General features: G+C 35.9%; 2 protein-coding genes across 6 annotated transcripts; one reads left to right on the top strand and one right to left on the bottom strand.

Moving 5' to 3' along the window:
• Positions 1-20,058: 20,058 nt before the first annotated feature.
• Positions 20,059-38,693, top strand: RIN4 (RPM1 interacting protein 4). Of its 2 annotated transcripts, none has more exons than XM_086427514.1 (4): positions 20,059-20,310; positions 35,646-36,224; positions 38,058-38,249; positions 38,347-38,693. In XM_086427514.1, exons 1-4 carry the CDS (start codon positions 20,305-20,307, stop codon positions 38,374-38,376), a joined length of 807 nt encoding a protein of 268 aa, XP_086283640.1. In that variant the 5' UTR covers positions 20,059-20,304; the 3' UTR covers positions 38,377-38,693. The 2 variants fall into 2 exon arrangements, with proteins under 2 accessions (XP_086283640.1, XP_086283641.1); XM_086427515.1 differs by having other exon boundaries at positions 35,649-36,224.
• Positions 38,694-40,625: 1,932 nt separating this feature from the next.
• NPQ1 (non-photochemical quenching 1) lies at positions 40,626-59,333 on the bottom strand. 4 transcript variants are annotated; one of them, XM_086427591.1, is made up of 7 exons: positions 59,137-59,276; positions 50,363-50,451; positions 49,788-50,083; positions 49,560-49,705; positions 42,199-42,295; positions 41,586-41,977; positions 40,626-41,240 (listed from the first exon to the last, which is right to left on the bottom strand). In XM_086427591.1, exons 3-7 carry the CDS (start codon positions 50,052-50,054, stop codon positions 40,739-40,741), a joined length of 1,404 nt encoding a protein of 467 aa, XP_086283717.1. In that variant the 5' UTR covers positions 50,055-50,083; positions 50,363-50,451; positions 59,137-59,276; the 3' UTR covers positions 40,626-40,738. The 4 variants fall into 4 exon arrangements, with proteins under 4 accessions (XP_086283717.1, XP_086283716.1, XP_086283719.1 ...); XM_086427590.1 differs by lacking the exon at positions 50,363-50,451 and having other exon boundaries at positions 59,137-59,296; XM_086427593.1 differs by lacking the exons at positions 49,788-50,083; positions 50,363-50,451 and having other exon boundaries at positions 59,137-59,333.
• Positions 59,334-72,089: the final 12,756 nt, after the last annotated feature.

A 72,089-nucleotide genomic window follows, 5' to 3' on the forward strand; every position in this document is an offset into this window, starting at 1 on the left:
GATGAATGTATGTGAGTGATGTGAATGGTGAGATCATAGTGTATGATTGTCCTCAAGGATCGAAAATGTTGCTTTTGAAAATTAAAATGGGTGCAGCGACCCAATAAAGAATCCATTTGTTTACAATAATGACCCAGTCCTTCCCGATCCAACAATCATGGTGGACCCGGCCAGTTAAATCAAAATGAAAATTGAATTTTCAAAGAAGAAAAAGAAAATATTTTCCAGAAAAGAAAGTTTTCAAAAAAAAAGGGTGTTCTCTAGAAAAAATATTTTCCAAGAAAAAAATATTCTTCAGAAAATATTTTTCATAAGAACAAGATTTTTCAAAAGAAAAATAAAAAATTGATCTTTTACATGGACCTTGGAAGAGTACTAAAATACCCTTTTGTGTCAAGCCAGGATGTTAGCCGCCGGCGATAACCCAATCGATCAGTTAGTCAAAACAACCGTCATAGGAATGCACCCTGTAGAGAAGATCAATTTTGGGAGATTCATGTTGAGGAGTGCTCTTTACTTCCATGAGTTTGAGATAGACTGGAACCTCTTACATGCTATGGCTAAGCGATGGAACCCTTATCTTCACATATTCCATATGGGGTATATTCATTTGTGCCCCACTCATGAGAATTATTGCGGCATCATGAGGATATCTACTTCAGGACCTCTAGTCAGGCCCTCATTGAAGACCGGATATTCTGGTGACCTCGTCACATGACTGAACATTTTCAAGGAAGAAGCCAAGGCATTAGTCCATGACGGGAGATTGAACTTAGTACCTTTATTGGGCCCATATCGTTTCCGCAGTCATCCTATCAATGTAAAACTCGAAGCCTGGCGAGCCACTAGAGATTATCGATTATGCTTAGGAATCCTAGCCCAATATATACTGACCTCCAATAGTGATGGCCAAACTATCCCTGAGTCCTTCATAGATATAGCCTCTCAACTCTCAAGGAAAGCCAACCCGGTATCTCTCATCCTAGCTGAAACTTTCTCAGGTTGAGATGCCATAAAAAATGGTGAGTGGGAAAACTTCAAAGGAAGCCCCTACTTACTCTATATGTGGCTTTGTGACCGTTTTAAAATCGTAGAGGTTCCTTCAAACCTCGAATATGGGCCAGAACACTTTTCCAAGAGAAACCTGTTAGTGCGTCACAACTCAGTCAAAGCTTGGAGTAAATGGTTAGATTCTTGCCTCGCCTGTCATATCGATTTTAGGTGCCCTTGGTGGATGACTGATCCCCCTGTTCTAGGAACCAAAGGATCCTACTATATCCGTCTGATTGGTTTAGAAGAAACATCTTTTTACCATCCTAATCTGATCTCAGAACAGTACGATGTACCTACAGAGTTATCCTTACCTCAGCACAAAACTTTCTTTCCCCCCGAACCTTTGACTGAAAAGTTAGTACACCTCATTGAGAAAGCTTGGAACAAGCGCACCTTAGGGTATCCAGACGGACCAGCAGAATTCAAAGAGCCAGTTGTTAGAGCCAAGAGGGTCAAGCCTGACAGCAATCCTGATGACCATCAAGACAAAGCCAAGCGTCCATGTAAAAATAGTTCAAGTCAAAATTGTTGAAAGATGTTTTTAATAAGAACATATTCGTTGTTAATCATTTTAATAAAACTATTTTTCTTTTTGAATAAATATCTATTTCCTTTTCGAATATTCATTGTGTGAATGGATTAATTAATGAATTGGTGCACAAACCTCAATAAAATGATTCTTAGAAATGTTATCAAGGGGGTAATACTGAAATTGACTAAATCTACCTTTGATGGGGTCATATAGGATTATCATTGCGCCCAAACTCAAGCATCCACCTCCTAGTTGAGTCGTAAGTCCAGTCGGTTAGAACGAATCACAGCACCAAGTCAACAATTAGAGATGGCGTCAGAATCTGAGCTCACGGAGATCCGTAAGATCTTGGCAGCCTTTGCTAATGATATCAGCAATATAAAAGGCAAGGTGGAAATGTTAGAACAGACCTCGGAATCGACGAGTAATCCTCTAGATGACCCAAAAAGAAAAAAGGTAGAAGAGAAACGTCCACGTGAAGTCTTTGAACTCGATGGAGACGAAGAGTATGTTGATGAAAATCCGGCGTTATCTAATAGAATGTCTCAATTGGAGTCAGCTATGAAGAGTATAAAGGGTATTGACGAAATTGCAGCAAGCATTGAAGCTCTGAACCGCATCCCTAGAATCCATTTGCCAGAGAAGTTTGTGATGCCTGAAATGGATAAGTTCAGTGGGACAGGGTGTGCGAAAACGCATCTTAAGGTATGTTACCAACATGCGCACTATGGGGCTCAGCGACGAATAGATGACATTATTGTTCCAAAGAACTTTATCAGGATCAGCACTACGTTGGCTAATGTCTCAAGATCCAGTTACTGTGTCAAAGGCCTTCTAGCATCAGTATAAATACAGTACTAAGATTGAGACTTCAAGAAGGGATTTGAAAGCAACTAAACAGAAAAATAGGGAGACATTCACTGATTTTATTGGTCGTTGGAGGGCCAAGGCTTCTCAAATGTGGGATAGACTTTCGGAGAAGGAACAAGTAGCGATTATCCTAAAGAATCTCTCTCAAGGATATGCTCAGCACTTAGTGGCCCAATACCTCCCTACTTTTGAATCATTGTTATAAGTCGGAAGCCAACTCGAGGATGCATTTGCCTCTGGAATTCTTTCTAACCCCTCAGATAACAAGCCTAAGAAACCATATGTTCCCAAACCCAATGTCAACCATACTTACATCGCCAATACCTCAGTTACCCCAGCTCAACCCCCAACCCGGACTAATAACCAGGTTCACCCAAGTCAACTTCGAACTCCGCGTCAGTTCACCAATCTGGGGATGAGTCTTATTGTAGCGCTTCATAAATTGATGAAAAAAGAGCTTCTTACCCCTATCCAACCCCGACCTTTACCTAATCCCTTGCCAGCTGGACACAATGCTAACGTGTTCTGCGAATTCCATCAAAATCCTGGCCATCACACGGATCGATGTATCACCTTGCGCCATGCCATTCAAAACCTTATTGACAACAAAAAGATCACCATCCCTAGCCCACCAAATGTCACCATTAATCCACTTCCTACTTATCAACCTCCACCAACCCTGAACATGGTTTCTCACATCCCGTTACTATTCGACCCTGTTTCTCTCATCCATCCCATCCAAGTTAAACCGCCTAGTTACCCCCTTGCCGGGATAGCCTTCACTGATGAGGTTTTCACTACGAACTATGAACTATTTGACTTAACCTCGGATGATACGTATTGTTTATCCCCGCCCCGTTACGATAGTCCCGCATTCACTAGTTACCTGTTGGCTCAAATGAATCTGAAAAGCCCTGTACCTTCGACAGACGAAGATCCATACTTGTTGACTGAAGAAGATGAGCCCTTCCCTCTCTCTTATGATGAAGTTAGACATATGACTCGAGAGGGAAGAGTTTTTAAGCCACAAGAACTCTGTGTTGATAATCCTGCAGCCACGGCAAGAAAAGAAGGAGAAGATCCCACCAAAGAAAGCATCGAAGAGGATAACTCCGTGATCAAACAGTTGAAAAAATCAGGGGCCAATATCTCAGTATGGGGTTTACTCATGGCTTCCACTGCTCATAGGGAGGCTGTTCTCAAAGCACTAAACACAGCCCAAGTCTCCATTGATACTTCTCCAGATTAGTTGGCCAGTATAGTAGGGGCGACTTGCGTGGAGAATATCCTATCCTTCTCAGACTCAGATCTCCCAAAAGAAAGGGCAAGCCACACTAAGCCGTTGCACATTACAGTTTACTGTAACGGGATGAGGGTACCTCTGGTTTTGATTGATAATGAGAGTGCATTGAACGTCTGCCCGCTGAAAACGGCTACTTGTCTCGGGTTTAAGGCTGAAGATCTCAAGCCCACTAATCAAGGCGTTAGGGCCTATGATAACACCAAGAGAGATGTACTGGGAATTTTGCACCTTCGATTGTCCATAGGCATAGCTGAATTACCTGTGGAATTTCAGGTCATTGACATCCAGTCTTCTTTCAATTTACTGTTAGGGAGACCATGGTTACACCAGATCAAAGTCATCCCTTCTACGCTACACCAGAAGGTCAAGTTTATCAAGGATGGGCTAGTAATTACTCTTCATGGAGACGCTGAAATTATAGGGATCGTAAATAATACTGAGGCTAAAGATAGGTCGTTGCTTGAGATTCAACCAGAACAACAGGGAGTAGAACTTAGTGGGTTCGAATTCGAAAAAATATGCTCAGTCCAATGGGATCAAGCCATGAAAAAACATTTTCCAATGGAAAATACCTCTAATTGCAACATGGCCAATATATTCAAGAAAATGAGATTCTTCCCTGGTATGGGCTTAGCTCGCAAGCAGCAAGGTATTAAAAAGGTACCAGTGATTAAAGAGGCCATCGGCACATTCGAACTAGGATATAAGCCTACTAAGGAAGATTGGGCCCAATACTGGAAGACAAAACGGGATAAGGCCATTGCTAAAAGGCAAAGGCGTACCACAGATCTCATTAAAATGAAGCCCTATCGAAAGACCCTCAATGGTTATTTTGTGAAAGAAGGAAAAGACTTCCGCTACTGTGGGTTCCCAGAGTCGTTCATTGATCACATCACAGGTACTCATCTGCCGGGGTTTGAAATCTTTTTTGGCGTGGAATGACCCGAAAAGGAAGCAAGCATAGAAGTTAAGGAGAAGAAAGTTGAAGACTGGCAGCTCGATCAGAACTCCCTCAACATAGATCAGCTATTCATTGAAGATCATGGTATCTTAGTGTTGTCAGTTGAGAAAGGAATCCCAAATCCTCAGTCTGTAATCAAACCCGATGTTGGGTCTCTATCAAATTATCATGTAATCAGTCATGTGTTGCATGTCAAGGTTGGGTCTGTCAGTCCCATTAGTCCTGTTCAGTCTGACATGCCAGTTGAGTCCTTTATTTCTGTTGAGTCAAATAAGTTAGTTGTTTCTGCTGAGTCTGTTGAGTCAAGTGAGTCTGTCAAGTCTGCAATGAGTCATGTTACCCCATCTCTTTTTAATGAAATGAAAGAAATTTTTGATTATCCCGAGCACAATAATAATTTAACTAATAATCTAGCTTCGGAGGGAGAATCTTCTGACGAAGAACCTCCCCCTGAAATAATCAAATTACTTGAACAAGAAGAGGAACGTCAGGCTCAACCTCTAATAGAGGAAGTAGAGGTTATCAACCTCGGAACAAAAGAAAGTCCTCAAGAAATTCGGATAGGGGTCACTTTATCTCCCGATGAATGCAAATGGATAGTAGACTTGCTCAGAAAGTTCAAAGACGTGTTCGCGTGGTCTTACGAGGATATGCTGGGGGTAAGCACAGATATTGTCCAACATCGGATTCTGTTATATCCTGATGCTCGACCAATCAAACAGAAACTTCGACGTATGAAGCCGGAATGGACTTTGAAAATCAAAGAAGAAGTTACGAAGCAGATTAACGCTAGATTTTTGGAAGTAGTAGAATACCCTGAGTGGATTGCTAATGTCGTTCCGATACCGAAAAAGGATGGAAAAGTCAGGATGTGTGTGGATTTTAGAGACCTAAACAAAGCAAGCCCAAAGGATAGTTTCCCTTTACCACACATAGATGTTCTAGTGGACAATACAGCAGGACACGCGTTGTTGTCCTTCATTAATGGATTTTCAGGGTACAATCAGATAAAAATGGACCCTCGAGATATGTAAAAAACTTCATTCATCACACAGTGGGGGACCTTTTGCTACAAGGTCATGCCTTTTGGTTTGAAGAACGCTGGAGCTACCTATCAAAGAGCAGCCACGACTTTACTACATGACATGATACACAAAGAGGTTGAAGTCTATGTAGATGATATGATAGTCAAATCCAAAGAACGACTAGGGCATGTTACTGCGTTAGAAAAATTTCTCACAAGGATTCAAAAGTACCAACTCCGCCTCAACCCACATAAATGTGTATTTGGAGTAACTTCTGAAAAATTGTTGGGATTTGTGGTCAGTCAAAGAGGGATCGAAGTAGACCCTGTGAAGATTAAAGCTATCCAAGAGATGCCGTCGCCTGAGACTGAAAAGCAGATTCGAGGTTTTCTAGGCAGAATCCAGTATGTTAGTAGATTCATTGCTCAACTCACCAAAGTCTGTGAACCTATTTTCAAGCTTCTCAAGAAGAATGAACCAATAATTTGGAATGAGCAATGTCAAAAGGCTTTCGACCAAGTCAAGGAGTATCTCTTAAACCCACCTATTTTGGTTCCACCTACACCGGGTGAACCACTTCTTCTTTATCTATCAGTCACAGAAGAAGCTATGGGATGCATGCTTGCACAGTATGACAAAGATACTCGCAAAGAAAGGGCCATCTACTACATCAGCAAGAAGATGTTAGAGTATGAACGAAAATATTCATTCTTGGAGAAAACCTGCTTAGCACTGGTATGGGCCACTCAGAGACTCCGGCACTATATGTTGTCTCATTCAATTATCATGTTATCTCGGATGAATCCTCTCAAGTACCTTTTCGAGAAACCGGCGTTGACAGGGAGAACCGAGCGATGGTTATTGTTGCTATCAGAGTTTGACATCACGCATGTTACGCAGAAATCCATCAAGGGGAGAGCTGTAGAAGAATACTTGGCAAATCACCCTGTAGTAGAAGGAATAAGGCCTGTCAATCAATTTTCAGATGAAAACATCTTGTACGTTAAAGAAGAACTGCAGAACCAAACATGGCAGTTATACTTTGATGGAGCCGCCAATCAAAATGGGTATGGAATAGGGGCAGTCCTGTTTTCTCCGGAAGGATGCCACATTCCTATTGCTATTAAATTAGCCTTTTCGAACACTAATAACACGGCTGAATACGAGGCATGCATCGCCGGGCTCGAAGCGACTTTGAACCTGGGCATTACAGAAATTGAGGTTTTTGGGGATTCAACCTTGGTCATACATCAGTCATTGGAAGAATGGAAAACTAGGGATGAAAAGTTGAAACCTTATCATGAGTATTTGTTAAACTTAGTCAGTAAGTTTAAATCTATCATGTTCCAGCACTTGTCAAGGGAGGATAACAGATTTGCTGACTCCTTAGCAACTTTATCTTCAATGATCCATTTACCCCCTGGCATGGAATTGAGGCCAATCACTGTTGAAGTCAAAGACAAACCCGCATACTGCCATCAGATCAACATTGCTACTCGACTACCCGATGGAAAGCCATGGTACACAGATATAAAGAGAGTGTTGGAAAAACAAGAATTCCCAGAAGAAGCATCGAGGAAAGAATGACAGACCCTACTAAGATTAGCATCTCAATTTATCCTGTGCGCAGGAAGTTTATACAAAAGATCTTATGATGGGATTCACTTGTCGTGTGTTGATGAAGATCAAGCTGAACAGATAATGATTGAACTACATTCAGGAGAATGTGGCCCTCACATGAGCGGGAAAATATTAGCTAAGAAAATTATGAAACAAAGATACTACTGGCCCACGATGGAAACAGATTGTCACCACATGGTCAAAACCTGTCATAAGTGCCAAATACATGCGAACCTTATACATGTGTCACCATCTCAATTAGTGGGTCTGACTTCACCATGGCCATTCTCAGTCTGGGGAATTGACATTATTGGTAAAATATCGCCTAAGGCATCAAACGGGCATGAATACATTCTAGTTGCCATTGATTATTTTACCAAATGGGTCGAAGCTGCCTCTTATGCTGTCCTTATTGCGTCTTGAGTTGCAAAGTTTATTCAAACGAACATCATCAGTCGATACGGGGTACCTTCGGAGTTGATCTCCGATAACGGGTCACACTTTAAAGCTGAGGTTATCAAATTGTGTTCAAAGTTCAAAATCTCACACCATAAATCATCTCCTTATCGCCCTCAGATTAATGGAGCAGTCGAAGCAGCTAATAAGAATATTAAGACCATCCTCAGAAAAATGTGTCAATCACATCGAGATTGGTCGGAAAAACTGCCATTTGCATTATGGGCATATCGAACCTCAATTCGATCCTCCATTGGAGCTACTCCCTACTCCTTAGTGTATGGAATGGAAGCAGTCTTGCCAGTTGAAATGGAGATTCCGTCTCTCAGGGTCTTGTTAGAAAGTCAGTTGTCAGAAGCAGATTAGGTTCGTCAACGGTATGAAGAGTTGAATTTGATCGAGGAAAAACGACTGAGAGCGTTGTATCACGTGCAAGCTTATCAAAGAAGAGTTGCCCGTGCGTTTGATAAGAAAATCAAGGCCCGTCACTTACAAATCGGGGACTTAGTACTCAAAGAGAATCAGACACCTATCTTTGACTCTAGAGGGAAGTTCAAACCAAATTGGGGAGGTCCGTTCATCGTCAAGGAAATATTACCAGGAAAAGCTGTCAGACTTCAAGATCATGATGGAATCGAATTACCAGAGCCAACCAACCTTGACCAGATCAAACGGTACTACATTTAAAGAGGCCATCTTTGACCGAATCAATTTTCCTAGTACCCAGTTCAATATATCCTTTCTCAACCCCTTTGCAGCCTTTTCAAAAAGAAAAGTTATGCCTTTTTTTCTTTCTCAACCCGATCACCTAACCTAGGGAAGGGAAGTTTCGAACTACGTTTTGGTCTGATCCCAAAATTCTGAGGTACGTAGGCAACCTGAGAAGTTACTTCAGGCCCGACCATATCAAAAATAAAATCTATTTCCCCATATAATAAAAAAATCAAGAAAAAAAAATTCAAAAGAAAAAGAAATCCAAAATGGGAAAGAAAATTTAAAGAAAAAGAAAATAATTTAAAAGGAAATGCCACACAATGGGCATTTGGGTTTTTGAGCCTCAAAATTCCTTTCTTTTTATTCCTAGTCTTAAGCTTACCTATAAAAGTCCTCCTAAGTACCGTATGAAAAGTCAAGGAAGATAGCAAAGCATGATCAGACAGCAACTCCAGAAGTTCAGAAGAGAAGAAAAAGATAAAAAAATGAAAAGGCCTGCTAAGTTGAAAATCCAAAAAGGGCGGCTTAGGCAAAAATTAAGGTAAGCTCGCAAAGTTGAAAATCTGAAAGGACAACTTTGACAACAATCAGAGCCAAGAAAAAAGAAGAAAAAAAACTCGCTAGATTGAAAACCTGAAAAGGTGATCTAGGAAAAAGCTAGAGCAAGCTCGATAGATTGAAAACCTGAAAAGGCGATCTAGGCAAAAGTTAGAGCAACAAAGAAAAACAGAAGAAAATCCCAAGATGAGAGCGGTCCGAGCTGAAACATCAGAAGTCCGATTAATCAAGTTCAATACTTAACTTAAACCAGGCATAGACTCAGAAGCCACAAGTATTTTTGTCTACGATCGATCTAAGAATTTTTACATCCCCAAGTAAACCAATGGAGAGAAGGGTGAATTCTATGACGAGTCTCGAAAGGAAATAATTTTGTACTCTTGAGCCTGACTCAAAACCTTCAATAAAATTAATCAAAATTAAAAGTTGAGTCTTTATTGCGCTTGTGGTAATCAATTATTTCAAACCTTCATACAAGGGGTATTTTCTTTCTTTTTTAATGTAAGTTTTCCCCCTTATACTAGGGGCATTTTTTTTATGATGTGTTCAATTATTTTCAAGGCCATGTTCATTGTCAAACTAGGGGCGTTTTGTTTTTGAGCAATGTTAATCCTAAAAGATAATGAGAAGCCCAAATTTAAGGTTACCCTCTTGATAACAGTTTTTCAAAAAATTCTTGAGGTTCAAAAGAAATAAAAACTCAGGTTTTAAAAAAACTTTTTGAGGTTCAAACAAAAGCATGTTGGATCTCACATAGGAGATATGGCATTCTTTCGGTCTCCAGATTCTTTTCCAGATCCAATCATTCTTAGATTCGATCATTTTTCTTCCAGATTCATTATCTTTCAGATTGATTCATTATCCGATTCATTCCAATCAGTCTTCTTCAGATTCATTCATTATTTCCCAAAATTCCTTCATTCCTCTACCAGTTTTGCTCAGTTTCCGCCAAGGGTTATCTTGGATTTTGCTCAATTTTCGCCAAGGGTTATCTTGGATATTGCTCAGTTGCCGCCAAGGGTTATCTTGGATTATGCTCAGTTACCGCTATCTTGGATTATGCTTAGTTACCGCCAAGGGTTATCTTGGATTATGCTCAGTTACCGCCGAGGGTTTTCTCGGAACTATGCTTAGTTGCCGCCGAGGGTTTTCTCGGAACTATGCTCAGATGCCGCCGAGGGTTTTCTAGGAACTATGCTCAGTTACCGCTGAGGGTATTCTCGGAATTGTGCTCAGATGCCGTCGAGGGTTTTCTCGGAACTATGCTCAGATGCCGCCAAGGGTTTTCTTGGAATTATGCTCAGATGCCGCCGAAGGTTTTCTTGGAATTATGCTCAGATGCCGCCAAGGGTTTTCTTGGAATTATGCTCAGATGCCGCCGAGGGTTTTCTTGGAACTATGCTCAGATGCCGCCAAGAGTTTTCTTGGAATTATGCTCAGATGCCGCCGAGGGCTTTCTCGAAACTATGCTTAGATGCCGCCAAGGGTTTTCTTGGAATTATGCTCAGATGCCGCCGAGGTTTTCTCGGAATTATGCTTAGTTACCGCCGAGGGTTTTCTCGGAATTATGCTCATATTATATTAAAATTATGCTGAGTTTATGCTCAGATTATGCTCAAATTATGCTCAGATTTTAAATCACACACTTGCACAGTTGTTACATCAGTCAAGGAGAATTTTCTAAAATTCAAGGATTTGACACTGTCAGTGAGAGTTTGCGTTCAAGGACCTGACAACCTTTTAATTCGGGGAGAGCTTTACCCTCAAAGATCCGAACACTCCGACGAATTGTTAAATCAGGCTGCAAAATGAACTATCACTAGCTTTGGCATTCGAATATCGCACTATCTACCAAAATAGATTTACTATCTAGTTTGCTTCAACCCTCTGCCAAAAAGGGGCATCTGTAGACACCCCATTTTTGCATCCGCCTGATTAATCAACTCGTCAACCCGATTACAATGATTCCCAATGATAGATATTATTTCTATTGCCTTATTTTGTTACCAAATATGTTTCAGAAATCCGGATGAGGTATCTCGAACTGACAAAACCTTAGAAACCACGCTACGCTAGGAAAATACGACTCCAGAAACATAGAAATCATCATCTTGCAGACCCAAAAAGAAGCTTCACGATAAAAATCACTAAAAATTGATCAAATTACAAAAATACCCTTAACATCAAAATAACCCTAGAGCCTAAGTTACGATTAGGAAAATCCTTTCGAACACATAAAACAACAAATCGAAATCAAATAAATCATTTCACCAATTTTAACAGAATTCGACAAAATTACGAAAATGCCCCTCATAAAGGTCATGAACATTTCACACAAAAAATTTCATAAATGACACAAACTAATATTTCCATTGAATTCCTTACGAAAAATTGATTCTAAAACATCCTAGAACATTAAAAACCGATTTAAAACGTGAAAAATCCTCTCCGAGGGCAAAACGGTAATTTCATAATTTTCATAATTAAAATTTTTGAAATTAATAAATAAAATATTAAATAATTAAAGTGAAACATTAATGAAATTAATTTAAAATTTTGAATTAAAAAAATCGATCAATCGGACTTTCAAGTAAAATTGTTGAGGGTTCGTAAGATATTTCTTTAAGGACCCCTCCATTTGGGGGTCCAAAGAATTAAAGATATAATAGAGGGGGTTTCTCCAAAAATTTAAAGTCAATCAAGAAAGACTAAAGTCAAGGTATTAAAGTCAATCAAGTGAGACTAAAGTCAAAATTAAAGTCAATTAAGCAAGACTGAAGTCAAGATATTAAAAGTCAATCAAGTGAGACTAAAGTCAAAATATTAAAAGTCAATCAAATAAGACCAAAAATCAAAATCATAATAGAGTTCTAATTAAATAATAACTCTATCTAATAGAGTTCTAACTAAAAAACAATTCTATCTAAAATAATTCTAATTAAAACACAATTCTACCTAAAACAATTCTAACTAAAACACAACTCTAATTAAAAGAACTCTAATTAAACACTAACTCTATAAAAATCAACCCCTAAAAAATTCTATAAATAGGGGTGCTCACACCCTTTTTTGGTATCAAGTCATAAACGCTAAGAGAAGTAGGTCTAAAAGCCCCCCTAGCCTCCCATAAACCCTAGTTTTGGAGTCCCAACTCCTTACCTAACATCCCTCCTTCGATTTTAGCCTAAAGAATACTTAAAAGCCCTCCAAAAACGCTTCAAAATCCATAATAAACTCAAAGAGTCCAGATCCAAAAATAAGGAGATACCTTACCTCGGAGATCCGAAATTAAATCCGGAGACAGAACGAAGCAAGGGAGTACGGTACAATGAGCTATTTTTGTCGGATCTGAGGGAACAAAGTCCTTGCTATCGGAAAGGTATAACTTTTATTTATTTATTTTTATCTAGGTTTTTAGCAATGTAATTTATTTGGGAAGTTAGTAGAGACCGGCTTTGACCGGGCGGGGTTGGTGCCTAACACCTTCCAACCCCGTAACATGATCCCCGAATTCAGTTTTTCTGTTCTAGATTAGTTCTTATCTATTTAGAATCATTGATCCGTTCCTAGACCGTAATAACTAGGTGGCGACTCACAAACCTCAAGGGTCAAAAGCGGATCCGCGCACCTCGCGGATCGAGGACGTTTTCAATGAGATACTTCTGTATTTTTAGAGATTGAGTTTGCATATTCCTACTATGTGATTTTTTGATATAAAATGCAAGTCAAGCCTATGTATACTTGTGAGTGTGTATAAAGGAATAGGGTGCACCCAGGGCATTTTTCGAAAGTTAACATTGATAACACTAAAAAATAAATAAAACACATAATCAACCTAACATGAATTTAAGCATACCCTAATAAAAAACCCAAATCAACCTAATAGGAACCTATTTGTACTAGACGACTCCTAACTGGATTGAAGAGTCACCTAAGCCTCTGATTCAATTTTATAAGACTAGGTAAGCCTTAAGGGGTGTCATGGGGCACAATGCACTAGGCAAGGGCTATCTTAAACATTAGCACTCTTAGAACACAAACTATCGCCCATAAAGGTATACGATTTTCCTAGACATCAAGATTATCAAAAGGTGCAATTGGTGCACCTTTTGGCTGTCTTTGTCCTAATGAGTTTGTGGGCCCTAGTCCAAGTCTATTGGTTGACTGAATAAGTTGAGATTATTCTTTTGGACAAGGAATTGAGGATGAATCTGATCTTTATGTTCTTGGTGTCATCTCGTTAGGGGTGCCCTTACTAAACTAGATTTGAAGTGTGTACCATAAACAAATAAAACAATTAAATTAATATGGTACGGATAATCAAAACATGAATATAGAAATCAAACACATACAACCAATCAAACACCATCAACTTTTTTTTTAAATCCAATTTCATGAAATCATTTTTTTTTTTTTTTGAAAGATTGAATGGATGTTTTTTTTTTTTTTTTTTTATTTATAACAAATTTCAAAAAAATATTATTTTTGGAAAAACTTAAAAGGAATTTTTTTAGAAATCAATTTTAAGAAAATATTTATATATAAAAAAAAACTCATTTGTTATTTTATGTCAATTTCAAGAAACTATTTTTTTGGAAAATTAAAAAAGAAAGGTTTTTTTAGAAGTTATGTTTTTTAAAAGCCCTATTAAATTTATTTTAAAAGAAAATTTCAAGAAGTCATTTTTTTAACAAAATCAATTTCTTTATCTCCAAATCTTTGGGGTACCCCAATTTTTTTTCTTTTTAAGCAAAAGTCAATTCATTTAGTTCCCAAATATTTGGAGTACCCAACAATATTTCTTTTTTTAACCTTGCTTTTAGTCTTACTTGTCATTTGCTTATTTTTCTTATTAGGGTCAATGCTCAAAATTAAATCTTTTCAAATTGAAAATCAATTTCAAGATTTTTTTTTAAATGTCAATTGCAAGAAATCAAACAATCTTTTTTTATTGCCCTCTTTCCACACACTTTTATTGATCCTGATTCTAATAAACACCGTGTTTTCCTCATGTTCTCTTTCTTTTGAACGTTAAATCTTGGATTGTTTTGGACCATGGAAAGGAAGTCTCTTGTTGGGACCATAGGAAAAAATTACTAAAAAAACTAAAGAAAATGCACAAAAATGATAAAATAAAAATCAAACACTAAATCAAAAGATACAATCAATATGCCAAAAAAAAATTTAAAAATAAGAAAATTAGGCCAATTTTGAAATGCACCAATCTTTGAGATATTCAAGTTTAATCATTGATGTCACCAATAGAGTCAACTAAAAGCATCAATCTTTGAGATATTACAATTTACATTTAATTTTTTAAGGAAGATCCATTTAGTAGGATTTACGAAGTCTCCACCTAGTTTTACATTTTAGGAATAAAAAATTGACTCTAGATAGATAAAGTAAAAAATCTACGAAGATATTAAGGGTATATGGATCAAGTTACGAGATTGGAAGGTATTATGCACCAATCCCGCCTGATGAAAGACGGTCTCAATTAACATAAAAATTTGCATTGCAAAAAAAAAAAAAAAAACCTAATTTCTAGTGTTGAGGTGGTTTACCTTTGGATATAAAGACTGATGGTGTGAATGTTCCTCTTACGAATTTCCTCGATCTATATGAGAATTGTTTTTGACTAGATCCTAGTGTTATTGAAGGTTTACGGATGTTTTCGAGTACGAAATTAAGGCCAAGGGGTTAGGTATTGAGTTAGGAATTTAAATTTAGGGTTTTGAGAGAGTACTGAGGAGATTTTGACCTCTTTTTCCTAGGATTCTGAAGGCATACAAGATTTTGTGGTAAGCTTTCCTTTTAAAAAAGTTTTTTAATAATGTTTGAGTTAGATTATGTTTACTTTAGATAAGGCTTCTTTCTAACTAATCCTCTGGTGGTTTTATATAAAATTTTAGGTAGTTTTGATTTTGATTTGATTTAATTCACTTGCAAAGAATAAAATCTTTTAAATTTTTGATATCCCTCATGGAGATTCTTTTTTTAATTATTTAATATTATCTGTTTTCCCCATGAGGTTCTTTAATTAAATATTTGGTGGGCCCCACTTAAATAAATAAGTTGGCACTTGAAATTGGGTCCATAAGCTTAATTAATAATATTTATTAGTTTAATTTTTTTAAAATTTAATTTATTAAGATTATAATTTACATTTGTTGAGATTTTTAATTATTGATTTTAGATTTTTAAATTTTAAAGTTGGAAAATTATCGTTTAATCTTCAAAGAAAGTTTTTTGCTTTGGGATGTCGTTTTTCGACGTTTTACAATGTTTTAGAATCAATTTTTTGTGAGGAATTCATTGCATATGTCAATTTATGTCCTCTTTTTTTCGACATGAAATGGGTGCGGGTCCCACGAGGGGGCATTTTGGTAATTTTGTGAAAATTGACGAATGATTTATTTGGTTCCAAGTTGTCATTTTATGTGTTTAAAAGAGTTTTCCTTATCATAATATGGTTTCAAGAGTGTTTTGGTGTCATGAGAAATTTGGTAATTTCTTGAATTCTGCTAATTTTTCTTGTAAAGTTTCTTTTAGTTTTAAAATGATTATTTATATGTTCCGAGTCACATTTTCTTAACATAGTATGGTTTCTAATATTTCTTCGATATTGAATATCTCATCCGAGCTTTAGAACATGTTTAGAGACAAAATAGGATTTTAAAACATTCATCTGTTATTAGGAACTGTCGTCATTGGGTTCACAAGTTAATTACTTAAGCAAATGCAAAAAGAGGGTGTCTACATTGACCAAATTTTTGCAGCCCAAAATCAAATAAAACTTGCTTTTTTCATGTATCAATTTGTTATATTATTCCAAATTGCTATAAGGTCCCGGATAGCTCGGTTTCAAAAAAATAAAACATAAAAAATCAATGAATTAAATATGAAATGGTAATAAAATTAGATATATTGGTGGATGTCCAAATGATTATGAAATGATAATAAAATTAATAGAAAGTAGTAATTAAAATGTAAAGGAGAAAAATGATTAAAATCTTCAAAATAAAATATATCCAGTGAGCTACTTATATTATATATATGTTCATTAATAAGTTACAAATTCCACCTTCGTACATAATCCAGTCTCCCTTCTCAACTTTTGGGATCAATAAAAAAAAATTAGGAAAAATTACTTAAAAGACCCTAACAGGGGACTTTTTTTTTTTTTCTAAATTGTCCATTAGTTTTGGGCAGCATCTTAATAGTCTATTTAGTAAATTTTTCTTTTCTTAATAGCCCTTGAAGCTCATCTCACGTTATAATATTTTTGAAATACCCAAACTACCATTTTCTCATCTTCACATAATTAGATTATTCAATTCCAATGATTTTTTATTATTATTGTGAATGACAAATGTATACTCTGAATTTTGAACATTAAAATGTTTTTTTTTTTTGTTAATTTATTAAAATAATATATTTAAATATTCAAAATTAAGAGTATATCATTCTCTACTCATCACTCACAATAAAAAATTGTCAGAAATGATCGTAATCACTGTTGAAAAACCTAATTATGTGAATAAAATGAGAAAATGGTATTTTTTATTATTTCAAAAACATTCCAACGTGAGATGAGCTTTAGCCTTTAGGGACTATTAAGAAAGAAAGAAATTTTTTTTTTTACTAAATGGACGATTAAGATATCACGCCCCTTAGGGACTATTAAGAAAGAAAAAAAAAATTTACTAAATGGACGGTTAAGATATCATGCAAAACTTAGGGATTATTTAGAAAAAAAAATCTCTCATAGGATCTTGAAGTCATTTAAAAAAAAAAAAAAAAAAGACAAAATGGGCTGGAGATACTAGGGGTGCAACTTAATTCGGTTCAAACCGAGAACCGAACCAATCCGTGAGTTTTGGGTTTGGTTGGTTCAGTTTTAATTAAATACGGTTCGATTTCAGTTTTAAAAAAAATAAAAATCGATGGGTTCGGTTCGGTTTTCGGTTCAGAATTTATAAATAACCGAACCGAACCGAAAACCGAACCAAGATTTTTTATTTAAAAATAAAATGTATTTTTTTTTTCAAAACCCTCTCTCCTTCACTCTCTCTCTCTCTCGTCTCTCCCGTTGAGCTGCGGTTGCGACTGCAACCTGCAGTCTCTCTCTCTCTCTCTCTCTGCAGTTGACCTCCGGCTGCGCCTGCGACCTCCAACCTCCGACTGTGACTGAGCCTGGAACCTCCGGCCCTTCGACTGCTCCTGTGACTTTCGACTGCCCCTGCAGCGTTCGATTGCGACTGCGCCTGAGCCTGAGCCTGCAACCTCTGACTGCGCCTGCACCTGCAACCTCCGACTGCGCCTGCACCTGCAACCTTAGACATGCAGCTGTAACTTGCGACCGGTTCGTTCATCTCCCTCTCTCTTTCTCTCTCACTCACTCTCTCTCTCTCTCTCTACCTGTGTCATGTGCCCCTCAAATGGTTAATCCATAAATTGGATGATTGGATTTCGATTGAAATGGGGGAAATTTTGCTCTTCGATCAGAAATGAGAAAATCTCTCAGCAACCCATGAAATCGAACCGAACCGAATTAAGGTCGGTTTGGATTGGTTTGGTTCTAAACTAATTCGGTTTGGTTCTGGTTCCCATATAATAGAACCGATCTTGATCGAATCGATTCTAATTTTACTCTAAACCGAACCAACCCGAATCGAGTTGCACCCCTAGGAGATACCATCAAAGATGCATCCGTGTTTGGTTTTAACGACCGTTGAAATTTGTTATTTGGAATATTTATGACATGGTCAGGATCCGTGGATTGAAAATTGACTCATAAAAATACACAATTCCCAATCACTAAAGTATAGCTATTAAGATTTATCTTAGGGATATGTAATTTATCCTTGAGATAAGTGTTTTCTATCAATCATTAGATTTCATGTTTTAATGACCGGGCTTACGTGTTTTTAAATCAGTCATTTTTGGCGAGTTGAGATCTTGACCCTTGCTGAAAAATCCAAATCCTTTGTTTTTATTTACAAACAACTGGGACTTGGTCATTAATGGACATAACTTGTTGATGAGGTGACAAAGCCTTTGATAATATAATGAGAGATGGATTACTAAAATCTATGTTAATTAATTTTGAAAATTACAAGGATGCCCTTACATCTTGCTTCTACATCCAAACTTAATACACACCTAATTAAATTAAAATAATCTTACATCTTAATATAACAAAGAGTCTGGCTAGTCTTACTAAGTTAGTAAGGATTTCACCCTCACTAAGGATCCTTGGACTCAACTTGTCGCATTCAAAAGTATGATCCAATGCTTTAAGGCTGTAGAGGACAAAATTCTATGAACTTTGAAAAAAAAATTATTTTTCACTATTGAATTTCAATTTTAAGATTGGGAGTTATGTGGAAGTTCGAAAGCCATCCATTTTCAAAATCTTGGATTAAGTTAGAAAAAAATTATTTTTTGATTATTTATTTATTTATTTATTTTTATCTGAATTTTTAGAAGCAACTTAAAGGGCTATGGACTAGGTGTTGGATTGTTGAGGTGGTAATCCATTTAAGCAAAATGACCTTTAGTAAGGCTCAAGTCTTTACCAAGTTAGCTAGGAAAGTGTTTCTCTATGACAAAATATTCTTACATCCTAATATCCTATGATCTCTTATTAGATTTTTCTATAATTTATATCTTCCTCTTCCATTATCTTTTATCTCTTTTGTCATAAATGCTTATTCTCTCAATTCCCTTACTTAGAATCCATCAAACATGTTTAACTTTCTTTTCTCATTGCAATTTGCATCGAATATTATAATGATTTATTGAATTGAATTGTGGCATCGATGAATGACGTTGGATTAATGAAAAATAATAAACATGTAAAATTCATTGAAGCTTCATATATCTTCTTATATTTTGATTTACCTCTCATTTTTAAAGTCATGTGAATTTTAGTGCTAAATGAATTTTGAGGCTCTCAATCAATTGAACAATTTTACCTGAAAAATTCTTTTAAGGATTTTCAAAATGAATAATATTAAAATGACTAGAAAAAAGATATTCAAACTCACTCACTTGACGTAGAATGTGCACAAAATCATATATTGTTTCTTGTGTATCTTAAGAAAAAATGTGTGGTTATTTGCACATTTACATCAATTGAGTATCTTTTTATAGCCAATTTAACACGACTCTTCCAAAAAATGTATCCCTAATTTTTTAAAAAAATTAATCTATCAAAAGTAGTGGTGAGTCTTAGGAAATCTATTTTTTTTTTTTTCTCTTTAATGAATTGTTATAACTATAATTAGAGATGGGATCAAATGCACCTAGGCAAGGGTGGAGTTAGTAAGGAGACATTGGGAGCAATTGCCCCCCACTCAACTTTTTTGAGTATTTTAGATATCCTTGAATTTATGCTTAAATTTGAGATACTCCTACATTTTGAACTATTGACATGTTCCGTTTGACCTTGTTGCCCCCACTCCCTTATTTTCCTCCAATTTTTACCCTCTTCCCCTCCAATTAACTATAAATTTACACCCACTAAAAGAAAATCCTGACTCTGCCCCTACACCAAAAGTGAAGGATTGAAACTCTACTCTCACACCTCAACACATACCACGTAAGTCACAATCCAAGATAAGTGTGACTTACGTGACAAATGTTGAGGCATTGGACGAGGGTTTCAATCCTTCACCCGGATGCATATAATTATTAGACCAGCAAAGTCAGAACACGTCATAAGGAATGAAAGGTGGGTATACAAGTTAAGGGTAATATGGTCATTTGATGGGCAAGTGATTTATAAGTTAATTGTATTAAGTTAAGTCAATGAGGTCAACGATTTATTTTAGTTTAAGGAAAATGTTCAGTCAGCACTAACCGCAATTACTGTCACGCTCAAGGCACGCAAATGAGAGAGAGAGAGAGAGATGGTAATTTAGTAAATAATGAATGTAACACGTCTACCATAAGATGAGAAGACTTTGGAAACAGAGAGAAGTAGGACCGACGACGAAAGAGAAGTAGAGAGAGTCGAAAGGTCAAACAGAACCGGTGGCGCCGGTTAATGGGTCATAGGCTGTCTTCTCTCTCTTCTTTTTCTTGGATCTTCTTCGGATGTTTCTGTGAAAGAAGAGGATCTCTAAAACAATTTCTGAATCTTTTGTGTTTTTGAAAGGAGGTTGTCTAAGCAGAAGGATTGGAACCTACGCTTGGAGAAGACGAAATGGCGGTATGTTTCACTTTTTTTTTTTTTTACTTTTGGGGTCAGTAATGATGATTTCTGATGTGGGGTTTCGTTGAAACTTAGAGAAATTTGATTGGTATTTCTTTATTTTTGTTGGGTTGGCTTGGATTCTATTCTTCTCTCTTTTATTGTTGTTCTTTCACGTTGGGTTTTACTTTTTTGGTTTGGATAAATAATTTTCAATAAGTTTTTCCCATCTGGGTTTTGCTTTTTTTAGTTGAATTGGTGGTGGGTTTGTCTGGAATTCTGAGATGGGTTTGATTTATTTTTGAGTTATTATGTGGATCTGGTTGATTGATACCTGAAGAAATCGGTTGTTTGGGTCGTTTGCTACTTGGGTTTTACTATTTGTTTAGTTAGCTTTTGGTCGATTCATGAGGTTTGATGTTGTGACTTATGTTGATTAATGGGGTGTACTATTTCAAAGTTGAAGCTCTGGCTAGTAATTTGGTGCAATTTTCGGTTGAGATTTTCTGCTGATTTAACATATTCTGGATTTTTGCTAGTAATCTCATGTTGGCTTTTTGTTTATTTTCCTTCTACTTTCCTGGAAATGAGAAAGATTTTATCACAGTTTCACATCTATGGGTTGTTACCATTAAGTTGAATAAATTATGCTCATATGTTGTGATTTTGGTTTCCCTTTCTACTGAAATAGAAAGTTATCTAAATTTATGACTTTATGTAACATTAGTTTTCCTTGTGGTCACTATTTCTTTTTCTTTTTTCATATTTTTTTAATTAATTATGGTTTGTTCTCGACTCTTGAGTGATGACAGGAATCATCCATCATCTATGTCATAGCCAAAATATTGGGTATGGGAACATGAGTCCTATGTCTCCATTCAATTCTATCTTAGAAGTGAGCCATGTCATCGGTTGGGGGCATGAATGCCTTCTTGTCTTTTCTTACTACTTTTATCTTCTCATTTTCATCATTCCTCTTTACTTTTTTAGATCCTTCAACTTGCTTGAAAGCACTTTGTCTCATAATATTGTCATTGTTGTTTGTTATACATGTCCAAACCATCTCCATCTTCATTCCTTTATTTTATCTCCAGTTGGGCCTATGGCTGAACTCTTTAACATCGTCCTTATTTTTTTAATTTTTTTTTATATATATCTAATCTTACCACTCTTTCATCTCAAAATTCTCATATGTAAGTACACTAATTATATGAATATGTTGTTTCCTGACTGCCCAACATTCAACTTTGTAAAGCATTTATGATCTTTTTTAACTTTCTTGGATTTTTTTAAATATATTTTGTTTGTTCGATATATGTTGATCGCATAATATTCTATAAGTGTTCCTCCATATTATCCACCCATCACTAATTCTATGGTTCAAATTCGCCCTAATCCATTTATCATCACATATAATTGTACATAGTATTGTTTCTTTGTGGTATATCTTTCACATCAATATTAACTAGTATATTATCCTTAGGAGTGTCCTTGCAAAAGTTGAAGCCAAGATTGTAATCTTGGAAAGGGTTGTGGCTGATAGTGGGTCACCCGCAAGGAATATCACTGAACTACAACACTTACATATATTCTCATAGCCTACTTATCTTAGAAACTGTTAGTTTCTAAAGACCGGTTTTGGATTTAATTCTTTCCTAGTTTCATCGACCATTGCTACACCTTCTGCATATAACATATACCCAGGGACCTCTGCTTTTATCTTCTTTTTCTCCCCCTTTTTTTAGGGTAAGGACTTCAACCAAAGACCTCAATTTGCATTGTAATACGTCTCAACCAACTGAACTATGGGTTCAAGACCCTTGGGACATCTCCTGGAATGTTGAGAAAGATAAAAGAAATGGGGAAAATTACTTAAAGGACTCTGGCGGAAGGATTTCTTTCTAAATAGTCCCTAAGTTTTTGGTAGTAGCTTGATAGTACATTTAGTAAGATTTTCTTTTCTTAATGGTACCTCATTATTGGTGAGCTCACCGTTTTTTATTTTATTGTCGAGGTCAACCTTTATATTGTCAAACTCACCACTTTTTATTGTCCAGTTCACCACTTTTTACTGTCAAGTTCGTCATGTTTTATTGTTGAATTCGACAATTTTTAAAAAATGTTGAACTTGACAATAAAAAGTGGTGAACCCGATGCTAGTAAAACCTACCCATCTTCATTTTTCCAACTAAAATACATGTAACAGTTGAATAAAACTTGAGATAACGACTTGTCTAGATGATTTCAAACCAAAAGAACCTTCCTTGATTTCATCCTAAAGCAAATAATTTTTTTGAAAAAACCCTTGCAAATGGCTTCTTCTTCCTTCTTTAATCCTTTCTGATGGAATGGAGTCTCCAAAACTTGATTGGGATGCCGAAAATCCAATTTCTTTTGGACAAAAACGGTGAGATCGAATGATTAGGGCATTCAATCATGACAAAATGTGGTGAATGGGGTTCATGGACTGAATAGAAAAGAAAGTTTTACTAAATGGACTATTAAGAGAACAAGCCCTAAAACTTGGGGACTAATTAGAAAGAAATTTCCCTCAAGGGTCCTTTAAATAATTTTCCCTAAAAAATATAATTCAATTGCTTATTTTTATTAGCTTTTGAATGATTGTTAGTTGATATAATGTGTTCCTCTACAATTGATTGATTACTTGTTGAATAGCATGGATATGATCGATAGGTGTCCTGGCCAATGTGCCCATGTGTCTCCATTTGTGAGAAGTTATATGAACTATTTTGGTAAGGCCACATCACTTGGCCGTTAGTTGATAGAAGTTCTATCTGAGGTGCCAGTTCTACTACCCCACTCACACCTCAAAACCTCGTCTCTTCTCATAATTGGCTACTACGACCATGCTTCCATTAAATCCGCCTTCAAATTCATCAACATTTCACATTTTAGATTATGATGTTTTTAGACTTCGACATGTGTGGTTGCACATTTAGTGTATGATTTAGTATGATACAAGTATACGACATCTGATATCCATATATATATATATATATATATATATATATATATATATATATATATATGGATAGCGTTCTGTAGACAACATTTTAGACAATGGTTTGTCCTATATGGCAAAAAATTTCGGAATGGGCTGATTTTTTGTGAGGATGATCACTATAGCGAGGAGATCTTCCTCGCAAAAAATCAGCTCATTCTAAAGCTTAAACTGGCTGCTTTCTCATTTTTGAGTACCGGAAGTCTCGCAAGCAAGATAGATCACCAACGAGGAATCACGTCTAACCCTATGGAAAGTGGTTACAAACTAACTATAAAAAATGAACAGTACACCATTCTTCAACTTGTAAACTAGGGCTAGAAAATTTAAAATGGGCTGATTTTTTGTGAGAATGATCTCTAGAACAAAACACGTTGTCTATAATGTTATCTACAGAACCCAACCCTATATATATAGGGGAATGCTAATGTCCAATATTTCATGGGAACGTTAGTATTCAATCCTTTTTTTTTTCAATAATACCCCTCCTCATTTTTTCTTTAGTGAAAAAGACAAAGGTGTATTAGTCTTTTACACAATAAATGCTATGAGCATTTACATGCTTTGCATAATAAATGCTATGAGCATTTAAGTATTTTGAATTAAATATCTTTTTTGTATTAAATGCTTTGGCAGTCAATGCTAACAGAATAAATGTATTTATTAATAGCATAATAAAGTTTTTATTGTGTAAAAGACTAACATGCCCTTATCTTTTTTCACTAAAAGACAAAATGAGGAGGGGTATTATTGAAAAAAAAAAAACGTGTTGGACAATGCTAACGTCCCTATGAGGTTTTGGACATTAGCATTCCGCACTCCCCATATATATATATATGTACAGTTGGGTTCAATAGTCAAAATCCTGGAGAAAGTTGTCTTATATGGGCTAAAAGTTTCGGAATGGGCTGAATTTTTGTGAGTGATCTCTATGGTGAGGAGATCATTCTCACAAAAAAAATCAGCCCATTCGAAAACTTCTAACCCCATGCAAATGGTTACAAACTAACGGTTAAAAATTGACGGTCCACGATTCTTCAACTTATAAACTAGGGTTAGAAATTTCAGAATGGGCTGATTTTTGTGAGGATGGTCTCCCCACCATAGAGATCGTCCTCACAAAAATCAGCACATTCCAAAACTTGTATCCTATATAAGACAAAACACTTTTGTCTAGGAATTTAACAAATGAACGCTACCCATAGATATGGGTTGGGATCCGTTGACTCCTTAGAATGACTCATGGAAGAAACACATGATCCCAGCCCTTTAAACACAAATATCTAATGGTTGAGATTTATGAGTATCTTGATAACACAAATCTCGGAGATACTTATCCTGAGGATAAATCTTAACCATTGGATTTTACATTTAAAGGGTTGGGATATGTGTTTTTTTTTAAGAGTCATTCTTAGGAGTCAACGGATCCCTACCCTAAGTATATATTGTAGATTGTAATCATTTCTAATTTATAGATTGTCTAACTAATTCAAATTACTGGAGAAACTTATGTAAATCTATGTAGGTAATTTTAGAGAGCTGCTATTGGCACCCCCAGCTTTTGTTTATTACACCCCAATTTAAAAAAAAGTGAATGGTTGAGAATATGTAAAAGTTGGGGTGGTAATAGAAGCTCTCTCATTTTCTTTGTTTTTGCTGGATTTCTAGTTTTTGGGTTTTGGATTTTATATGAGCAACCTAATCATAATTTTAAACGACTATTGAAATTGTTTGAACGTGTGTTATAATGTGTAATGTTGAGATTATAATTTGAGCCAAACCTTTGTAATGTTTGAAGAGTGTAAAATCTCTAATTGGGGGTGTGATAAATAATTTAAGAAATTGGGGTGTAATACGTAAAAGTTGGTGTGATATTAGCTAGCTTATTGTAGACAAATCAGAAACTGAATCCAAAAGCTGACTGAATATATGATACGGTGTTTTAATGGTGCTGATGCCTTTCTTTTACGTGTCCCTCCTATTAATGTTTATGTTGTGAGAGGAAGGAGAGGATTTACCAATCCTTATAATTTCTACACTTTAGCTATCAAGTATACCATTCATATAGTTGATCTTATGAGGACTGAAACTCGGGCCTTGAAGTTCATAAATGTTGCTGCAAACAGGTTTACAATATTAAAGTGTTCTATGTTTGCATGCAGATGTTTAATGTAAGGATTTAATCTTATAGAGACCTTGGAAGTGTATTTGAATCTAACTTCTTTGTGATTGAGTATAGGGTAGATTTGGAAAAGAGATTAATGAAATAAGGGTTAAAGAAAATGGGAAAGGAATAAAGGTTGAAGTTTATAGGAATTAAGAATTAATAATCAAGAATTCAACATTCAACATTCAAGATTTCAAGAAATTAAAAATTTAAGAATCAATAAAACAGATTTTATGAGTGCTTTCTTGAAAGGATTAGAGGGTTCTTGATCTCTCAAAAAATAAACAAAAAAATGCAGAAAAGATGGATCGAAGAAAAAGATTAAAGAAAAAAATTGATATTTACCTTGGAATCACCTCAATGATTTCCATGCAATTAACCGCATTGAATTCACCAACATTCAAAAGAAAACAGAGACTTTTGTAATTTAATTTTTTCATTCATTCTTTGTCAATAAATCTTAATACAATCTATAAATAGGGAAAATCAACCAAGAGTCTTAATAAAACTAAAATACTGAATAAAATAATTTAATTTTCGTAATTTTCTCTCTTAAAATTGTAGCCCTAATAAACTTAAATAAAAGACATCCTTAAATTACCAAACTACCCCTAAATATTGTACTAAGACCATGGGCCAATGAAACATGAAAATAAACCTAAAAAACATAAAAATAAAGTCTTAAAACAAAAAATTAAATAAAAATAAAATCTATTCTTCAAGTTTTGATGTCCTTATCATGATCTAGTAAGGCTTACTATAAGAAGTCCTACCAATGGTATGATGCACATCCAAGGAGTGAGCTGCAATTCACTCAAGTCAATTTTCCCTAAAAGCTTCCTTGGTGTTACTAAGAAAAGGATGCATACTGCAATCAGGATGATGGTTTATGCTTGCCCTTGGTTTCAAAACTTAGTTTAACATATCATCTCATCCATGGATGAGTCAACTTGTCTCAAATGAGATAAACCCTTGACTTGTTTTACAATTATTTATTTGTATGAAAATAATTATAATTTTTTATTATAAAATAATGTTACTTAGAAGATGATTAATCATAAATCATATTTTATTTAGATAATATGTATTTAAATTATAAAAAATAATTATTTAATTAAATATACAAAATCCTAGTTGACTCGGTCAAGCTTTATTGATTCGGATGAGATTTTCAGATTCTTGGCCAAGACATCTCATTTATCTTGCAAGATTCGGCACAACTGAGACGCCTTGTCTATCCGTCCTTTTCATGGAGTATATCGAGATGACTTGGACGAGTCATCTTGGTCTCAGATGAGATTTAAAACCATGTGCAAGCGATATACAGACTTGTACCCCTTTTTTTTCTTCTCTTTTAGTATTGAAAATAATCCGTTTTGGAATTATCAAAAAAAATATAAAACAATTTTTGTGTACACTGGAATTTGTGTGTGTGTGTGTGTGTGTGAACCTAAAGTGGTAAGAATCTATTTGGTTGTATTAGTGAGGAATGTCTATTGAAAGATTATTGGAGATCACATCTGTGTATTGGTGAAGGTATGGGTAACCAACAGTGATGTAATGTAGCATTGTGCAACAATACACTCAGGCTGGAGTCATTTGTATCTTTCCATTTTATTTTGATTTCAACAAAAAAATGAAGCAAGAACCAGTTATATCAAGGAAAAAAGAAAGGCTTAATTTCTCCTATATTAATCATCATCATATACTAGAAAGATAAGAATGAAATGAAACCACTTCATCATCGTCATTAATATCGTTATTGTCTTATCCCTTTTATTAGGGTGAGAAATAGGAATGCTATTTTACCATTCAATTTTATCTTGATCCATGCATAGAATGTAACAAAAACCCTTTCTCAAAGCACTTGGTTTCCACCCCAAATCTCCATAACCATTTCCTTAGGACGGTTTATCCTTGAATTGCCTAATCCCCAAGCCTCCACAATCCTTGGTATTAAAAAAATTCTTCTAGGCATCCAAGGGATAGTTTTTTTTTTTGACAAATATAGAATGTATTAATGAAGGAAAAGAATTAGGAACAAAAATAATTAATGAAGAGAAATAAAGAGGGACAAGAAGAGAAAGTAAAACTAATAGGTTGGTAAGACTTACTAAGGTAAAAAAGGCACAAAACAACTATCCTTCTCCATTCACATATTTTCCCATCTTACGCCAAAGTCTTTGAAAAAAAGAAAGAAAGGGCTCACATTCCTTAAAAATCTTGGCCCATTAAAACACTAGAGCCTTGATATCAAGGATAATTTCGTGGATTTCGAAGATTTATATTAAAAAACTCTTTATGTTCCTTTATTTCCAAGGATCCCATAAGACCATATAGGAGAGGAACCCCCATGCCTTACCCTTATGAGAATAGAAGGCATCTAAGTTCTAGTTGCGAAAAAGATCTGAAAAATAAATAAATCTTGGGAGATCTAACAGGTACCAGATTGAATAAATAAGGAAGCATACACTCTTCTTGTAAGATCGTAGTGAAGCAAGAGATGGTTGATAAATACGGAAATTTAGAAGGGATCTTGGACCCCATATGTAGAATGATCAGACCCTTAACTAACTATTCATTCCTTGACCAAATGCATTTCTCGTCTTTTGAGAGGGATAAAGAATAGATGATAAGGCTTAGTAACAAGTTATCAACTTAGTCAATTTCCCAATCATTCAAGTATCTTCGAAAACATAGGTTCTAAGAAATGTCTTTCCTATAGAAAATCCTGAACCAAATAATTTTATCTATCTATTAGAGCAAAGCGAGTAAGGAATTCATCATTCAAGGGAGCATCCTCTCCCTTCAACCCACTCCAAAGGTCCTCCTAAACTGGGCTTTGTTCCCTCAGCCCGTTTGTACCTAATGACTCACAAAATCAAGATAAGCATTCATTATGCCTTTCCAAACATCTCAATCATAGGAGGTCAAAATGTCCTGATTTTCTAAACTAAAATTCTTAATACCCTACTTGGAGTAATACATTTCTTCAAAACTAGAGCTCTCTTCAAATCTTCAGTCATTTCCTCAAAAAAGCAAAATATATATGTTTTGTTTTCTTGATTCTTAACTTGCTCTATTCATTGGAGAACTAGTGACCTCTAGTCCACTAAATGATTGTCTTTCAAATCATGGCACAAAAATTCCTGATCAATTTCCTAATTCCTTAGCAATGTTGACAGGGATAGAAATAATTCCATATTGGAGACCATAATTTCCTTCCAAATACACAAGTTATCCTCTCTCGATCTCCACAACAATCTCCTCAAAAAAGACAAATTCATCAATTTGATTTTCTTGATTCCTAACCAGCTTTATTTATAGGAGTGGTTGATACCTTTCAATCCACTAAATGATATCTATGATTTTCTTTTGAATAATGATGAAAGGTTGGAACAATAATGTGTACATCGGGAGACTAAAGAGAATACTTTTGATCATAACTAACTCACCCCCTTTAGAAAGGTACTTGGACTTCCATGAAGCCACCTGCCTACCCAACCTTTTGGTGATTGGGTCTCATACATCCCTAGACCAATCTCTAACACCAAAAGACAGCCCTCTAGATACTTTGAAGGAAGCTCTCCTATCCATCAAGTTAAGACCTCAATACTTGCTATTTATTCAAACCTAAAAACCTGAGCTTTGAAGGTGACGCTCAGACAAAAAGTAATGCATCAACAAAATTAAGGCAGGATGTCTTCCGATATTCTCTAGCCATGTCATAAGCTTATAGACTTTAACTCTACGTAATTCTAGATGCTATTCTCCCCAATGCTTCAACCACAATAAAATAGAGAAAATGGTTTCTAATTTATTGAGGCCTCTAAAGCATCTGAAGTGCTTTATTGGGGAACCATTTGTGAGGATGGAAAAGAAGGCTATGGAAATATATTTCTTAGTCCATTTTCTCAACTTCGTTTCAAAACCTATTCTCTCAGTCATATAGTGTAGAAAATTAGTTCACATGGCTTCAATTACTCAAGATGCCCCTTAGTAGTGATGAGGACATTAGATCATGGGCCACAGTGGGTCATTGGTTAAATTTTATGTTTATTTAGTTTATGTCTAGGAGGGTCTATTTTAGTGATTAAGATTAATATTTAGGCTAATTTTATGTTATGTTTGTCCATGGTCATAGCATAGATGTTTGGGGGGCAATTTTGTAACTTTATCATGTCTTTCTATTGAGTTTTCGTAGGCTGAAAATTCAATGGGGATAAGCTTGGATCGTGACATAGATGTTATTTTTTATTTTGTTATATTTAAGTTTTATTCCCAACCATTAGATCTTGCTATGTTAATTAGATGGCTGATATTAGATTAGGGTTTTGAGTCTTATATAAATAGTTGTAGAGACATTATTCTAGATTATTATTATGAGAGATTGAATAAAACTTACAAGTTCATCCAAAAATAGGATATGTGGTGTGAAGCCATGGCTCTTCTTGGTGTGATTCCATGTTAGGATTACTTTTCATGGTGTGATGCCAAGGTAATAATCTTCCATCTTCATCTTCTTTCTCTTCTTCTCTAGATTCCTTTTTTTCTTGTTTGTTTTGGTTAGTAAAACTTGTCTAGAAATTCATAACCACCATTTTCTTGGCCAAACCCTTTGTAAGCCCTAATTCCATCATCGAGAAATCCTTGCACACCTTCCCACCTCATCAAATACACACTCACCAATCCTTTAACCTTATTACAACATATCCATAATTGCAAAACTTTGCATTGAGCCTTTTAACAGATAACCAATTGTGATTTTTGAGACCGTCACAATAGCCAATAAAACCCTCTGAGCATAAAATATTTTCTTGAAACCCTTGATTGCATTTAAGAAAACCTTCACATGTATTAGATTGAGGCCCTAAGTTAGTTTGGAAGTCCTACCTTCCTTAGGGTCCCTCATTTTAGTATTTGGGAGTAGCTCTATAGGATTTTAACTTAGCTTAGGAATCATTTTTAATTACTTATTAGATTTTCTTTAATAATCTCTGGTGGAATTAGTTTGTTTTATGAATTTTATTGTTCTTGGTAATTATTCTTGATCTTAGAATCATCATCTTAAGTTAAGTTTGCACTGTCCTACATCAATTAGCTTTTCTAGTCTCTTGATTACACAAGTCTGCATGGTGAAAAGAAGTAGTTAATAGAGATAACAGATAGGGTACTCATAATCAGCATGAACTCGGTATCTTTAGATCGGTATAACCTCTTTCATGAAACAAGGTGCCTCTCAAATCACTTAACTATTGGGTACATTATCATTATGGACTTTTGGGATTCTCCCAACATAATTTCTACCAGGTAGGGGTAAGTGTTCCATCTTAACACCCAAGGGATTCACGTAATGGAATCTAAATTCTCCATTGTTCATACACCAAATAACTCATTGCTTAGATTGCCTGATACAACTTCAAAACATTGAAAAACACACCTAAGATATCTGATTTTCCAAACCAAGGTTTCAAGGAGAAAAATATATCATCCGCAAATTTGAGGAGAGATATTAAGGTCATTTCCCTTGATTGAAATCCGTTTACTGCTTCAATGTAATGCCTAGTCAATGGTTTATTCTAAAAGAAAAAAAATGGGAAATCATCATAAATCTTATGTTTTGACTTACTACTTTATGTAGATGGTGTAAAATGATGTCTTATGCATATGCCACATGACTCACAATGAATGTGGTAGCCAAACAAGGTTTGCAAAAGGACCTAGGTTAGGAGGCCAAGGGATTATCATGACTTGAATGACACCACATTCTATGCCTTTCAACAAAGAATTTGTCGTCTATTTCAGGTCATTGGATGAGAGGTATGTTGGTCATGTCATTGTTTTTTGCTATATAAATAAGGGTTCTAGAGAACAAACAAAATGGAATTACCTTCTTTCCACATGGCAGACCTTTTATCCTGTTCCCTCTCTCTTTCTCTCATAGAGGTCTTCGTCCAAATCCTTCACCTTTCCTCATGCAACAATCCCTGAGTAGTTATATGGTTGATTGGAGTGGACAGTTAAGAGTCATTTCATTCTATCACTTCACATGCACTTATATATGCTTTAATAATGTTTCAACACTTTGCTTCCTTTTTAGCTCTTAATAACAAGTGCATAACATCTAGTTATGTTGTTGGTTGCCACGTGATGGATCTCTTTCTCTATTTTGTTGTAATGGTGGATTTGGTGGTCTTGCTAGTTATTTGTCTAATTTAGGTGGTGGAACATTTGGAATGAGGACTAGCAATCAAGACGTTCAAGCTGAATGAGTAGTAAATATGGAGATTTTTGTAACACACCTAATTGGAGTCCCCATAGATCTTAGTTGCATGCAAAATTTAAAATCTCATCTTGGGGCAATGTTTTGGTTGGGGGAAAAATTGAGACATTCTCGATCGAAACATTCCTGAGACATTGAATGTTTTGACGTCAATATTTCATTCTAGTCTCGGCTGAAACCGGAATGTTCCGTCGAAACACTCTGAAATGAAACGAAATTTTGCACCATGGTTGTATGACTCATAAGCTGCTATGATGTATCCATGAGGATAATATGTTTTGATTGGTTGTTAAATTGTCTTAATTTATTTTGGTAACATAAAGTTGTTGTAGATACATGGGGTTCAAAGGGTTCTGACCTCATCTACGTGGGTTTAGGAGTCACCACCATCTATAAATTTAGGTGTGACACCATAAAAGAGTTTTGAAATTCATTTTTTCAAGCAAATAGTGACTTAAATCTAATCTTCATCTAGAGGTAAAGGGTAAGAAGGTTCGGTTGTGAGACAAGGAAGGTGTTAGGCACTTTGTCTCACCCATCAAGTTGGTAGTTACCAAAGATCGGCCAAAGTGAAGTAGAAAACTAATTTTTTTTCGTCTTTTTGAAGTTAGGAAAAACTAGTAGGCATTTAAGAATCAAACGAAGTATAGTTCGGCCTCTAAACTTGCAAAGAAGTTCAATGAGCAAGTCATTTATGAAAGTACATGCTTGCTGGAATTTTTTGCGGGCTTGTGATTTTGGTGCAAATCTTCTTAGATTTCTCCTTTTTGGACCTCAAGCACTTTCTACCTACTTATGTGCTCACTTAGGAGCATGTTTTGTTGGTTTAGCTCTATAAATACATCCATGAGTTGGATGAATCCACTTGGGAGCCTTCACCTTATGCATGAAAATGTGTCATTTAGGGACTGTTTTTGTTGGTTTAGAGTTTAAGGATAAATCTAGGTAGATTTACACATTTGAATCATCCCTTTTGGAAAATAAAAGAAATGGTGTGTGCTAATGTGTATGCATGCCAATGTTCCATTGAAACTTATTCGTGGACTCAAAAAGGGGAGATTACTTCACATGGTGAATGTTTACTCTCTTCCTCCTTATGCTATTAAAGAAAGATACTAAACTTTGGAATTTAAATTGCTTGGAACCTAAAGGAAATAAAGACAACTAGTTATGCAATTAAATACTCTTTATGGAGTTTATTATGGACTTGGAAAAGGAAGATCACTTCAATTGGTGAAGATTTACTCTCTTTTACTTTATGCCATTGAAAATAAAACAACTACACTACATTGAAAGAATTTAAATGTGCATAAAAGTAAAGAAAGGGATAGATAAGAAGGGGATTGAGGGTACAATAAGAAAAAAAAAAAAAACATAAAATAAAAGTGTCCTCCCCACCTTGTCTTTCTTTTATCTTCTTTTCTTCTTCTTCTTGGTCAAGGCTTCTAGGATATATGAGAGAACAATTGGACAGAATTTCTCTCTTTAGAATGCTCTAAATAAGAATTTTGACAGAATTTTGTGACTCTAACTTGCCTCCTCCTTTTGCCTTGGATGGGTCTTCTATTTATAGGCTCATGGGAGACCCTTGAGGATATAAGTGTTCAAAAACCTTAACTTCAAAAATATTCCCAAGAAAACCTCAACAAAAGACTTCAAATGCCCTCAACCAAGTTGTCCTTGATGGTCTTTGCACCTTCTTGAGTCTTCTTACCAATCATGATCATTAAGGGGTAGAGGTATCAAAACACTCAAGGTTCTGGCAAAAGTGTCCATACCCTTTGAATGTGGTCAAACTCTATTGAATTGGGTAGCAATGACATGCAATTTGTTTAAGGGTGGAAAGGCTTAGAGGTCAATTGCTTTGATAGAGTCTCAACAAATTTGGGGTAGGAAAGGTCATTGTGCACAAGTTCTAAGGAATTCTCTTTGATAAGCAAAATGTTCTAAATCCTTGAACTTGGTCAAAGGATTTGTTGAAGAATGGCTTTGAGTTGAGAACAAGAGGATGGGCTTAATAGTCAATTACCTTAATAGAATCTCAACAAACTAATGATAGAAGAGTAATTGGCTATTTGGGGTGACCAAGAGTGATCAAATGTCAAGGTTGGGAGAAAAGCACAATTTACTCAAAAGCCAAACTTAAGTAATTATGCAAGCATTAAAGAAAGGGTAGAGTGAAATTTACCTGGAGTTTTCTTGGAAAACAAGAGATTAGGAGGGTTTAAATGTCAATTCCCCTTGAGCAAATCTGCAGCACTCAAGTGCACAAATCTCAATGATAACAAACCAACTGTCTGGACCTTTGGAGGGTTCAAATTATGTTTGTGAAGTCAATGACTTACCTAAGGTTCAATGTAAAATTTGCTAAGGCCATGGGTGAGTCATCGACTCAAAGGAAAATTAGCCTAGGCCATGGGCAACCCACGGCCTAGATTATTTTTAAGCTTTGGAAAGTTGATTTGAAGAGTTGGGATCCACCAAGGTGGGCCCCACTTAGTTAAATTGAAAACTTTTGAATTGGGCTTCTCTTTGTTGGACTTCAAGAGCTCTTGGGCTTGGTCCGGACAAATTGGGGTGTCTACAGTTGCAAACTTAAAGTTTTAGCCTATTTTTTCCAATCGTAAGATTTTTTTTTAGTTGGTAGTACTTACAACCTCTCAGCTATTAAAAGTTTGATCCCTTCATATTTTATGTTGGCACCAGATCTACAATCTAAAGGATTTTAATGAGGTAGGGAGGAATTAAAGTCCATTTGATCTACTGACTTCAATGGGAAAAATGTTCTAGATATTGCTGTAAATAGGTTTCTTAAGTATTTAGATAAGTGTTGTTCTTACATGATATATTCATTTTGGTAAATGGTCACGATTGTGGAGTATCCAATAACAGAGAAATTGGTCAGCGTACTAGTTGTGGCCAAACTAACCAAAGCCTTTACGGTTGTGTACACCTGCTACTGATACCATGCTTTGTTACTTCTGGTGGCACGCACAAATACAAGCTATGTTAGGGTTCCCTACACACATAATAGTGTCATTGGGTCAGAACCCAACGAGACGACTCGGAGGCTCACAGTATGGATTACAAGCAAGGGTGTCAATGGGTACCTAGTTACCTGATGTATCAGAAACCAATTAGTGGTTTTGGGTCTTTCACCATGGTCCAGATTATTTTTCAGTTAGTTAAAGTGAGGTGTACTTTTGGAGTACTATGTGGTAGATGCTTAACAATCAAAAGAAAAGGAGAAATGTGCATAACACCTAATTTTCACATATGCCATCGTGGAGTATGAAAAAATATTTTTTAACGTGCATGTCAGCTATGCTTTAAAGGCAAAGTTGGAAAATCCAGTGAATTGGCTTATCGTAGAGCCATTTTTCAGGTTTCATGAGTTGCAGATTTAGACTCTATGCTAGCGGAAAACGGTCTTGATTTAATGAGTTCCTTTCACTTTTGTATAACTTGGTGGTATAGTAAGCTGGTTGAGTCATGGCATCTTTTATTTTGGTATATTGTGAAAGTAATAATTTTATAGGTTTATTTAGAGAGATTCTATTGCCACACCAAGATTTGCTAACGCCACATTAATTCATATGTAAATCACCAAAGAATTAGCACACATTTGGTGTGGGGTTAGCAAAAGTTGATGTGGCAATAGAAGCTCTCTTTATTTAACATTTTAAGTAATTTGATTTGTACAAGTCATCAAGTCTACTCAATCTAATCAAGTATGTCCATACCATGGTCAATTCAAAGTTGGGATTTATCCAACATTTGTTTGTTGCCTGAATTTTCCTTACTATAATTGTTGTTTGGATAATGAATGTTTTACAGATTTTCCGTAGAAATAATAAAAGTCGTTTTTAATATTGTTGCAGCAGCGTTCACATGTACCTAAGTTTGGAAACTGGGAGAGTGAAGAAAATGTACCCTACACGGCCTATTTCGACAAAGCCAGGAAGGGTAAAGGCGGGGGAGGAAAGATGATAAATCCAAATGATCCTGAAGACAACCCTGATTTTCTTTCTGATGATAATAATTCCCAACCCCAGGTTGAAGCTCCTCCTTTTAGAACCCCCGGGGTTGAACCAGAGGTACCAGTAGTAAAGCCGAGGCATGAACGCCGAACTAGCAGGGAAGATGGGGGGGACAGTGTAGGTGGTCGGAGAGGCACTACTACTGAATCATCTCATCAGCGACAACACGGAGTAAGTTCTGGGGACACTCCCAAAAGGGCTGCTCGACATAGTGGGGGGTCCGACCGTAGCGTTGAGCAGTCTCCTCTTCACCCACATTATCAGCCTAGGGTTGGAGGAGGAGGCAGAGGCGGTGGTAGTGGCAGTGGAAGTGGTGTCTCTTCTCCCTCTTGGGAAAGAAGAGTGTCTGAAGGTAGCCACGGGGGGGTAGTAGGTTCAAACACCCCTGGAAGAACCCGATTTGGTCGAGGCGATGAAACTGTAAACATTTTTCTGATCCCTCTTCCCTTTTTAATGCATACTTTGCTACACACATTATGAATGTGTGCACGACAGATAATCTACGACGGGGTACCACACTTCATGGGGCAGCAAAGAAAAGCATGTTTCCCCATAAAGTGAAGCACACTCCATCATAATCTCTATCCATGTACACTCGCACACAAGCGTAAAACTTAACATCTAAAGTCATGTCTGGTGTTAGGGATCCACATAGAAACTTGTTGGAGAAGTCGAATTGAAAATATAAAATCTGGACCATCAAATAATATTGTTTCTTATCCATATAAATATATATATATATATAATATATATATATATATATATATAGATATATATATATATATATCTATATATATATATGGGGGCGGTTCAAGGGCCATATGAGAAAACATATGAAAAAACTTTCATTTTTCAAAATAAGGGTTAGAGGTTTTGGATTGAGCTGATTTTTTGCAAGGATGGTCACTATGATGAGAAGATCATCCTCACAAAAAATCAGCTCAATCAGAAACTTCTAAATCCATCAAAAGTGATTTACAAATTAGTGATAAAAATTGGTAAAAAATCGACGGTCCACATTCTAAATCACTTTTAATGGGGTTAGAAGTTTTCAGATTGGGCTGATGTTTTTTTTGGATGATCTTCCCATCATAGAGATCATCCTCACAAAAAATCAGCTCAATCCAAAATTTCTAACCCATATTTTAAAATTTTATTAAAAACGAAAGTTTTCTCATATGGCCCTTGAACCTGACCCTATATATATATATTGATTCTTTTGTTCAACTTCTCATATGGTCTGAACATTGTAATGGCCTGATTTTGGTGATGATAATCATCATGGTGTGGAAAACTCATTGTGGATTGTCCAATATGTTATCTATATGATCCCCACCACCAGACGTCGTGTCACATACGCACAAAATGTTTAAAACTCGCGCGCACATACACACACGATGTTTAAATCTCGAAAAGTCAGACAATTGGATGCCAGTCCAGCCGAGTTGAATCGACTCGTTAAGTCATTAAAAATGTACAGATGGGTTTCGTTTAGTCATTTTCAATTGTTGCACCTCTAATCATTTTCAGTCTTAACTGAACACAAAAAAAAAAGATTTGAGGTATGATCTTGTACATTTCTAATCATTTTCCGTTGTAACTGAACTTATAAAAAGAAACAAAGAAAGATTGACGTTTGAACTCAAAACCCTGGTATCATATCTAAATCTTCCTCTTAAGTCGAGGACAAGAAGCTGACCAAGCAAACCCCACTTCTTCCTGGCCTGGTTCCTAATGGGTATTTCAAATTATTATTAAGAGTGGAAGCGGAGGGATTTCTTCTTTAAAAAGTTTTTTTAAACTGGTGATCCAAGTCAAATCAATGGAATCGCATTTTCGAGTCGATGTGGCGAGTATCCACTAATTGACTCAGTAGCCCAAGTTTACTTGAAATCCAATCGGATTTAATAGAATCTGTCAAGTTTTGAGTTTACTGCTTTAGTTTCAAAACCTTGGCTGACACCATCTTTGACCGCACATTGGAAAAAACCATGTTCAAGGTTGGTACCTCAATTTCCAGTTTTCCTGCCATATTAGCACCTACCTGACCAGTGTCCTTCAAGATGTGTGGTGAAGACGGTGTGTTTATTTGTGTCAAAAAAATGGTTTCAATATTTGGGTCCAAAGATTTGGTGTTGGATATATGACACAAGAATGCCTTGGGGACTCTGTTGTTGATGATTTTTCATATATGTCCGAACTTGTGAAAGCTTGTTTCACATTTGACGCATGATGTGATTTGTGATGTTGCAGCCTGATAAAGGTGCCGCTGTACCCAAATTTGGTGAGTGGGATGAGAGCAACCCGGCATCAGCTGACGGATATACTCACATCTTCAACAAGGTGAGGGAAGAGAAGCATAGTGGAACAGCTAAAGTACCAATCATAACGTCTGAGAATGCTTATTATAACAGTCACAAACAAGAAAACAGAAACAACTCGGGGGTACGTGGATCTATCATTTCAATTCAGCATATATTCTTGTACTTGTTGGCCTGATCATCCTCTTTAATTACTTTGTTATGCTGTTGTTTCCTTTCAGAAATGCTGCTGCTTTTCATGGAGCAAGTAATGATTCATGTCTATGACTGCATATGGTGTGTGGGGTTTGTAAATAGCTCTGAAAGCTCTCTATACAGACTAACTACTTCAAAATGCATTCTTTATGTCGCTACTTGTGTGCTGCTTATGAATTGTGATAATAAACTTGAGGTTTTGATGGAGAAACTTCTTCATTTCTTTTTCTTTTTTAAATCTCTGAACCTTAATGTCCTTTTTACCTTTTTAATTTGCAATTATATTTGGCTACAGAAACCAGATTCATATCCACATTCTTGTATTCTACTTAGATATGTCACTATTACAATGGGATGATATCTTTCTCCTTCATGCCATGTGTAATATTCTTTACGAATATGTGCACGTACTTACCTCTGGTTGATAGAGTTCTTTTTTACAGAGTTCGGATCTTCTCTGAATATTTTTTTAATTTTTTTATTATCGATCTTGTTTTATGATGCATTAATGGAATGTGTCTTATTGCATGTAAAGCTTTTTTATAGGAAAACTTTGGATTTGTGCCTGTTAGATTGGAGATTATTCCACATTATTTATTTCTTTCAGGGGACTATACTTCTTGAGTTAATCAAACCCCCCTTAGGGACCACACTCAGGGATTTATCCCAGAAATTAGTTGGTGTAGAAAATTCATGCAAGCCAAAGGAATAAGGATTAGAGTTTAATTACAATAAGAATTTCAAGTAGCTATAGGATTTAGATTTGTTTTAGGAGTATAATTCTATGAATGGTAGTATTTTTAGTTCTAGTTGGATTTCTTTATTGGTTTTAGTAGTATTTCTAGTTTGAGGATTTTTTTTCTTGATGGTGTACTTGGATGTTTTGGAACATTTGTAATTAAATAAATTTTGATAATTTTTTTTTAAAGGTTTCAAACCATTTTCTCGTGGATCTTAGTAATTCTACCTGTCAAAGACAATGATCTTCTTCCTTGTTCATATGTCGTGATTACCTTGAGTTAAATGATGGTGTTGGTTTGAAACTTCTTCAAAGTAAGTTTATGTCCTGATTGTGTTTCCGACATCAAAATATTACATGGATCTTGATCTCGGACCCAACCCTCTAGAGCACGGTCACTTAGTGATCATCTCAAGTTACAGTATCGATGTAACTCATGTCATCCTTCCGGGGAATGTCAAAAATATTTCCCAACAATGATGGTGGTCTTCAAAATGAACTTTTACATATGTGCTTTCAAGTTGATGATGGTCCTACACTTTCTTATATATGCGACTAGTTTCAGGAGACATTTTATATGGTCACCCAATTTAAAAATAAATTTGATTCAGAATATTTATTTAAAAATAATAATAACAAAGCAGGAAATAATATAAGTCTACATCCATGTTCACCTAAACTCAAGACACTCAAATCCAGCTTTGAAACCAAAAATGAAAATAAAAAAACAAAACTTGGGGCGTTCAGTGAATATGATCAAAATATCTATGTCTTCTACATCTCGAAAAAAAAAAAAACCTTTGATTCCACCTTCTCAACCTTGATGAGATGTCATTTGTTCTTCACAAGATTGGATTGATTGAATTTTATGTGTTTATCTATTAAATCAATTAGAATTAAACAATTTAAGTTTTTGTGGTACATGACTGCCAAAATAAATCAAAAGGTCGAAGAAATTACTTTTTTAAGTTCTGCAAAGGCCAAAAACGAAAGAAAAAAAGTCCTAAATGAACAATAAAATGACCAAAAAGAACTTAAATACTGATAATGAAAATTGATATCAACTCTCTCAATAACAATAAAAAATTGTATAAAGTGAAATGGAGGAAAAAGATTCATTTAGTTAAACTCAAATCTTTGGGATAAGGCTTGTTGGGGGAAAATCAGGTAAGCCTCTGATAGAATACCACTTAACCCATATCAGTTTCAAAAATTTGCACATTGAATGAATATTCATAAAGCCTTTTAAGTGGTTTGCATGCGCAAAATGACTACAGCTTAGGAGTGTTAAAACTGCAAAATAAGATTCGTACCATCGACCCCCACTATTTAGGGAGTTCGAAGCAGCCAGGCCGCTTCAAAATATTGGAGGAACCCTTCTCGTACCATGACATGTGTCCTTTTGTGTTTACTTCACGTCGTTACTTTTTGTTTAATATTTAGCATACTTCCTTGGGGTCCGATTCACCCTCGACTCAACCATTTGCACTTAAGACTTTCCAAGGGGGTGGTCCATGTGGATGGGGATAGCAATGATAAAAAAAAATAAAAAGAAAAAGAATTAAATCCCAAAAAGAATTGTATGGGATTGAAGAATTTGTGTTTGTTGTTTGTAAAACATCACCAATCTTTAAAGCTCCTCTCAATTCAAGGTCTGCTCTCTCTCTCTCTCTCTCTCTCTATCTTAGCTTCCTCAGTGGCAGTGCCCTTCCAAAGAGTTTCTCCACTTCAGTTGCTTCCATCTTCAGTGCACCCAAAATCTCCATCTCTTCTTCGCTCAATTGTCTTACGAAATTCTCTTCATCCTGTTTTAGCACCTTAAATCCCTCGGCTAACCTTTCGAACAAACTCATTTCAGTCTTCCCCACTTTCACAACCTCATCTTCTATTTGTTCCACCTCTCTTATGATTGTCCTCTCTCCTTCTTCCACTGTCTTCTCCAGTCTTTCTACAAGGGGAGGTTCAGGTCCACAAGTGTTATCCGTTCTGATGAATTTATTGAAATCTCGTCCTACACTTTTCGCCGCTCTTTCTAGTTCAGGGACTATGCTATCAGGTAAAACTGAGCTTCTTGTGTACACCACAGCACCACCATATCCATCCCATGCATCATTTCGACCCTTATAGTATACAAATACATAATCGTCTGGTCCGTTCTCTATCTTGGATGACAGAATGTACCTGCACAAGACATGGAAAGAGATCAGATTAGTGAGTTTCCAAGGTTGACATCACTGTCTACAACAACATACTTCTGATTCACTCAATTGTGAAGTTTTACTTCCCAAATAGAAGTTCAATTGAAATGAATTTCAGGACAAAAAAAACAAAGAAAAAATCAGGTCATTTCATATTTTTAACTTCACTAGTCCAAGTCAACTTGTGATTTTTGGACTTGAATCGACTCGATAGACATATGAGTCAAGTTTAGAAGCAGCAAATGATACCTAGGTAATATTGATGTATACGCATAAAATAGACATGATAGTGAATTAAGGTACATGGAGGGAAGTGGAAGAGAGATACCAATCATCTTGGTAGTGAAGGTACTCATTATCATGATTGTAAAGAATTCCGGGCTGCAAAGGATCCTGCACAAATTTCTGCACAGCTGATCGAGTAAAAAACCCACCATCAGGAGTTCGTATCCGCCATGATATATTTCCCACAAGTTTGTCGGACTCCTTGTGGAACTCGTGCAATTGGCAATCAAAAACATCAAAAGTAGGATTTAAGCCACTCGTTATGTACCACTTTCCACTGAAATTTTCCATGTTGAAGTTCTTGACTAGTGCTGTGGGCTCCGGTATAGGAAATTCACCAATGTCGGACTTCTGAGGCACACATTTCTTGCGTGAGACTGCACATTCGTTGAACTGATCTACAACGCTATTCTCAAACAGGTCCCCACATTTAATCTACAACAAGAAATGGATCAAACCACAATCAATCATTCTTGATAAGATGGTGGTCCCACAAATGTAGAGAGCTTCTATTGCCACACAAACTTTTCCTAACGCTACCCCAAGATGTGTGCTAATCTTTGGTGATTTACATAAGAATTAGGGTGGTGTTAGCAAAAGTTGGTGTGGCAATAGAATCTCTTCAAATGCACTGAGAAGATAAAAGCCCAAGTAACCTGGCATTCAGTCTCATCAGGTCGGTTGTTACATGTCTGTAGACATGCAACATTAGCTGCACAAGATGGGTTTCCGATACACTTGGCCAGCTCCACCCTGAACAACAAACAACCAAGAAAAAAATGAAGCTCAATTAACCATAAAATGAAGAATGGAGTGTCTTGGGACATAGGAGGCTCATATTCTACATTCTAATTTGCCTTTGAATGAACATAACTTTGTGCCAAAAGAGTTCATTAATCCGAACTTGTTTTCGAGATCACTAGTTTTGTTATATTGTACAATCATGAAGATAAGAAATGATATTCAAAATAAAAATTAGAATACAAAGAGAATATGTCTGTCTACCGTATAACTCATCATAGAATGACAAAGTTTAACACAACTTACAAATAATGAAAAAACAATCTACTTAGAAATCTTCAGATGCACTATATATAGACACTGTTCTCGACCCATAGTTAAAGATCTTTTCTCAAAAAAGAAAAATCAAAACCACTTATCACGAATTTGTAGTCAAATTAAACTACATTCCATCTCTCATCAATGGTCTCAATTCTCAATCTTCCATGTTATATGCATGCACTGATGAACAAACATTTCTTGTCATCCAATTAGGAGATGTCAGGTAATTAGTAAAGTGCCCATTAATTATCTTTTTAAGTAGGGCTTAATATTTAGGAATATAATACACACGCACTTAAATAGAGAGTTGTTACTTTAATACGAAAGTATGCCAATGTTTTTATTCAAATTCTTAGATGGGATGCGATCATAAGATATTGTAAATTGTTAGATTCAAACAAATATCATAAGTCTTTGAGTTAAAAGTATACATAAACAAGACTCAAACCGTGTGAGATTTATCTGATTTAAACCATAAACCATAGGATTTCAATAATAGTATAATACTTGTTATTTGATACCAATATATTTTATCTATTTTTTCATGAGCAATGTGCGTGCTTGCGTATGTGTTGGTAAGTATAAATTTTATTTTACTGATAAAAAAAAAAGTATAAATTTTATTAAAGTCATAGAAGGAGATCGAGATGACCCACCTCTCTCGATTACAAAGAAACCAATTGGCTTTTACCTATACTGAACAAATAAGATCCCACTTAAAAATAAACTTCTCAAAAAGTACACCTTTAAACTAGATGAATGGTTTACACCAAAGAAACAACCCTAAAATAGTTAAAGACCGTTGCCTAATTCCTTCCAATTTCCCCAGCAAACCGCAAAAGATAATAATGACATGGACTTCTCTTCATTTTTGTTAACGCATATAGATTTCAACCTTGAAAGAGAGAGAAGACTGAATTTGGGAAGACCCAAAATTTTGGAATCTAGCTAAAAAATGGGACCAGAAAGCAAAAGGAAAAAAAGGTATGGGTATGCCCCGGTTAATTAGGTGGTGGACCCCAAATGGATGAAGCAGGGAAAACCAAGGCGTTTGGAGGCATTGATGTGTATATACATATCTCACGAAAATTCCTTTATGCAAAAGTTCTTGTTACAAACTTGATCTGGAAGAATGGGTTGATCTCTCTTCAAAGTTAATATCACATGTCTACATAAGATTGTAGGCATATAGCAATAGGACATGTAATGGAAAAATTATATTCTTACATGGATTCATGAAGCCTATCTGGAGATGGGTCAAGAGCTGATTTTCGGTGTGGATAATCCACGTGACGAGAAGATTGTGTTCACGAAACATCAGCCATCAACTCATCTCCACGTGGGCCCACAGATCCATGTAAGCGAAAAATGCATAAGAATGTCTCGCCTATGTATAGGATCTGTAAATTCTTGAAGAGTTGGCATACACATTTTTTTTAACCTGGTCTGTGCCACACGTGATGATGATCTCCATGATGAGGAGATTCTAACCACCATAAATAAGCCCTAGACATGTCTCCATGTGGGCACTACAGATCTGTGTAAAGATAACAGTTTACAAATACCCCTACCAATATCAACTGATAGGTTGATTCTAGCATTAAGAGATCAACTAAGTGGAACATGTTGAAAATGGTGGGTCATGTGTCTTGATGTGAGCTTTAAGCAGCAATGTCATGTATGGATTGCTTCTGATTGTCCAGTTGTAGTTCAAGGAACAGGAAAAGAAATGTAGGACCACAATGGAAAGTTTGGAATGTGTGACAAAATTTGAGTAAAGCATAGAACTATAGACCTTGCAACCATAGTCACAAAGTCCGAGTATAGGTTTAAAACAGTAAGGGAAAACTTCAGAAAAAAACAGGGAAAAAGGGAAAGAAACGGGAAAAAAGATGAAACATAAAAATTATAAATTATAAAAAAAATGTGTACATATAATAATACATTAGATGATTCTATGTTTTCAATATAACATGTGGTCAAATATAATTATATATGTTATGATATAAAACAGTTTACTCATCAATATATATATATATATATAGGGAAATGTTCAACTCCCTAAGCTTTACCCTACACTTTAACAAACGTGTTTTGTCCTACATGGGTTAGAAGTTTTGGAATGGGCTGATTTTTGGTGAGGATGATCTCTATGATTAGAAGATCATCCTCCCCAAAAATCAGCCCATTCCGAAATGTTTAGCCCCATGTTTACACGTTGAAAAATCGTGGACCGTCCATTTTTTGTAAACCAATTTTGATGGGGTTAGAAGTTTTGGAATGGGCTGATTTTTGGTGAGGATGATCTCCTCACCATAGAACCGAAACTTCTAACCCATGTAAGACAAAACACGTTTGTTAAAGTGTAGGGTAAAGCTTAGGGTGGGGAATGGGACCCATATATATGTATATATACATATATATGGGTCCCATTCCCCACCCTAAGCTTTACCCTACACTTTAACAAACGTGTTTTGTCTTACATGGGTTAGAAGTTTCGGAATGAGCTGATTTTTGGTGAGGATGATCTCTATGGTGAGGAGATCATCCTCACCAAAAATCAGCCCATTCCAAAACTTCTAACCCCATCAAAATTGGTTTACAAAAAATGGACGGTCCACGATTTTTCAACGTGTAAACATGGGGCTAAACATTTCGGAATGGGCTGATTTTTGGGGAGGATGATCTTCTAATCATAGAGATCATCCTCACCAAAAATCAGCCCATTCCAAAACTTCTAACCCATGTAGGACAAAAAACGTTTGTTAAAGTGTGTGTAAAACTTAGGGTGCTGAACATTTCCCTATATATATAGGGAAATGTTCAGCACCCTAAGTTTTACCACACACTTTAACAACGTTTTTTGTCCTACATGGGTTAGAAGTTTTGGAATGGGCTGATTTTTGGTGAGGATGATCTCTATGATTAGAAGATCATCCTCCCCAAAAATCAGCCCATTCCGAAATGTTTAGCCCCATGTTTACACGTTGAAAAATCGTGGACCGTCCATTTTTTGTAAACCAATTTTGATGGGGTTAGAAGTTTTGGAATGGGCTGATTTTTGGTGAGGATGATCTCCTCACCATAGAGATCATCCTCACCAAAAATCAGCTCATTCCGAAACTTCTAACCCATGTAAGACAAAACACGTTTGTTAAAGTGTAGGGTAAAGCTTAGGGTGGGGAATGGGACCCATATATATGTATATATATATATATATATATATATATATATATATATATATATATATATATATATATATATATATATATATATATATATATATATTTTATCAAAATAATACTCTATTGAGAAAATTAAAAACCTTAACATCAAGATATTATCATCAAATCTCATATTTCTACATTTATGAATCACCATATTCTATTAAGTATCAAATCACATATAACCATATGGCTACAAAGAAGGTATATTGTTTAGGCCCTGCTTTTTTGACATCACAAAAAACCATAAACACAAAACTTTGCATTTACAGAGTTTTGTGTTTAACGAATTTTACATAATTTTACAATTGGGGTGCTTGGTTGTGTCCAAAGCAAATTTTTTTGTTTGCTTGGTTATCCGCAAAAGCAAAAAAGAATGTAATTTCTATTTTTTAAAGAAATATTTATTTTCTCATATTCTTTAGTTGGTAATTTATGGCTATTCACTAGAGATTGTTCATTATCAACCATTAATGGTTAGAGAAACACTTTCCTTAGTAAGATTTCAAATCTTACTAAGGGTCGTTGAGCACAAATGGATTACCAAATTGACAATCCAACACCCTATGCCCTCTAGATTTCATGGGAAAAGTCAAATAAAAAAAACAAAATATTCAAAAGAATAATTTTTTTGGCTTGATTCAAGGTTTTGAAAATGGACAGCTGTTGAACTCCCACTGGACACGCAAACTTAAAATTAAAATTTAATGGTGAAAAATAACCTTTTACAAGTTTTTTTTTAAGTTCATAGAATATCATCATCTACATCCTTGTGACATCAGATCATGTTTTTGGATGATACAAGGTGAGCTCAAGGACCCTTCGTAAGATTTCAAATCTTACTAAGCTAGTAAGGCTAGACTTACTCTCATGGTTATGTTTGGTTACTGAAGGTAGTTTCTGGAAAGAAAAACCTTTAATTTACAATCCACACAAGAAAACAATATAAATCTGAGAACTCAAATGGGAATTTGGGATGAAAATGTTAAATCTAGCTTACGCATCATGAGAGAATAAAGGACATAGTTGTTCTTAATTGAATTAAAACCCTAGAACTATTGATACAATCTTTGTTGGTCTTGCTGGGCCCCAGCACTGCAACCACCACTGAGAGAGCCTGAAAATAAGGAAGTAGAACATCTCCATTTTCGCAAATCTAATGGAGAGAGAAAGAGAGGAACTATACAACATGGGAGACAACATTGGAGAGTGAAGGAGAGATCTAGAGACAAAAAACGAGATAAGGTGGGGGGGGGGGGGGGGGGAGAGGGATGAGAATACTGCTTAAAATAGGTCGGGTTCGGTTCGGATATGAGTATGCCCATATATATATAGGGTCAGGTTCAAGGGCCATATGAGAAAACATATGAGAAAACTTTCGACGGTAAATAAAATTTTAAAATATGGGTTAGAAATTTTGGATTGAGCTGATTTTTTGTGAGGATGATCTCTATGATGGGAAGATCATCCAAAAAAAAAAATCAGCCCAATCTGAAACTTCTAACCCCATTAAAAGTGATATAGAATGTGGACCGTCGATTTTTTACCAATTTTTATCACTAATTTGTAAATCACTTTTGATGGATTTAGAAGTTTCTGATTGAGCTGATTTTTTGTGAGGATGATCTTCTCATCATAGTGACCATCCTTGCAAAAAATCAGCTCAATCCAAAACCTCTAACCCTTATTTTGAAAAACGAAAGTTTTCTCATATGTTTTCTCATATGGCCCTTGAACCTGACCCATATATATATATATATATGTCCGAATTTTTCTCCAAATCCGAATCTGACTTGGATTCTAATAGCTAAAACTATATCCGAACCATTTTACTTCCATTAAATTCATATCCGGATCCGATTTGACCAAATTAATTGATTCAGGTTGGATAATGCCAAACTGTTCAAGGATATTTCAAATAAAATTTCTAAAATATGATTAAATGGTGACTTGAACTCAATACCTCTCCATTACAAAGAAAGACCTTGACCACTACACCCAACCATTGTTGGTTGATGAAAGATAACTTGAAAAATATAAAAATACGACTTGAAAAGTAATATATCATTCGGATCTTGGCGGATATAAGGCTGGACTCGCATCTGACCCAAATCCAACTCAAGTCAAGGGGCATCAACCCATATCCGAACCATATTTTAATTCGGATATACTTGAAGGAACCAAACCTGCTAAATTTGGATTCGAATCACTCAAATTTTTGATAAAATCCGTCTCATTTTAAGCCCTAGGTGAGAAAGAGAGAGGTGAGTGGAAGCACAAATGAGAAGGAGAGAAGAAAGAGGAGAGAGGTCAGTGGGAGCACGAAATACCTGTTCATTCAGCAATGATAGAGGTAAAGGCGGTGCCCCTTATTCTCCACAAAGTTTTGTGGAGGGTTTTGTTCCACAATAGTTTACATTAATTTTGAGCCTTTTTGCCTGAGTTCACGGCCTTTAACAGATGAGCCCACAATTTTAACCATCCAAGCACCCACAAAATTGAAAACGCAGGAAAGGTTTGTGTATGATTATTTGTGGAGCAAACAAGTAGGGCCTTAGTTTTTATTTGTTGTTGTTATAAAAAAAAACGTGTTTAAAAAGTAAAACATGCATTTTAAATGCAAAACACGAGACTTTTTCAAAAAAACGCATTTTTTTATTATATTAATCGCCACAGACATAAGATGTGTTCTAAATGCGTTTTTAAAAAAAATGCCGCTTTCTGTTACTATGCCTTCAACTGATGCAAGTAGAACTCCAAGCCCTCTAGGTTAGGATACAAGGGTATTAGAACGTTGCCTACTCAATGGTAAAATAACCTTTAGGGGGGTAATAGATAGTGTACCAACTACTGTAGGTACCAGTAGTGCTGCTACACCTTGTAGAAAAATAGGTGAAAGAATGAAGTATAACAAACAAAAAAATAAAATGCAGATCAAAGGAAAGAGAATGAGACAGAATTTAAGTCGTATAGCATTGCATGTGCCCCACTTGCAATAATGAGATCCTTCCATTATATCTGTGAAAACCAGGTTTCAATCCCTCAATCTGTCTTCCTCTCGGAAAAACTGGAAAATCCCTCATTAAACTCCAGAAACAGTTGTTTGAATTTATAGTCCGTACAAAGACGACATTGCACCAAGGGAGAAAGTGAAATTTTGAAATGTTACCCCCGTGGAATCGCTCTTTGCAGTACAGTCCCTCATGCCAATTTCCAATACAAAGGCACCCCCAAAAGAAGACAAGGCACAAACATGACACACCCAATACCAACCCTTGATTTTCAACTAATCAACGGTGAAGTAACAAGCAAGATAGTGCTTTTGTAGCATGTACAAAATACTGTATGATGATAGTTTGTATTCTATTAGCAAAAGGGACTATATACGAAGAATCTGTAACCCTAATTTTTTAGCTAACTTTTTTACCAAATTTTATAATTTTCTGCCCTAAGGACTCAGAAGGAAAGGAGTTGGTTACTATTTCGGTAATCAAAAGGGAGAGTTTGTTTTGGATTGGAAACCTACGGTTATATAAGCAAGGGTTGTAACCATTCTCATATGTAGTGAAACTCTCTCAATTCTCATCCATGGAGGTAGACATAGCTGAACCACGTAAATCTTGTGTTTTCTTGGTTTAATTCATTGTATACATCCCTAGATGACTAGATAAAGGAATTTGTGCTAAAAAATACCACTTTTCAAAACACTTCAACTAGTTTAGACGATATACCTGCACTCCTTCAATAAACAAGTACATGTCTTGAGTGCATCAACAGCTTCAGCAGATGGAACAACCAAGAATGCACACGCCAATACACCAACTACTACCATGACCTGCATTTGCCTCCACTGCTTCACAACATGCAATGACATTGCCTGCAAAAAACCAACCCCAAACTATGTGTTATTTCTTAATTGAACAACCTCAACAAGCCAAGAAATACATTTCAGCAGCTACCTCAGGACAGCATATACCCATGTGAATGCAACACCCTGAATGAATATGTGAAACTCTAGATGCCAGCCGACAAAAACTACCATGAGATTTTGTCAGATGAGTGGTCCTCAAGTCTTTGATACTAGGCCACAATTTCATCTTTAGAAAACCCTGCGTATTCAAGGTCCCGCTTTCGAGAAATTTTTCCCTGCTTGTAGGTAGTGATTTGATACGTGCAACAACAATTTTTCCATGGGAGAAACAGGAAGGAAGTGCAGAAGATGCCATATTATGATGGGCTGATTTCCAAATGTAATCTGAAAAATATTTGAGTTACAAAGTGGAAAATAGAGTAATATACATGATCAAGGTTTGACATCAGTGACATGGAAATTAAACTCTACAAATTCAAAGATTAACTAGTAAAAAAGAATCATTGCCTCCAAAAATCGAAAGTACAGATTGTGATACCCAAAATCTGTGATAGGGCATATTCAATACATTTAGAACTAATAAATTTAAGAATTTCAGCCTTATGTGCATTTACTAACAGCTACTTTACTACTAAATCAACAATTGAGAAAGAAAAAAATTACTAAATGCCCCCTCCTTAGAATCATGGTATTAAAATCGTCCAAGATCGAAACAAGATGCCATCACTAAGATATCTTTTCAGGTTTACAAACTGCAAAAAAAAAAAAAAACATTAAAATCGTTCTTGATACCAAGATGACTCATCCAAGTCATTTTGGTGTTGTTCGTCAACGAGATGATATGCAAAACCAAGATTTAAAACCATGCTTAGGATTTGTTGATAAAGGACGATGAGGGGAGAAAAGCAAATAAGGGATTAGGGAATCTAGTTTAGGATTGGGTTAAGGATTTGGGTAGGATATGGTAATTTAATTATGAACTTTTGCATCCCAATGACCAAAAATACAAGGCTAGATGAAAATGGTTAAATGTTTGTAGGGTAAGGAAAGGATTAAGGGTTAAAGATTTGGAAAAGAGATTAATAAAATAGGGGTTAAAGAAAATGAGGAAAGGATTAAGGATTGAGGTTTGTAGGTTTCAAGAATCAAGAAAGGGATTCCAATAATCAAGAATAAGGAACTAAAAGAAAATTAAGAAAAACAAAAGAATAAAAAAGAAAAATAAAGATAAAAAATAAAAAAAGAGAAAGGGATAGAAAGATAGAACCTTGGAATCACACCAAGAATGATGGAGAACTCACTTCACTCAATGAAAGAAACTCATTCTTTATTCATCAAAATTCTTCATTATCCATTAATATAAAAAAAAACCCTAATACATTCTATATAAGGAAAATAAATCAAGATCCTAGTCAAACTAAAATACTAAATAAATAAACCTAATTTTTTGTAACTTTCTCTCTCCTGATTGTCAAGCCCTAATAAACTTAAATATAAGACAAACTAAAGTTACTAAACTGCCCCTAAATATTATAAGAAGACCATGGGCCAATAAAACATCAAAATAAACCCAAAAAACATGAAATTAAAGTCCTAAAACAGAAATATAAATAAATAACTAATCTAAAATAATCCCGGATGATAAACCAATAAATCTAGACCAAAATAAATGAAAACCTAAATAATTACAAATTTTCCATCAAAACCCTTGACCGTTGATTTGATTTGCGTTCCGCATTATTTGTCCTCTCTTTACTGGTTATCAATGCCACGAAATCTCGAGTCCCCTTATAACTACATAAAATTTTGTAATGAATCATTATGTTACTTTTGATCTATACATGTTCACAATTCTTACATATTTAAAACATTTGCAGCCATGTTTTTTTTATGGTGTCTCTAGATTTCTAAAGTAATAAAGGGTTAAGGAACCATTTTATGAGTAAGTTGTAATAATACCTACATCATCACAGCCTTCTAGATGAAAAAAAATCATTAATGGGAGACAAGGATGTCTACATATACTCCTTTTGGATTCAATGGGCGTTGGCAAGTCAATATAAAGGAGGCTGAGAACTCATTTACACAGTTTTGGGATTTCAATAACTTTACAAAAAGCGAAGGATGAAGAGATATCTCTCCATTCAGTGAGCAGGTGTGGGTCTATGGAAGTTGCTTTGTGCATTTTAACTCAAATGGAGATAACATAAAAGCAAGCTCGGTATCACTTGAAGGTATTAAGTCTACCATGACTCTATGAGACAATTCATACCATAATAATGTGATACAATATGAAAATTTCTGATGTCTTAATCTTGAGGAGAGTTTTTGCAAGTGAAGTCCCTACAGTTGGGTTAGAAGATGAGAAAAGAATATGTTAATGGTGTTGTATGAGCAAGAAATGGGAATGCAATAGGACCGTCGGATGAAAATTCTAGGGATTGAGAGTTGGGCAAGATGAGGGAGTGGCCATCCTCCTAACATACAAAACCAGAATATTGACAGCTACATACCACATGCATTACAATACTAGGAGCGAGCACGTGTAAGAAAGCAACGTGGGAAGGTACCTGATATTGACAGGAACAAGGTTTGGATGTAAGAATATTTTTTTCTTTATTAATGGCCACAAGCCCTCCATATTTATGAGTTTAGTTTCTAAAACTACCAATGCATTCTATTAAAGAAAAACCAATCAATATAGAATCCTACAGCAATTGAAATAGGGAAGTAAGAGAGCTCTAGTCGGAAAGCTTCCTTTATGGGTTAGGAAGCATATGAGAAAGGAAACTCTTGACCCTCTCCTTCCAAGGGATGTATCTGCCCTTCCATACATAAATAGGGATGCATCCACATTAAATTGGTACCATTCACACAAGCCAATTACATCTCATAAAAGTTTAGAGATGAGTGAGAAGGAGAGCCAAGAGATAGGAGCAATCATTGGTGACTAAAGAGAGCTTCACTAGATTCCATTCGTGCTCAAGTGAAGGCCCAATTCTAACAAGAACGAATGGTGAAAGGTAATCACATGTAGGTTAATTCTTGACGTTGATAATTGCATGAATAAAATGCATTGGCATGAATGTTTCAATTAAGTTCTACGTTGTAATAAAGGAAAAAAGAATGTTGCGAACATATCTATAATCACAAAAATTGTAAACAGGATTAGCAAGTATCCAAGGAAAAGAGAATGAATTACAATTACGGAATAAACAAGAAAAGTAACATAAAATGAGGAAGATGAACTTATATATTTCATATATCTTGTGAGTTCTATGAGATTCCAGTTAACATAACATTGTGAATTTTACTTTTGCATCAGGTTCCTCCAATAAGTATCACAATGGTGCTCAAAGCAGGTAATTGGGAAAAGGTTGGCGTTGTTGGCGTCTCAAGGAATAGGTTGACTGTCACGACCTTTTGAGTTTATTTGGCCAACTTGGCCAACTATAAGCCGCCCCCCTTCGACATGGAATTTTGAAAAGAACCAACAAAGGGGTTTAACGTTGGATTCTCTAAGGGGAATCCATTGCTCCAATTCTAGTGAGACCGTCTAATATGTATGGATCGGCCTCCCTTATTATAGAACAATTTTTTGAAAAAAAACAAAAAGAATTAAGGTATTCTCAATAACCAAAAGAGAAAGAAAAAGACATTAAGGGATTTTCTCTAGAAATCACTATAGAAAAAAGGACTTCATTGAGAGTTTCACAATTCCATCATCAAGGATACTACCAATCCATAGAAAGAAGATAAGGAGGAGAAGGTGAGTCAAGAATAGAAGTTATTCACCAAGCAAGGGGGTCGTTATACTATTACATATTCTAATTTATTTCAATGGCCTCCATTCTAGGTATATATGATGATTGCATCTCATCCAATCGATCCTAAAATCATGCATAGTTTTCCACTTAAAGTTTATTTGGTTGTTGTAAAAGTTCATGTGAGCATGTTGAATGAATGTTAGAAAATTGCTTACAGAAATTGCAGAGCAAACAAGCGTCTCTTGATTCTCATTAATAATTTGAAGTATTTGCCGAAGTCATCCCTCAGTAAGGAATGAGGGAGAAGAAAATTAGTTTTTAATGATGCTTAAGATCCTATCTTAGAATGTTCGTGATTTGAATGATAGGAGGAAGAGAGTGGTCGTTAAATCAATGATTCATCGTTTGAAACCTGATATAGTATCCTTGCAAGAATCTAAATTGGAACTAGTAATTGATAAGTTAGTGTGTGAGCTTTGGGGGTGTAAGGAGGTAGGATGGTGTTGTGTTTCAGCAATTGGTACGTCAAGGGGAATCATTGTATTATGGAACAAAGTAAGTATTGTAGTCAAAGATTCCCTGATCGGAGCTTCTTCTGCTTTCATCCTTTGCGGCTTAGTGAATAGCAATTTTAAGTGGGTGTTCTCACGAATCTACAGTCCTAATAAAGATTGGGAAAGATCTCAGTTTTGGTAGGAGCTTAGGGACTCTTATGCTCTATAGCAAAAACCGGGGTGTAGAGGAGGAGATTTTAATGTCATCAGATTCTCGTTCAAAAAGCTTGGGGGTTCTAGAGTTACTAACAAGATGAGAAGATTCGGAGAGGTCGTTTAAGATTATGACTTAGTGGATTTATTGTTGTGTGGGAGACAATTTACTTAGGGTATGTTTGATTGCATGGAAAGTCACTTTCCATGGAATTTGAAATCCATGGAAAATTAGTTGTGGAAAATAGGTAGGGTTGGAAAATCAAATTCCATTGTTTGATTTCACTTGGATAAAATCATGGAAAATTATGAGAAAAAAGAAGAGGAGAAGGAGGAAGAAGATGAGAGGAGGGGAAGAGGAAGAAGAAGATGACGAGGAAGAGGGAGGAGGGAGGATGTGGTGATGGTGGCGACGGCAACGGTGGCGGCGACGACCATGGCGATGGTAACGACGGCGAGATTAGTGTAATGGTGGTGGTGGTGGTAGTGGTAGTAGTGGCGGTGGTAAGGAAGAATTGAGGATGGAAAATATGGGTGGATTTCATTTTCCCACCCATATGGGTGGGAAAGTGAAATCCATGATTTAGTGGACTTTTTGAATAGGGTGGAAAATGAATTTCCATTTCCATGTGCAATCAAACACTTGAAAAATGTCATTTTCCATGGAAATTGATTTTCCACCCTATTTTCCATGTGCAATCAAACATACCCTTAGTCTAATAATCAGAATTGTCTGGTTATGAATAAGCTAGCCAAATTCTTGGTTTCGTCGATCTGGGAGGAATATTTCTCTAACATTAGGCGGGAATCGGTGCCTAATCCAACTTTAGATCATTACCCTATCCTCTTGCAAGTTAGTCCATTTGTTTATCACTCTTCTCCATTTAGATTCGAGAACATGAGGCTTTTGCATAGCAATTTCAAAGGGCTTATTGATAATTAGTAACTAAAATAGCCTTTAAAAGGAAGACCAGGGGTAGTTGTTAGATTGAAGTTAAAATTTATTAAGGATAAATTGAAGATGTGGAACAAAGAGATCTTTGGAAGAGTGGAAGTTAAAAAGAAAGAGCTTATGTTGGAAATTGAAGAGTTGGATAGGAGGGACGAAAAGGGATTGTTATCGTCGGGGTTCTATTCAGGAAGAGTCTAATCAAAGGGTAAATATGGAAGAGGTTTGTTGGAGACAAAAATCAAGAATTGGGTGGCTTAAAGAAGGAGATGGTAACACAAAATTCTTTCATCGAACAGTCAACGCTCGTAAGAGATCCAAATTCATTTCTAAGATAAAAATTGGGGGAAGTTGGGTAGAAAGGGAAGAGGTAGTTAGAAAGGGGGTGGTAGATTTTTACACGGATTTGTATTTGAAAAGGCACCAAGTTAGGCCTAAGCTTGATGGGCTACACTTTGATAGCATTTCCGATATGCAAAGGATTCGTTTGAAAAGGCCATTTGAAGAGGAAGAAGTTTTGGCATCCTTATCTAGTTTATGTTCGGACAAGGCACTTGGGCCGGACGGTTTCACCATGGGCTTCTTCAAGTTTTGTTGGAATACAATTAAATCGGACTTGATGACGGTGGTAAAAGATTTCTATGATCATGGTATTATGGACCGGGGACTTAAATGCACATTCATTGTCTTGATCCCAAAGAAAGGAGGGATGAAAAACAACCAATCTTAGAACCATTAGTTTGATAGGGGCCACGTACAAGATCATTTCAAAAATGCTCGTTTTAAGAATGAAAGAAGTTATGGGGGGGAATTATACGTTCAAACCAAGGAGCCTTTGTGAGTGGTAGAAAAATTATGGACGGGGTTTTAGTTGTTAATGAATGTCTTGATTTAAGAATAAAAGCACAATCTCCGGGCGTTTTCTGCAAAGTAGATTTGGAGAAAGTCTACGATCACGTTAGTTGGAATTTGCTTGAAGTACATTCTAAGATGTATGGGGTTCAGGTTCAAGTGGATCTATTGGATTATGTTGTGCATCTCTTCAGCTTCCTTTTCTATTCTTGTTAATGGTTCTCCACAAAAGATCTAGGGGCCTTCACCAAGGAGACCCTCTTTCCCCATTTTTATTCTTGGTGGTTGTAGAAGCCTTAGGAAGGATGATCGGAAGAGTAGTGGAGCATAGGGATTTGGGTGGTTATCGCCTAAGCATCGGAGGTCTGTTAGTAAATCAGTTACAGTTCGCAGATGACACCTTAGTCTTTTTGGATGTGGATAAATCAAGTCAAATTCTTCGAAGGTCTGTTGTGTTGTTTTGAAGTTGTGCCAGCCTTCCAATAAACCAACAAAAGAGTAGAGTTTTTCCTATGGGGCAAGTCGAGAACGATCAGGTTTGTTAGATCAAATTAGTACCCGATCAGGATCGATCAAGTGTGTTGGTTCGTGATTGGTATCCGATCAGAGGTGATCGAATCCATTAGATCAACTGGTGATCGATCGGATGTGATCAAAACAATTAGATCACACATATTCAATCAATAATGTTGATTAAAAAGCATGAGACACATACATTTGATTAGGTACAATCTGGATTATTAGATCTAAGATCAGACATGATCCAACGACTCCTGAACCAATAGACATTAAATCATGATTCTTGGTCAACAAACACATAAATGACTATATAAAGCCAACCAGAAATCAGATTTCTTCATTGAAAATTTTCGTGTTCTCCCTTTTCTAAGCTTTAGTATTTGGCATCTTCAGTTCCTAATTATTCCTGAGTGTTCTAGATTAAATCGGATAGTACATAATCCGATTTAATGACTTGAGCGTAGATTTTTCTATATCCTGAAGACACTTGTTCTTTGACTCCTTGTGTATTGTGGCTCTAACCATTAGCGGAGAATATTTTTCTAAAAGAAATTGAATCTAATTCGAGTCTAGAAGTTCTTTTTCTTCCTTCATCAAATTTCTTCCAATTTTATACACATTTTTACAACAAGTATGGGGAGAAATTCTTTGGTTGGGAAAGCAAAAAGGCGAAGAACATGTACGGGTGTGGTGTTTGGAAAGGTATTCTTAAAACTCTACCCTAATTTAAAGGAGAATAAAATTTAAGGTAGAAAGGGGAAATAAGTGATGGCGTTATCAACGACCATGATGTGCATGATGTGGAAATGGATAGTGAGGCCCATGATGAAACTATCCCTCCCACTTTAATTGAGGATAAAACCAACAAAAGGCCACCACATGAGATTCGAAAACCAGCCCGTCTTTGTGACTAATGAGGAAAATGATTGTCGTTGTTTAGGAGTGAAGATATGATCCTAGTCAATGGATCACATTATTTCCTTTCTTTTGTTTTGCTTTATTCTCTTTCTTAAACTTTCTTTTTTTATTGCTAGTTATAGGAAAATAGAGAATCAAGCAATGATGTTTCTTAGTTTATTTTTACTTTCTTAGTAAGTAGGATATATGATAAAAGGCACAGGGGAGTTTTTGAAATAGTATTTTCTCTTGAATAAAGACATTGTAGTTCACTGAAACGTGTGCTACTCGTGTTGGATTGTCTTGCATTCTCTTCTCTTATTCTATTTGCTTGTCAATTACTAGTTCCTATTGGAACCATATTAACAAGGTTAGGTTCTGGGAGGACTCGTGGTGTGAGGAGGGTCCCTTAAAAGATAGATTCCCGAAGGCTTTTGCTTTTTCGAACAAGAAGGGTTCCTCAATTGCTAGTTTCATAGCAGTAAATGATGGGAGCACAAGGTGGGACTTGGGTTTTAGAAAAAGGTTAAATGATTGGGAAGTGCTAGAGATCACAAAGTTATTGAGGGAGTTTAGACAACGTTTCAAGAGTTTTTAACAGGGAGGACTTGAGATGTTGGAGCACTAATAGTACAGGTACTTTTTCTGTTAAAGACTTTTACAATGATTTAATTAAGAAGGGGGAACCCTACTTTCCCTCATATCACGGTAACCAAGGGTGCCTTCGAAGGTGGCCTACTTTATGTGGATGGCAATCCAAGGAAAGATTCTTACTCTTGATCAGTTGAGGAAGAGGGGTTTTTGCGGGCCGAATGTCTGTTGTGTCTGCATGTGTGACAAAGAGAGATCGAATCACTTGTTAGTCCATTGTGAAGTGGCTAGTGTGGGGTGATGTTTTTGACTCATGTTGGTGTGGAGTGTTGTCTTCAAGGATCCCTGAGAGGTGTGTTGGTTGAATGGATTCAATTGGGGCTAGTTTTCACTTGTCGAAGAGATTGATGTGGAGTCTCACCCCTTTCATGAGGTATTTGGAAGCCGAGAAACGTAAGAATTTTTTAAGGAAAGTCGAGTTCTATTCAAGAGATTTTTTTGGAGATTCTAGGCTTATTGTTCTTCTGGTGCAAGATCTTCAAAGAGTTTAAAGGGATATTCTTCGAAGATTTCTTAGTTCATTGGAATGCTGTTTGTAACCTATCAGACTCTTAGTTTCCTATTGTTTCCTTTTTTTGCAGTTTTTTTCTCTTGGTTGGTTATCTCAACCTCCCCTTTTGTAATGTTTTTCTTAACCTGAATTATCAAAAACAAAAAGGTAAAAAAAATTACGGGTAAAATTGACCCTATTCAACCCATGTTTCCTAACTCCTCTTTATTCACAAAACCACTACTTCATCCACTAGACTCCAACTTCATTCACAACAGACTCTGAACAACACCTAAAGACTCTCAACTATAACCCACTAAACCACAAATACTCCTTCAAAAATCACTCTTTTAGGTCAAAACCATGTCACCAAACAGATGAAACAGCTAGAAGTTGTCATATTTCATTTCATATAGTTAAAATTCAGCATATAATAGATTCATCATTAAGTATCCAAACTACCTATTAAAAGAAAAATCATTTAGTAACCAAACATCAGGATTCGGAACAATAAGAATAACACAAACCCACACACTTCAAGGAACCAACAAAAATGACAGATTAGAGAGAGAGAGAGAGAGAATTTGAGGAGTTTAAGTACAAACCTCGCAGAGTTGATGGAAGAGAGATTGAGAGATTGAGGAAGTGAAGGAGACTGTGCTTTTCATGGTAGCGAAAGTTGCAGAGAAGAAGAACAAGATGAAGAGAGAGTGGAAGGTGAAGCGAGAGAAGTCGATAAGAGATTGTGTGGAGACAAAGCCCTCAACGTAGTCATTTGTCCAAAATTTTGAAAACGTGGATGGGTTGTAGTTGTACGTACTCCCCAAGTCTCCATCTCGACTCCTTGGGTATAGGGTCTGAATTCGTCTTTGGATTAAGATCGGCCACGTGTATTATCAAGGATGAATATTCGAGATATGCTTAAAGGTTTGACTTCGGCCTTGTTTGTACAGATTACCTATTACCCGAAAAATCAGATCTAACGACGAAACTCCATTCAAGTTGATCTCTCAACTATTTCGGTCTGGATTCGTTTTCCACTCCTAAAAATTAATTAGAACCCGAACCGATTTTTGAGTAAAAATAAAATTTTTGTTTGATAAAAAAAAATAATAATAATAATTGGAAAATTACTCAAAGGATCCTGACAAAAGGATTTTTTTCTAAATAATCATTAAGTTTTTGACGATCTCTTAACATTCCACTTCATCTCCCACATTTCTCACAATTAAATGTCCTAACCAGTCGAACTCAATGTTTTCATCCAAAAAATCAAATTTTTAGTATCTCAATCGAATTTTGGATAAGCAAACCACTAAATTGAATAGATTTATTCTGTCTAAACAAGAAGTTAATATAGATACCCGAATTTGATCGGGCGTTCGATGCAAAATGCGCTAAAGTACATAAAAATCGGAATGGATCCTTAAGGTTCAAACTTTCAAAAATCTTTTTCTCTTTTAATAAATAACCCAAGGCCCTTCCCACGCTGCCCAGGGACCAAAAACCCACCTCACTACTCTTTTATACTTCTCAACCTAAATTCACTCCTATTTAACCCATCACTTAAGCTCATTCAACTTAACATAAATCCATTCTTATTCAACCCATTACCCAAGCCTAACCTGTCACCTAAACCCATTTACTTCTCAACCGAACACTATACCTATTCAACAAACTACCCAACCATCTTACCCAAACCCAATTTTCAATCTAAGCCCAACATCACAACCAATCACCCAAGATCATTAAGGTGGGACATATCTCACCAGCCTAATTCACTTCTCTCATCCAATTACTAATCCCCATCACCTTTTCTCTAAAAACATCATCTATCCACACATCAATCCATCACCATACTCTAATCTATCTTCATCATTCCCTATAAACTCATTCTCACAAGTCAAACCACCCCTCTCTAATCAAACATTCATTCTCTTCAATCAACTCATCTAACAATTTATTTCCACACCTCCTTTTGACACATGTCACCACCTCTTTTACCATCCCAAAAACCTAATCAATTATCCTCTAACACAACTCATTCTTGTAATTAAAACCTACTATTTTCAACTCACCAAACACTCAATCAATCAACCACCATCTTACACCCTCATTCTCTCAATCAAACACCATTCATTTCATTCCAACTAATACTCAACTCAAATAGGTTAAAAGATCCAACCCATTTGGATTAGAAATAACTCATTTAATCCCTCTTATATAAATGCCATTCCATCACCCTCAATTTACACACCCCCTCTCACAATCTCTTAACCATTCTACTCATTTTCATCAATTTATCCCATTTTACCCCTAAAATAACCCCCAAACTCTTTAAAATCCCTCATCCTCAACACAATTCTCACCTAATGAAAAATTAAGAGAAATACTCTCTCACTCTCAACCATCTACTCTTAACTCTCAACTCTCAACTCTCAACTCACTAGTAAACTCTCAACTCCCAACTCACTCTTAAGTTAAGCATCACATTTAAACTCAAGCATCATGTTCTCTCAATCTTCTATCTTCCATTGAAGAAAAGTCAAGGAAGAGTCATCACTTTGAAGGTCAAGAAGATCAATATGGGTTTTGGACAAAGAACAGCCCCTTCTTTCCTCTCCACTTCCCATCTTCTATTTTTGCCCTTTCTCTACACCTATGCACACACTACAAAAGGCTTGAGCCATTAAAGAGCCCATTTTTTAATAAGGGTGTCCCCATGGTTTAAACCGACATCGAAGTCCCTCACTTGATGGCACATATCGGATCTTTCCGATCTTTTTTTTCAAAATGATCGAATCTGATGTCACCACTAACGGTGAAGGGAGTAGGGTGCCTAACACATTCCCTATTCCCTAACATGGACCCCCTTACCCAGAACCAAGGTTAAACTAATTAACCATATCTGTACTAGAGTCACTAAATGCCAAAATAACATACGTTTTCGAAAAATTTAACTTGAGTGACCATTCACACCCTTTTATAAAAAAGGATGGTGGCGACTCCAAACCCAAAGTGGTTGAGATATTCGAAAATTGAAAGCGCCCTCGATCTACGGGTTATGGATCCATTTTTTGATATTTGGGATTCGCCACATAGTTTTACAGTCTAGAAATCGAGTATTGACTCTAAATAGATAAAAACATTGATTTATAAAAAAAACGGGTCCAGGGATCATGTTACGGGGTTGGAAGGTGTTAGGCACCAACCTTACCCGACAAACGCCGGTCTCTAATTTTTTCACAAAAAAATTACATTACTAAATAAACCTAAAAATAAATAATAATAAAAAATTACTTGGTTAATTGTGACAACTGGTTCCCTTAGAGTTGGCGGAGAGTGTCCTCATGTGAGTTTTCCTACTTCTTATTCGTCATTAGATCTACTTCTGATCTCTAAGATGAGGTATCCTCCTCCTAGATCCAAGTATTTTTTTTTTTAGTGTTTTTAAGTATTTTTTGAGCAAAAACTGGGATTTGGATGTTAGGTAGGGAGTTGGGACTTCGGATTTATGATTTTAGGAAGGCTGGGGGTTGCTTTTGACCTCTCTTTACTAGGGTTTCTCTTAACCTACGAGATTAAGTTGTGGAGGCTCCTATTTATATATATATTTTTAAGTCTTTCAGTCTGACTAAGTCTCTTTAAGATAGGGTTAATTAGGGTTTAATTATGATTTTCATTCTTACGTACAATGAAAGAATATTTTTTATTTTTTTGGAGAACCCCCCTGATTATATTTTCAATTCTTTGAGATCCCAGATGGAGGGGTCTTTTAATAAATATTAGGTGGGCTCTACTTGAATAAGTGGGCCACTACTTAAAATTAATTTGGCTACCAATTAGTTGATTTTATTTGTTTAAAATTCTAAATTTAATTTATTAAGGTTTCACTTTACGTTTATTAATATTTTAATTATTAATTTTAGAATTTTGAATTTAGGATAAAAAAATTATCGTTTTGTCCTCAAATAGGGGCTTTTGTGTTTCGAAGTCATTTTTTAATGTTTTTGGATGTTTTGAAATTAGTTTTTCATAAGGAATTCAATGGAAATATCAGTTTGTGTCATTTATGGGTTTTTGGTATAAAGTGGTCGTGGACCCTATGAGGGGTATTTTCGTAATTTTTTCGAATGACGAAATAGTTTATTTGATTTTAATTTGTTGTTTTATGTATTCGAAAGAATTTTCCTAAGCGTAGTGTAGGCTCTATGGATGTTTTGATGTCAAGGGTATTTTGGTAATTTAGTCATTTTTACTGATTTTTCTCGTAAAACTTCTTTTTGTCTCAAAGTGATATTTTCTATGTTTCTAGGGTCATATTTTACTAACGTAGCATGATTTGTAAAGTTTTGTTTGCTTGAGATACCTCATCTAAATTTCTGAAATATATCTAGTAACAAATAAAAAATATTGGAATATTTATCCATCATTGGAAACCGTCGCAATCGAGTTGACGAGTTAATTAATCAGGTGAGTGCAAAAATAGGGTGTCTACAGAAACGAAAAATCTCGTGTCCACAGAACCTATTGTCTAGGTTATACATTTGGCTATACAAATTCGGAGTGGACTTCCTAAAAGTACTATAACCATTAACAACGTTAGCCTATTCGGCCTTAATGTATGGCAAGTTGGGATAACACTCGTCCAAATGGTCATTGTTTTTATACAAGACACATAAAGAATTATGCTCGATAGATACTTGCGACAATGAGCGATGATTTAATTGAGGGTTAGATGTTGCAATGGTGAAAACATTTAGCTTCTTCGTAATTTAATTAGATGACTAATGAGTTGATTGTCTTAATTAGATCAAGGAATTGATAATAACCTTCAATCCTTATGTTATGGTACTATCCCTAGGAAATGGGTGCTCTTACTAAATTAATTAATCTAAGTGTATGCAAATTAGAAATTAACAAACAAAGGCAATGAATAACCCACTAGAAAAAGAGATGTGGGTATTATGAAATTACTTCTCGTACTAGATGGGAGGAAAATGTGTTGAGTCCCTTTAGGCCACCAACTCCCATTTAGGTGTGTGAACCTAAGAGGCCATGACAGTACCGTCCAACCACGTCCTTCCCTAGTCTATTATAATCTAAGCCTTTTTCGATAATTAATTAAGGAAAATTTACAATGAACCTAATACAAGGGGTATCTAAAATAAAAAATAAAACCTATCTAAAATAAAAATAAAAGAAAAAAATACGAAAAAATGAAATGGATCTTGGAGTCTTCAATGGTTTTAAGATTTTTCCATCAAAAGTGCACAATTCCTACAAAAAAAATAGAATGTTAGAAATTGAACCAAACAGAGAAATAAAATGTGGCGCCCCGCCAACGTTAACACAAATCCCAATGCCAAATCTCAAGGTACTAGGTGACACCTCGAAATTTCGGCATGGTCTCCTCTGTTTATGTTAACGTTTCACGGAACTCAAACCTGATAACCCATTTATAACAAAACCTGTATAAAAAGCTGTAAATACAGGGAATGAACAGCGGAAGACTAATTACATCTAACATGTAAGTAGATCAGAGTGCGGAAGATTTAATCATATACAGGCTTACAAAATACTCTCACTCTAACATAGGCCTAAACTCTCAATCCAAAAACTACATACATCCTGGATGAAACTGGCAATTCTAACGGATGTAGCCTTAGTGCTCACCAGGCAATAAACTCTGATCGTCGATCTGACCGACCAGATACTCCTCAAATACTGACTCTACGCCTGTCTCGGTAGCTGCAAGTGCTGAAACTAAAAAAATAGGAAGGAAAGGGTGAGTAACGAAAGTTACCCAGCAAGTCCACAGCCAATTCCTACCAATAACCCTTCCTAAGCATGATCGAATAAAGCATACTGAATATTTTTAATACATGCAAAGTTTTACAAGATAAAATACGATCAACTGGTACATATAGCCAGGGATGAGCAACTAAACAGTTTAAAAATTACACATAACATCAATTATCCATACTCACTATACATTTTTCATTTTATCCAAATAATGTTGACAACATTAAAATAATAGACATGCTTCTCAGTTTGTAATTCGAAATATAACAACAGATACATAATACAAGTGGTGAAGTATTGGAATTAAAGAGTTGGGATTCACGACTGGATCGCTCTCAGTCAGGACATGATATTCCTCAATAACATCGTAGTTCCTGATTTTGTGGCTGATCGTGTCTACCACGCTTGCGGAACCATTTATCCGGCTCAGGCTGGCCGTTTGACGTGACCGTAAGCAATGGGTCTCTTTTCGATGTGTCAGAACGTTCAACTACTACTAGATTGTTAGTGATCACTAACTAATCATCTTCGTCTATGCCTATCAGGCGTGCATGTGATTCCCAAATGACACTCCACTCGTATACGACCACCTTTACAATACACGTTCACTGGTAAAGATAAGAAAGGAATGGACCCAGATTCCAGTTGTGACTCCACTCTCATACGCGTCCCATACCACGTATGAGTTTGGTGGTCCCTACCGTACATCCCAGGATAGTGTACCCCTCCGGATGATGTGACACACTATCCCTTCAGGCATTCACAAACCCTTTTACAGCTCACAAAATAGCTACGTACATATATGATTTTTCATTTAAAATAAAAGAGAAATTAACAGAACAGGGTTGAGAATGGATATCCAGTTCCTACCATGCAACTGTGGCCACCCGGCCTAAAATAAATAACAGTACTCAGCGCAAGCGCTAACATAATCAGAAATAAACATGCAACCCTTTCATTAATAACCTGGATATCCTTTCACCAACCTACACACAACATACAATGTAAAAAGGCAGACATCATCCCGCGGGTGTGATTCTGACATTTTACCGTTTCATCCCTTTCCCATTCTTTCAACATTCTCATTTTTCGTCTTTTCAAATCAACCATCCATTTCCAATCTTTCAAGGTCATTATTTCGGTCTTTCCATTGAAAACCTTCAAAGTTTATTCACAAACAAGGTCCCGATGATGCACGGGGCAAAAGCTGTTAAAAATAATGAAAGCTGGTGAAAATTTGGCTAAGTGTCGGAAACTCAATTTTTCAAAGTTTTCGAAATTGAAAACGGATTTTTCGAAATGAAAGTCTTGATCATGAGATTCGACACCATATAGTTTTTGTAATCTAATTCAAAGAAACGCGAAAGTTATTTCATTTTGAAAACTTGCCGAAAACGTCGAAAATTACGTTTTGTTCTTTAAACCAAAATTCGAATTTTGATCCTTTGAGATTTGGATCTTAAAACCATTCCCATTGTTCCGAAATGGGGGGTAAAACCTTAATTTCATTAAAGAACTTAAAGTAAATGAAAAGTAAAAATTAAAGAGGAAGTAAAAATTAAAGAGGACATTTACTTAAATGTTTTTAATAAAATGAAGGGTGAGAAATAGTGTATAAGGTGTGAGGAAGTCAGGCCAAGAGTCAGAGTCTGTTTCTGACTCAGAACAGTGCTGTCGGTGGCTGTCAGTGGCAGAACCAGGATTCTGTCGATGGAACCGACAGATTGGTCATCGGCAGATGTCGGTGGGACCGACGGTCCTGCCGACAGAACAAAATTTTCTCGCGTTATTTGGTTTCGTCGGTGGCAGAAACCTCATTCTGTCGGTGGGACCGACAGAATGCCTTCGGTAGGTGCCGGTGGCACCGACCCTTCCCACCTACAGCCTGAACCTCACTCGCGATTTTTGAGTTTTTCAATCCCTTTTTCGATTTCTTCTTCCATTCTTCGAACCATTCGACCCACCCACGATTTTGTTATCAAAATTCGATAGAGCATAACCAAAACACCTACTTCTACCATGAATTTGAAATCAAACATCAATTTCTACGATTTAAATGCAAACAATAAGTTTTGTTTCAAAACCCTAAATGCACATTTGAGAAATCTAAAGCTACCAATAAGAATTGGAAGTCCCTTACTTGGTTGTGGATGCCAAGGGTACAAGCTAGCACTACAACTCAAGGTTGGATGGCTCAAGAGTCGAGGTTGGGCTGACTTGGATGCGAAACGAGCGAGGGTTTGCAAGGTATCCGACAATGACGTTCTCCTTCGCTTCTACAATGAAGTATAGACCTAGCTCCTAACTCGATGAAGCCCTCGGATGGAATGTGTGGAGGTTTACTCGAGCTACCCGGCTGATTTTTGATGGAGGATGGAGAAAACGAACAAGAATGAACAACCAAAGGTGGTGAAGTTGTAGCTCTCGACGTGGCCGACAACTTCGTCTTCTTCGTCGAGGTTCAACTCGGCTTCGTTCGGGCTAGAACTTGAAGGGAATGGGTTGAAACCCTAGGGTGGAGAAGTGGCTGTCGTTTGGGGTTTTCTTAGAGAAGAAGAGGAAAATGAAATAAAAGAAATCAGATCCCTTTTTATAATAAAGCTGAGGGGCATACTTGTAATTTCCCCCTTATTTCTAGTTTCGATCGTAACTTAACTATTCGGACTCGGAAAACGACAAACGAATATACCATTTCGAATAATTTTTCGATTCGGATCTAATGGTGTCATCAAATCTTTTCGATTCTCGCTCTAACGAAATTCCACTGTTTTGGGTCCCACTTAACACGAAATTCGAGGATTCTATAACTTCTTTATCCGAATTCGAATTCGGACTTGCTTACAGGCTAATGTATATATTTCGATCCTTTTGAATCTAATGGCGAAGTTGATTTTCCTCGAAATTAATCATAACAAGATCCGAGTATTTTACTCTAAGTCTCTCCTTCGATATTTTCTTCCAAGTCTCACCATTTAATTTCCTCGAGATATGAGTTGAAAATCCGGGTTGTTACATAAAAATAGAAAATAATCATAACGTTACAATCCAGATGATATAACATATGAAGGGCTTCATGGGGCGTACGTGAATCTGGGAGTTTGGACTTGAAATTTTTACAAGAACCTTCTATTGGCTCCTATATTGTAATGGACACAAATTTTTTTGATTTTTCAAAATTTTAGGGGTCGACATAAAATAGAAACAGAAAATTAAAGAAAAATGGCCAAAAAGAACTTAAAATTGAAACTTGAAATTACTACACTTTCACCTGGAAGAGACACCAAAATTTTGATAGTATGATTATTGTTCTTCCTATAGAAATTAATACTTATGAAAATTATCTTAATTTGTGGGACAAGTAATGAATCGAACCCAATAGAAAGGGGGCTAGAATCATGCAAAAGTGATGAAAATTTGTTTTGTATTTTTGAAGTAACTAAAAGAAAAAAAAAAACTTGTTAGAATTTAAACCAATAAAAATGGAGTTTTAAACTAAGAAATAGAGAGGAATCTACCATTAGAGAATGGATCCACTAGGGTAACTTAGTTAATCAAACTAGACTCCTAACATCTTTGATAACTTAATCATAAGGGCTTGGTGTTGGCTCCTTTGATTGAAAGATTTAACAAGATAAAAATCAACATTAAAAAATGCTAAAGTAGAATTCCGTCACTCTCTGTAATATGTAAATCTCTTACTACTAAATATCTAGATTAAGTATGTTTCATCTTGATGTTATCTAAGTATGAAACAATCTAAGTTAAGCATAAAAGGTGTAAGAGATCATTTCTAACCTTATCCATAGGAGTAGACAAGTCTTGAAGAGAACTCATAAACATTAAAGTAAATTAAGAGGTCGCAAAAATAAATACAACAAATAGTCTTACTCTAAGCTTCTCCTCACTCCAATGGGGGGGAAGATTAGCCTAAGGTCATAGTAAGTAAATAAGAAAAGCAATTAAGGAGAAATGAACTCTTATTCATTGATGAAGATGGGTTACACTCTCTTCCCTACTCTCTCATTTAATTACTGAACTTTAATGAAAAATCTACTTCTAAAAATAAAAAATACAACAGAAAAGACCAAGAATTATATTGAAAAATAGACTATTTATAGGAATCTGAGGCTCTAGAAGGATCTATTTTTAACCACCATCTTGTTTGCGGATAAGAGTATGTAAGCTAAGAAATCCTAAAAAATTAGGGCATTTCATGCTACTTTGCATGCGCCACAAGTAGACCTACTTGCACCACAGATCTTTTGGCTTTTTAAGGGTTGAGACTTGACTGGCTTGCTTCCTTTGGTTTTTCAGATGGTAATGCAAAATTCATTTTCTGATTTTGATATCCAACTTTGGTGATTTGAGCTTTGACCTGCACAATGAACACGCACGTAATCATGATTTTCTGATATATACATTTATTTCATGCAATTAATCATATTTAACATGATGTAACATACAATGTGATATTTTGAGGCTTAACATGATTATTTATTTAATCTAATAAAATAGAAAATTAAATTGAAACAAATGTTTGAGAAAAATGCAGATAAATCAATGTTTTGAAACACTGATCAGCAACTCGAAATGGATCATTTCAAAACGTCATTTGTCTATAAATAGAACACTTCCCCAATGAGGAAAGGCCATTGACTTTCTCTCTAGTTTTTTTCATTTTTAGGCTAATTTCCATTAAAGTTGTCTAATTTTGTAAGAAAAGAGATAGTAATCTTTGATTTTTTTAATGAATATAAGATCTTTGCAATTTATAATTTATTTTATCATATTTCCTTCCTATGACCTTAGGTTAACTTTCCCCTCCATTGGAGAGTGGAAAAGCCTAGAGCAAGCTCAAATTCTGATGTAATTTACTTTCCATGTCTTTATCTTGATTTAATGTTCATGATTTCACTTTAAGGCTTGTCCAATTTTCATGGATTAAGATTAAAGTAAACTCCTACACATTTTATGCTAGATTTGATTAACTATGTTTAGATAAGTTCAAGATGCTTCATACATGTTTAGATGTTTGGTGATAGGAGCTTCACACATGAATGAGTGAATGAGCTTACCTTAGGTTCTTTAAATTCAAGCTCTTATTGCTAAATTTTCCAATCTAAGGAGTTAACACCAAAACCTTAGGATTGAGTTAAAAAAAGAATCAAAACTAGATTATGTTGGATTAAGTTTCTCTAGATGGAACTTCTTTCTAATGGTATTTCTCTCCATTTCGTAATTAAATCTCTTTTATTAATTTATTTCCTATCAATATTTGATTTTATTTTGGTGACTTAAAAACACAAAAATAGTTTTAATAGTTCAGGTTTGAATTAATTTCATACTTTCTACTTGATTCTACCCCCTTAGTATTCGACCCTCACTTGCCTTCCTAAATTCGGTTATAAATTTTAAGTTCTATTTATACCACATCAACCACTTTGCACCTTTTAAAGCCAATTTTATTTGTGGATGAATCTAAATGATTGAGAACTGATCCAACCTATTCGTATAAAACACTCTATGTCGAAGCCTACAAGACGTTCAAGCCAAGCTCACTTGCTCGTGTCTTAAATCATTTTTACTAAAACAATTTCGTAAATAAAAAAATAAAAAATTATTTGTTTTTACCTTTTCATTTTGTTATGTTTTGTTAAAATATGAAAAACTAAAAAAAAAAAAAATATTAATGTAGACACCCGAATTTGAGCGGGCCCTCGATGTAAGATGCCCCCAAAAATTGAAAATTGGAATGGGCCCTGAAGCCCAAACACAAAACCCATCACATTTTCCATTAATAAATGTCCGAGGTCACCCACGTGGCCCATGGACCCGCACACCTCACCACCCTCCTACATCCTTAAATTCAACCCACTACTATTCTACCCAAATCCAATCACTCTCATTAAACCCAAGCCCATCCAATTACCCACACCGAAACCCAACTTAAGCCAAGCCCATCCTATTCTACAATCCAATCCAACACAAACCCAACCTAAGCTAAGCCCATCACATAAAACCCAACTATTCTCCTAAACCCAATCCAACATAAACCCAATTCAATCTAAAACCCAATCCATCATAAACCCAAGTCAATCTAAACCCAAGCCCATCACATAAAATCCAAACTACTTTCCTAACCCAACCCAACCAAAGCCCAACTCACTACCCAAACCCAATCCAAACCATCATCATCACATCAAACCAATCACCTCACCAACTCATACAAAAAGGACACATGTCATCACACCCTCCCCCTCCCTCATCTAATCAACCAACTCCATCACTTCCCTCCAAAAATCAACTCAACCCTAATCCTACCTAACCTAACCTATTACCCATCCTCTCATCATCATTAACCAACTCCATCACTTCCCTCCAAAAATCAACTCAACCCATAATCCTACCCTAACCTAACCTATTACCCATCCTCTCATCATCATTAACCAACTCCATCACTTCCCTCCAAAAATCAACTCAACAACCCATAACCCTACCCTAACCTAACCTATTCCCCATCCTCTCATCATCAACCACCAACATCATAACCCATAACCCTACCCTAACCTAACCTATTCCCCATCCTCTCATCATCAACCACCAACATCATAACCCATACCCTACCCTAACCTATTCCCCATTCTCTAACACTATCAACCACCCACATCACAACCCATATCTATCCATCACTTTCCCTTAAAACACTCCCACAAAATCACCCCAACCCATACCTCCCATCATCACCCCCATACTCTTCTCTCTAATCATCTAACCACCATCACCAATCAACCAATCTCATCATCTCCCCCATTTGCCACATGTCATCATCCCTTCACCTCTCCCAAAATCCAACCAATCAACCTCTTACACTACACATCATCTCAAATCTAACACCTTACCTCTTCAACCATCTCTACACTCATTCTCCAAACAACTCTCTTACACCCATCAACCATCACTCATCTCACCCCACCAAACACTCTACCCAAATGGATTTGGGCAATATCCAAACCATTTGGGTTAAAACATAACCCATTTCCCTCATTACAAAACTACCCTTATTTCCATCTTAAATTTCATACCCCTCTCCTCTCAAACCCATGCCATTATCCATTATTCTCTTCATTCACCCCATTATACCCTCAAAATATCTCTCCAACCTCTATAAAAACCCCTCCATTCTCCCCTCACCACACCTAAGGAAAATTTGAGAAAAAATCCTAAAAACACTACAACACTCTACTTTACTTTCTTCACTACACTCAACCCTCTCTCATCTCATCTCAACACCTCACTCTCAACTCAACTCAATCTTCTACAACTTCAAGCAAGTCCAAGTCAACTCAAGAGAAGACATTTGAAGATCAACTCAAGGACAAGGTGGGTTTGGACCAAGAACACCCCCCTCAACTTCCCTCCTCTACTCTCCCTTTTCCACACATTTGCACACACCACCATGGGTTAAATCACAAAAGGGCCCCTTCTATATAAGGTTGCCCTTAATGATTGAATCCAACATTGAAAGTCCCTCATATTTGAGGGCACATATCGATTTTCTTTCTTTTTCATTTTTATTTTCTTTTTATTTTCACAAGACCGAATCCGAGGTTACCACATCACGTGGATGGAGTAGGGTGCCTAACACCTTCCCTACTCCATAAATGGACCCCCTTACCTTCGAATCAAAGGTTGGACCATGTGCATTATCCTACGAGAGTCATCACATAAAAAATAATTTAATTTTCAAAAAATG

Source organism: Akebia trifoliata, chromosome 16 (assembly GCF_017979445.1).
Source record: "Akebia trifoliata isolate Shusen 1 chromosome 16, ASM1797944v1, whole genome shotgun sequence".
Classification (NCBI taxonomy): domain Eukaryota; kingdom Viridiplantae; phylum Streptophyta; class Magnoliopsida; order Ranunculales; family Lardizabalaceae; genus Akebia; species Akebia trifoliata.

What these genes read in the sequence shown, in the direction of transcription:
- RIN4 (XM_086427514.1), top strand. An exon ending in TTGGTCGAGGCGATGAAACT is followed by an intron (nt 36,225 to 38,057) that starts GTAAACATTTTT and finishes GTGATGTTGCAG; the next exon opens with CCTGATAAAGGTGCCGCTGT. An exon ending in AAAACAGAAACAACTCGGGG is followed by an intron (nt 38,250 to 38,346) that starts GTACGTGGATCT and finishes GTTTCCTTTCAG; the next exon opens with AAATGCTGCTGCTTTTCATG.
- NPQ1 (XM_086427590.1), bottom strand. Translation starts at nt 50,054, where the DNA reads ATGGCATCTTCTGCACTTCCTTCCTGTTTCTCCCATGGAAAAATTGTT. An exon ending in TGGGTATATGCTGTCCTGAG is followed by an intron (nt 49,706 to 49,787) that starts GTAGCTGCTGAA and finishes GGTTTTTTGCAG; the next exon opens with GCAATGTCATTGCATGTTGT. An exon ending in CTGATGAGACTGAATGCCAG is followed by an intron (nt 41,978 to 42,198) that starts GTTACTTGGGCT and finishes TTCTTGTTGTAG; the next exon opens with ATTAAATGTGGGGACCTGTT.